We start from the raw sequence: 60,948 nt of genomic DNA, 5'->3' as shown, positions 1-60,948 counted from the left end.
GCAGTAACAACCATACATAGGCTGCAACGCGCCAACAATTTGACAAGGTTGTCAGTTCCTGTATAGAAACATTGTTTGTTAACACTGAATGTTAACATAACTTTTGTAGGTTAACAACAAAGTCCATGTGTCTTAAAATAATATCAAAGGATATATACAGTATATTATATATTTTTTGGTGTTTTATAACGGTCATGTATACAACTATGTTATTCTATGACATGTGGATCTTAAGCTACATGCCTTTTCCTTTAAATGTCCAATTGAAACCACATTTGTCACAAGTGAAAATATAATTTTCTTTCTTTCAGTATCTTTTTGACTTATGAGAGGAAAAACACTTACTAAGAATTTGAGGTTGAGTAAATTTCCTTGATGTTTTAGTGGGGACATTTGTTCCACTAGAGGGCGCCCAAAACCAACTTTGAACGCAGCATCATCTTGCTCCGAAGTGGTCTTTATTACACAACTTGAAGCATTCATGAACCACTGAAGCCAGTCTGTCGCAAGTGGGGCCGAAGGGAAGGGTTCTGCTCCAAAAATATCTCTAACCCCTAATCCACTTTACAATCTTTATCATTACACCTGAGATTCAGATAAGGAAAAACTTTACCCCAGAAAAATTTAACTGGGAAAAAAACTAAAGAGAGAGAGAGGGTATAAAGTATAAAACGTCCAACAGAGCAAAAATACGATATGGCAAATCAGGATGCATTTATAGATGGATTGTGAATATATATGAAGAAGGATATGGAGAAACTTTCTCTCCACCATGGAAACCTGAAAGGACGACTGACGACCGCACACACACAAGGAAAAAATCAAGAGCATCACACAAAAGAGAGAGAGAGAGAGAGAGACAGGATGTTAGGCCGAAACAGGTGAGGAGACGAGAGCATTACAATCATCAATACGAGATTAGATGGAGGCATGAATGAGCATCTCAAGTTCAGCTTTTGAAACAAAAGATCTCAGCTTGCTGATATATTATATTCTTAAATGGAAATAACATGATCTGGTGAGCTGTTTGACGTGGCTGTCGAACGATCAGGATCGGTCAAATGTAACTCCTAGATTACAGAGACGAGCAGCATGGGAAAGAGAACCGACGTCCAGCAAGATTGTAGAAACAAGCTTATCTTGGGCGACAACGAGAACCTCAGTTTAACTAGAATTGAGCTGTAAATAATTATCCGTCATACAGTGCCTTATATTATTTATGCAACACAGAAGCCTAGACAACCTACAGGCCTGACTAAATCATCCACATATAGATGATATGCTATATTGAAACCGTTTATGATTTTCCTACGGGCAGCAAGCAAAGGGAGAAAAGCAAGGGCCCCAGGACAGAGCCCTGTGGTACACCACAAGACAGTGGTGAGGACTCAGAGACAAAGTCTCCAATATAGACCGAGAAACTTCGGTCAGCAAGATAGTATGAGAACCACTCTAATGCTGTGCCTGATATTCCCACCCAACACATTGCCTCTTTATCAGGATATGGTGGTCTATAGTGTCAAAGGCGAAACTGAGGTCGAGCAGAACCAACACGGAGCGATCACCTGCATCAGAGGACATTAAAATCTCATGTGATACCCTCAGGAGAGCAGTTTCAGTAGATTGCTGTTTCTGAAACCCTGACTGAAATTTCTCATATATATTGTGTCTCTCAAACGTAATGTAACACAACACACAACCTTCTGTCCACATAAAAACTGGGTGAACATTTTGTGTTACTGCTCTTTGTGTTTGCTTTCTTTTTCAGTGTCCAGGTCAGCGAGTTTAATTACTGTCCTTGTGCCAATTAAGCAATTCAGTAATGTGTGACTACAATTACAAACAAATAAATAATGAGAATTCTGTGACCCAAATAAAGCGTATCTGTTGTCTCTGAGTCACCATCATTAACCATAGCCCGCTGGTTTAAGCCTCTACCTGTCGGGGTTATGTCAAGTCCAACCCTTCTGTCCTCCTGATCTGTAATTAGATATTATCGCTGTCAGATCAACATGCAGTAACACAAGCCCTCACTTCTACATTACCGCTCTGCTGCCTCTCCCCCTGTCAGTCAAACCCGACTCTGATCGGATTCAGCGAGGGTCAAAGTCGAAGACGTCTTTTTACACTTTCTCCATGAAACTTCAGAGTTCTTTCACTCCTCCATCACTCCTTCCATCCTTCATCTTTCCTCTCAAACATGACTGATCTTTTCCCAAAATACACCACCCTATTTTTAACCCCCCCGTGCTTTTCTGTAATGGATCTCTCTTCTGCCTCCGCTCGAGAATTTGCCTCTCCCCTCCTTCAATAATCGATGAGGAGAGGGACGAGAGAGGGGCCGAAGAAAGGCAGAGAGGATGAAAGAAGGGATTAATGGACACCTCATTAGAAACTGGAGAGAATGCAAGCTATACATTATACCCTATAATTCTAGGGAATAAACCCTATAGGGGTCTAAAAGAGAAATGTTTAATGCACGCAAACAGGAGATGCAGACAGAGAGAGAGCGCAGGAGAGGCTTCCAAACAATTGCCAACGTCCCTGTTTTTACGGAGGGGTTATGAAAAACAAATTGATGTAAATACATTTTACTGAACTATCAAAGCAGCTTCTTTTAGTTGAATAATTTGTTTTACACAAAAGCTACAAAGCTCTACGGCTGTTGTAGAGAGATCAGAGGCACAGTAACATGCTTACACGCTTGTGTGAATATTCACGTCTAAAAATAGAGGTCAGTTGTGAAATGTTCACCTGTGCACGCTCAGCCATGCTTGCTTGATGAGATTATGCATGCAGGAAAACATTGAAGTGATGCTTTGTAGATAAAAAAGTCTTTAATCATCACATAGCGGCTGATTTTGATGTATCCCTCCCTCTATTTCTCTCGCTCTCTCTCTGACCTGTGCACCTCAATAAAAATCCAATTTGCTTTACAAAAAAGGCTCCAAATACGACAAGGGGGGGAGGACAGGGGATTTAGGGCGGATAGATTGAGGTTGAGGGGGAGATGGAGGCGTGTGGATTACTGATAGATGGAAATGATTGTGACCAAAATGAGGCAAGGTTTGGAGGAGCGAGAAATAAAAACAAGAGGGGGGAAAGATGAGCGAGAGAGACCAGAAACACGTGTCAGAGGACGTATTTTTAACCTGTGACGAAGGGAAAAAGGTGGAAGAAAGGGAGGAAAAGGAGGAGAGAGGGAGAGGTCGATGTGTCACAGGTAGATAACGTGAGAGAGGTTAAGTTCAGGAGGTATAGAGTGTCGCCTAAAGGACCAGGAGATAGGGAGTGGGGGCAGAAGTGCAGGAACTCAATCCCAACACCAAGACAACAGCTGATGATAAAACCTCCTCACCTGCACACACACAGAGACACATATGGACAGCAGCACGGTGCAACACTGAGGGAAACAACAGGAGGAGAAGACTATCTCAGAAGACTATTTCACCCGGAAAATCAATTTTTTCTCTTTTTTAAATTTTATCTGGGACAAAAAAGAGTTTTAATGAAGCAACGGAGCTGATTTTTCTAAGCAATTCTCAAGGGAAATTATCAATCATACGACTGTAGCTGCTTTTGTGAGGATTTTTAACAATTAAACAAAGGAAAAAAAAAACCTCAAAGATCTACGGCAGGAGAGAGGAGAGCAGGGAAGAGGCAAACAGAAGGTGAGGGAGGGGGAGGGAGAGCGAGGGAGAGAGAGAGAGAGAGTGCGTGTGAGCCCGTGACTCCGAGATGTTCATGATCATTCGGGAGACGCCGGCCGCAGGAGGCGGTGCTGCAGCGATGAGCACGCCACCGGAGAGGAGTGCAAAACAGGTGTGTGAAAATGGCTGTCGATGTATAATCTATATATTTATACATGTATAAATACAACATGTGTATGAAAGTATTCATGTGTGTAATTTTGCTCTGTACTATTTTTATAAACACATTTTTATGCTTTTCTGTGGGCTTATCTTTGTATGAACACAAAGATGCAGTGATTCAATTTCTGTGTGATTAAGAGACACAAAAATAACTCACAGAATGATCATTTAAAGATGATCCTGTGTAATGTAACTCATACGTCATTGCTGTCTGATGCGTCTTAAATATTTGGGACATTAATAACTTTGAAGATAAACTAAATAAGTATGAATTCTCATTTTCGGTTAAGAAATTCTGCTTTGTCTCCAGCTAAAAAAGCATCTCAGTGTTCTACAAAGCTCAAATAATGTTGTATTTCTGTAACATGATCCATGAAAAGCTTGCTTGTGTTGCGATGTGTGATTAGATTTTCAATATTGAGATAACGATACGCAGTGCGATAAACAAATATCGAAGCGTGCATATTAGCGATAATTGACAGTTTCTCTGTGTATCTGCTCTTCTGCATGTTTTCCACAGTATCTTTGTTTGCAACATTTCCTTCCGGGATCCAAATTATTCCCAATAGCAGCTCTTTATCTTCACCAAATTAGCCCCGATTGATCTGGGGGGTAGGTGATTGCTAGCTGGGGGTTCATCTTATTGGAAAAATGGTGTGAAATCATGGCCACTATATGCAGGGGTCTGTCTAAAAGGTAAAAGTTAAATAAAGGCTGATTGTTACGATGCCTTTATTGGCATGCTTATATCACGATAAAGATGAAATTGTGATTTTTTTGTGCAGCCCAAATACTCAAAAAGATTGTTTATATCAAGACATTTTGACCCACCCAATACGTCAAAAATCAGGTGTGTGCATCAGTCCTGATGTTGCTATGATGTGTGTGAGAGTGAACTAAGATTTCATGAGTCTAGACTGAGTTCCTCCCCACCTCTGCCCCCCTCCTCAGGTGCAGGCCGCCATCAAGAAGAAGGTGGAGAGGCAGAAGAAGCGCTCCATTGATCTTGGCGGGGGTGCTGGAGACGTTCAAATCGTCTCGCCTCTCCCGCCTCACCTTCAGAGACCGGCGGTGCCGGCGGCTGAGGCAGAGGGGGCCGAGGAGAGCGAGGAGCTGGAGAGGACGCTGGAGGAGATGATGGAGGGACCGCAGAGGGGAGAGAAGGAGAAAGAGGAGTCAGAGCCTGTCGACCTGCTGCCCATAGTGGACTCTGTGTTTGGACAGGTAGGAGCCATCTGCTGCCGTGTGTGTGTGTGTGACTCATGAGTTCATCTGCATGTGTGTGTGTGTCATGTGTCCTTGCATCAAGTTATCCAGCTGATTGAATGTCCTGCCGATGGCCTGATTGAAACTCTAAGCCTCGGATTCAAATTTAAAGCCAGGCTGCGCTCCAGATTTTGTAAGTAGCCGTCTCTCCTTCGACCCCTGACCTCTTCGACCCCACAGGGCCAAAGATCACAAAGCTGCCACACAAATGTTAACCTTTTTGGCTTTCTGTTCAACCCCAAATCCTTCTGTAAATGTCAGGAGCAGCAAAGCAGAAGGGAGCTAAGGATGCAGATAGCGTGTGTTTGAGAGGATTTAAACTCCTTTACTTTGGGAAACATTATGAGAGTGTAATCCGTAACAGATACGGCCATAGTCAGCCACAGATCTGACTCGATCTCCGCAGTGTCGCATCCTGTCACTCACACGGTAAGCAGTGACACACGACACGCCACAGGAGGCAACAAACATTACAGCATCTGTCACCCTGGAGGTCAGACATGTGGGATCATGGTGTGAGAAAGTGCTGGCTTTGAGTGTGTGTATGAAAATAAAATCAAAAGGGATTACACTTAAGTTAAAGCCTCTCTCGCCTCCTGCTGCGGACCTCAGCAGGGTTCATGAGTCACTCTTTTTTTTCTGACATGAAGAAAGAAAACCACCTGAGCACGTCAGCACACTCTGCAGATGAGTGCGGTCGAGGCTAGAAACAGGAAGTCATCACAAAGAGAGAAAAAAAGTGATGTCAGTGATGATGCAAGCGATCTAAAATAAGAGAAAGACGGCTGAGGAGAAGACAAGACGTGTCCTCCCTCGAGGTCCCTGAACCTCACTTGAGCATCCCGTGTATTAAAAGACGAGGGGAGACAAACAGTGAGCGCGATGTAGTCCTGGAGACAGCCCCCCTCAGCCCCCTCTCACAGAGCTGAAATCAAACAAACAGAGATTAAAGAGGCTTACACAAACTCGTCACCTTCTTAAAGGAACATTTCACAACACTCATCACATGTGTCTACTTCATGTTTCACCAAAACGCTCTGAACATTGTAACCTTGATTCTTCAATGGCAGTCCTTTGACCCTTTAAGTGATCTGGTTTTCTGCATAATTATTTGCAGTATTTCACATCTTTTAATATTTTAGTTATTTGATTTGTGGATTGTAAAACTTGAAAAGGTTTGAGATGCATTGTTTTAGCTAAAACTATATGATTCTTTTATAATATAATATAACTTAAGTAGTTGCTGATTGAATCATGAAAGAGACCCCATTATATATTAATGTACTCATTATTCATTCATGTAACCTTTAACCTCCATCTCTATTGGGTGGCATGCTTGCCTAAAGGCAGAGTTCATGTTCATTTCAAATTCAGAGACATCTCAATTTCCTAAAGGCTCTTAAAGTTACAGCAGCTATTTATGGGAATTGATCAATTGGAAATGAGCCAATTGTCCAAAGATGTGTGAGTCAAGTCTCTATGCAGGCGATTAGGAAATGATATGACTACCTCTGAAATAAACACAATCCAAGTTGTAACGATCTCCCCCTCCTTCCATATCTAAAAACATAACTGATAATAGAATGTAAAGATAAACTGACCCTTCAGCAGCGATGGAAGGTAACAAAGTAAAGCACAAATTTTTCTATTATTGCTACTTAATAGTTCTTCTACGGGACATTTCAATAAGAATATTTTCATTCCAATAAACTTCTACAGCTTCACTTTACCTTGAAGATTAATAGTCTAACTGCAAACCATGTGATCATCACATAAGATGTTACTATATTCATTAATAAAACCTTCTGCCAATATTATAAACTAGTTAAACTGAACTTAACCTTAAACAGCTACAACATTAAAAGCATCTAACACATTTATGCATCAGTATTGGCAGTATTACATACAGGTCTCACCCCCTCCTCCCTCCCGCCCTCCTCCATCTAGTGCGTCTCGTCTCCTCTTTCTTTGATTGACAGCTGTGGTTACTGGACACCCGCTGACGCACATCTGACACCAGATCAGTTCATGACACATCTGATTAAGTTCGAGACCGAGGCACAAGAGTATGCCGAGTCCGAAACAAAGAGTAGAGTCACATTACCATCGCTCTCTGTAACAAATGCACACACACAAACAGATAGTACACTGTACTGTATGATAGTGTGCGTGGTGTGAAAATGAACCTATGACTGCTTGTGTGAAAATCATTCAGTGCTGAAACTTGGAGACAAACAATGGAAATATTATCGAAACAGAAACTCAGTAACATGAATAAGCCTGCGCGCACACACACACACACACACACACACACACACACGCGCGCGCGCACACTTGAAACGATCAGTAATGGAAAATGAGCCTGGTAATTAATCAGGCTTAATGGTATCGGTTGTGTCTTTGGTTATTCATGCAGCTGCTGGTGTCAATTTAGTTGAACACACAATCATCGAGATGAATCATGGAGGAACTCGAGTTTTTTTTCCAATGATAAGACTAATGCGATTCTCGGATTTAAGGACTGTCGTTATTAACTGTTGCCGTTATCTGCTAGTTCGACTCAAACTGGTTGAGAAGACAAAGGATGAGGGTCTTTGATGTTTCAGGGTCAGATTTGTGCATTTGAAATGTGTGTGTGTGACAATGTAGTCAGTGTATACCAGTTTTGGAAAAGGGACATAGATTTCAAAGCATTCAAAACTTTTCCCCAATGAAAAACGGCGAGTGTAGATTTTTAAAACTCTTTGTTCTGACCTCATGTGTTACTTTATACTTCAGATGTACCTCCATTACATAAGACAGTAGTTGTGTTTCACATATTCTGAATAATTAAACATGCACAGAGGCAGCTTCCATCAGAAGAATCGTGACGTGAAGTTATTTACATAAAATGTGTTTGTATCAATATTAGGTGTGAATTTGAAAGATAGTTTCAGATTTTGAGGAATGAAGGTGTTAAATATAAACAAGATTTCTTTAACGCTAAAACACTTGATTCTTTGTTTCTGTTCTTACGTGCGCAACTAAATCCATTGTGAAATTAAGGGAAAGTTTGCTTAAATCAAAAGGACATTTAAAGATCGTGAAGACTGAGACTTTGTGGGTCTTTTTTGAGTTCTAGAAAACTGACCTTGTCTCACTATCATGAAAGTACATTACAGATGGCTGGGAGCAAATATCCTTTTGATCTCTAAGAAGCGGATTATTATTTGAAATGTACTCTAGTCTTAATATACCCACAGGCAGCACTCGTATCTGTCTGCAGGCCCTCTCGATCACCCTTGATTAGAGTTTTTCAGCAGTCTTCAGCAGTTTTCCCAACAGTCTGTTTCTACTTCTTCTACTACTTCTATTTTGGGGTAAAGATTTCACTCACAGTGCTCGCTCTTAATCTTCACATCATTCATCTAAACCTTCCCCGAGCTCAGCTAAAAAAAGAAGTTGTATCATTACTGTCTGAAGTCTTCACTGCAGCAGCCGTCAGATCGCACTCAGTTATTACACCCGTCCTGAACGGACCTCTAGTGGTGACTGCTTGTTACTGCAACGGGTCATTTACCAAAAAGAAATATCAGCATTGTGTTTCAGAAAAGCTGATGTTTCTCCTTGCTGTAACCAGCTTAATAATAACATGGTGGAACATATTTTGATATCATTAAGGATAAAATATACTTTAGATTACCTTTTAGTTCACCAATTACAATGTGCCGCCATTGTTGTGTGAGGTCAGACAGATAGATCATGAGATAAAAGGAGGAAATAGAAGGAGGTAAAAAGTTGTTTAGTTCCTGGTTGTCAGGAATGTGCCTTTATTACACTTTCACCATTTTCCTCACTAAAGAAATATGACCTTATTGGTTTATTATGAAAAAGCCTATAACAACCCAGATCGACTTTTATGATTGGACGTTGACCTCTAGTGGCCGTAGTAAATATGAAGGAAAGTATAAACTTTACTTGTCTTACTGTTTCTATTCTCTGTCCATGCTGTGCACATTATATTATATACAAACCTCCTGACAAAATAGAGTGTTTCAATTTTAGAGACATTTAAAGTTAAAGATCTGGGTACACACACACACACACACACACATACACACACACACACACAAGCTGTGCCCTCCGTATGTGTGCTCTGTAGTAGGCAGCGTTCCAAATGTGCTTTTGGAGAGATTTGCGACAGATGTTTTGTACGAGCTTAAACGACCACTTAGCATCACACTCACAACAGCAATATGTTATTTTAGCATTTTCATCCTATTACACAACTTGGCCCGACTGGTTGTGATGGGTTAAAGGTCGAGTGCAGCCTGAGCTCAAACTGACCTCTGCCATCATGCCCCTACTTCCCGCCAAGTGAGACCAGAGAGACCGGAGTCGGTTTCATAATCTGTCATTTGCAGAAGCGCCTTAGCTCAGTTGTTTTTCATTAGTATAAAAGTTGAGCACAATTTGAACTTTGAAGCATTTCTAAATCGTCTTGGGAACAGATTAAAAACTCACAGTTTAGAGATAAACTGTAAAACTTTTTAGGGACTGGAAAACAAAAACTTGTCCCTTCTCCCATAATCATTCATTTGAAGGTTGACTAGTTGACTTTAGACCGACCTTTCTCCTTTAGTGGAGCACATGATCCCACCTGATCATGTTTTTTTAGGAGGTTGTCTAAAAAATCTGTTTTAAAAAATCAGACATATAAAGTAACTTCATACTTTTACATCATTGACTGCATGGACACAAGTCTTTTGCATCATTTAAAACTTTGGCATCTATCAGTATTTTTTATATGGCTTGTGATTTATATTAGTGCATATTTCATAATTATTTTTCATTTTCTAGAAGCTTGTGTTTTGTTTTGTTTTGTTATGTTTATTTTTTTTCCTTTTGTCAGTTAGTTCTGACCAAGTAATCTGATTGGACAAGAGGCATTACAGAGTGCTGATACAGAGAACAACATCACTGGGACTATTCACTCTGTGTATCACTCCGCCTCAGCCAGGTGTTCTTAACACTGTTAATAAACATTACAGCCAACTGTGTATGTTTAGATTAATCAAGCTGGTACCTCGGAATCACACAACAGACTCCTATTTCACTGGTTGATAATAAATGAAAACATACAGATAAATGTACATGATAAAAAACTGCTGATCTGTGGTAACCTGTGGACACAGAGTGCAGGAGAATGTTTGGGTTGCTTGGCAACAACAGTCCAGTTTCAGTTAAGTTGTGGAACTAGTTGAGTCGGTGGAGCAAAATCTATTTATAATAATCAGATTATTTCTATTTATTACTAGTTGGCCGATTGTTTAACTGCTGTATAAAAGCAATACCACACTCGAGGTTGTGATGTTGCCTGCGGCCTTGTGCCTTCGACCGAATCACAGCAGTGCTGATATTCAGTACATCACTCCCCTCTCATGTGATATTACTTAATTACCTTTGTTGAATATTTACAATTTGGTGCTGTGTCCATTCTAATGTTTAGCTAAGAAAAGTAAGAAATCTAGTCATTTGAGTTGTGCGGATGAACCAGAACTTATGGTTCTGATGATACAAAAGAGATACTTGACAAAACGGAAATAACCATATTTTCAGTTCAGTTGAATCTGCTTATATCTTCCAGATGTAGTTAATTTTACATACCGCACTCAAGTTTGGGTCAATTTCGTCCCTTATTTCACTTCCTGTTTTCCATCGCAACTGTATCCCTTTTCTCTTTTTTCTTTTACCCGGTCTTTTCATCACCCCATCTTCCCCTTTAATCTCAAATAGCGGAGATTAATCCCTCTCTGTTTACTTCCTCTTAATTCTCCCTCTAAAACTCTTCATACTGTAGAGGAAGTCATTTGAATGCTCATGCAACATGTGGACGAGAGAGAGGGAGAGAGAGGAGAGCGAGCAACTAAAATAGGAAAGAGGGGGCGAGAGGGGGATTAAAAACGTTGATCAGTGTGAGGAAGAAAAAAGTGATGCTGCTGCTGCTTTGAGGAAACAAACGAGTGAGCTTCTTTCATAAGAGAGTTCAGTTGGGTTTGTTGGCTTTTGTGCTGCTTTGATGGCGATGCATCATATAGAGATGGGCGGAGTCATTCAGGACGGCTCATGCGTGGATTAGTGGATTTTTTAAAATCAGATGTAAGCACTGATTTCCAGCATGAGACACCCGGACGAGTCAGAGCTTGAGCCTAAACTGGACTAATCTAAAAAACAAAGTGAGGACAGTAGGGAAAAAGAGAGAAAAAGGATATAAAATCATAAAGAAAGAGAGAGAGAGAAAGAGGAGAGACAGAGACAGAGCAAGATAAAGAGGAGAAAAATTGGGGAAGCTGGCGGAGACACGCAGGGTGAGATCACTTGTTGACCGGAATAGACCGGGTATGATGGGCAACTGCACCAAACCGTCTATGAAAAACAAAAAGAAGAAGGTAAGAGCGCTTCGACTCATCTTTGTCAGACTGGAGTTTGATACTTTCGTTTTGCATTTCAGTAAATTGATAAGTTCTGTGACTTTCCTGTATATGCAAGATAATGAGAGAAAAAAAAAGGAGCTTTCTGGCAACTTCCCATCTTAACTTACTTCCTCAAAAAAGTTCAAATAAACGTATTTTTAAATGCAGAAAACAGAAAGTTATGTGATGAAATTGCAGCACTGGTAGCTGCAAGAAACCTCACAATATTATTCAAATCTTTCATCAAGGACATTTTTTTTTCCTATTGTGACAATATTTCCTGTCAGTCGTCATCATGAAAAAAGAGTAGAAGTAGAGACAGTGGCAGGATACAGAGGAAAAAGATGAGAGGTTTGGATAACAGCTGATGTGAGTCAGTGAGCCTTGATATAACGGGCATCTTATGTAATCTTTCAACGACATTCTGTCTGTTTGTGTAGAAAATAGCAGGTCTTAACCTTCCTCCTCGAAAGATATGCTTCTGTTTAAATGTGAAGAAATCGGTCATGCAGACGTTGCATGACTGTGGTTGAATAACAGTCTGGTCTACCTCTAAAGGGGGTCATGGATGGGCCCCTCGGGGGTCAGGCGAGGGCAGCGGGCCAGCAGGGTCTGCAGCTGGAGGGAGAGGAGGATCAGGACGTGGAGGAAAAGCCGTACAAGGATACTTTTGGTGCGCTGGTGAAGAACTGCAACATGCTGCACAACATCGTGGGCCCGGCCTGCGTCTTCCTTAAACAGGGCTTTTCGCTGACACTCGTATGTAACACAACACATGAGAAATGTGCTCCCTCTTCCACTCGTGTTGATTCATCTTCATCCCCTCATCGTGGCTGACCCTCCTGCTCTCCACCAATCCGGCTGTGTAATCCCAACACTGCTCCGTGACAGACGATCACAAAATGCTGGCACCGCACATGCTCAGACGGGTCGATCACTCGGTTCCATGGAAAACTATTGACTGGCTTTGTGGGAGCTCACTCTAAAGTGTGCGTCACAGACTGCCATCGAGGTCCAGGCTGAATATCCAACCAGAGAAAGTCCCCTGAGGGCACCAGGTTCCCTACACAGCAATTAAGCCTGATCCAATTTTAAGTCAACTAAAATGTTTTTATTAAAGTAAAACACAGTATAAACTGAAAAGACAAGGACCTAAAGAGGGCCCTGACTAAATCCTGAATAAAGAACGACTCATCTCCCATTTTTTCACTGGAGCAGGGTTATATATAAACACAGGCAGAAACCAATATCTCAAGTATTGTACATATTGTACATATCATAAGTTATGAGGGCATAGCAGTATTTTTTGTCATCCTACAAAAAGTCGAATTTGGTTCGTAATAACCTCCAAATGTCTCAAGTTTGTGTTTTCTTTTCATCTATCTGTGCCTGTCTCTGAGTGGCTAATATTAGATAAGACCCGCCATCAGAACATGCAGCAGTCAATCGATAGCCAACCAACCACATAACTGTGACGGGAGTACCAGTGGACTACAGTGGCTGTGGTTAGATTTGCATTTGAATATATTTAGTCCATTGTTGTCAAGTTAATAATAAGTTGTAATTTGGTTTTAACTTGCACATTTGTGGGATAAAAGTGAGGCTGAGGAAAAGTAACTAAACTGATCTGAGAGGCTTAGCCCCATATTGTTTTCTCTTTAAAGCTCTTAGTAACGTCCTCGACACTGAACCTCCGCTGTGCGAGTGCGATCTTCTGTGCGGGCGGGTTTGCGTGCGAGCTTGAGTGCTATGAGCGAGATTGTACATGCATATACAGTATGTGTACTTATGTGTGTCTGAACAATGAATACAAAGGGTCTCTGTACCAACTAAACCCCCCCAAATCTCATAATCTCCAGATGTTTGTTGCCTGGCACAAATAATCTGGTTCCTCCTTGTGGTTTAATGTTAAATGAACTGTCGTATATATCTATATAATAATGCAATACAATTTAATCCATATAAAGAGAGCTTTTCATTTGGAGATGCACAGGGTTTGTGTTTAAATACAGCTTACTGATCAACTACACTGCATTTGGAAATTATGTTGCAGTATAGAGAGCATATAGAGTGCATGTGCTCAGTTTTGAAGCAGTGTAAGCGGATAGTTTAAGCGCTCTACATATCATACCATCCCCACTGTTGACCCACATAAAACTCCATTAATCATGTCTCTGATTTCTTCAGGTTTATACGTTTAGTTCTTCCCTGTTCAGTGGTTGTCTCGGTGTTTAAATCCAACTGTTTAAATCTTCGTACTACGCCAAAGAGGTTTAGCACTACAAGAAGTCAGAAGCTAATTTGTGTCTCTTCTTCCTCCGACAGGACCGAGAGCTGAGACCAGAGGAGCTTGACGGTGAGGTGATTTCTCTATAGACCTCGGTGTCTTTACAGCTCATTTTCATGTCAGCTGACTAACAAACACTGACGTGTTTGATTGTGTCTCTGTCAGAGCTCCGCGAGGCGTTTGTGGAGTTTGACAGGAACAAAAAAGGCTACATCAGTCATAAAGACCTCGGGGAGTGTATGAGGACCATGGGATACATGCCGACAGAGATGGAGCTCATCGAGCTGAGCCAGCAGATCTGTGAGTGGAACAACAGCATGGGGAAAAAAGAGTGTAATAGGACAGAATATGTTAGAATAGATTAGAACAGGAACAAAACAGAAGGGAATGAAACAGAACAGAACAACAATTAAAACCTGATTATTAAAAAATTAATTAAAAAAACCATTAGAATATAAACATTAAAAGGGAAAATAAATGTAATAAAAGACTCTAGAATAACAAAAGAAGAGGGACAAGGACAGGAACAAAACAATAAGAAGTAGAAGCAGAAAAGAACGAGAATTGTCAATTAACTTATCCAGGTTTCCTAGCAACAAGTTGATTTTTTTTTGGTTTACTGTTAATGTTATTGAGTAACAATAATGTCTTGTAAATAACCAGAGCAGGGACTGACATGGCATTTCTTATACAACTTGCAGGTGGAGGTAAAGTGGACTTTGAGGACTTTGTGGAGCTGATGGGACCAAAGATGTTGGCGGAGACAGCTGACATGATCGGAGTCAAGGAACTACGAGATGCATTCAAAGAGGTCAGGATGTTCGTGGTGTTACTGGAAGCCTCTGGCTCCTTTCCACTCATGGGGGGGGCTAGTCCCAGGGTCCTGCTATCGTGTCCTGGGTCCTGGCATAACATACAGTATTATATGCTGACCCATTGCTTAATAGGAGCTGAGCCATCATCAGCTTTGTTAATTACAGCTGCATTTCTCCTGCAATGACTATCCGAAGCGTCGGCTGTGAAAAAGGTTTATTAGGGCTACAGGTGGGATATGAATGAAGCCAGTCGGATATTAGCTGTGGAAAATTTCACAAAACACATGCACATAAAAAAAAAAATTACATGTTGTTTTGCGCATGTTTAAAGAAGCTGATGTGAGAAAATTATGTCATACGAAACATCTGTTTATATATTATATTGACTGTTATTATTATACAGACTATTGTATGTTTTAAAATGAACAACAATGTACAAGGAAATGTAGATGTTAAGTTTAGATGTAAATGTTAGCATCTCTCTCTTCTCTGTATCCAGTTTGACTCGAATGGTGACGGTCAGATCAGTTTAACTGAGCTGCGTGAGGCAATGAAGAAGCTGATGGGAGAACAAGTGACCAACAGAGAGATCAATGAGATCCTCAGAGATGTTGACCTTAATGGAGATGGTCTGGTGGACTTTGAGGGTGAGAGAAATTCTCTTTGCCTGATTGGATCTCTACGACCAAACCCATCCTCTTCTTCTAACTCCTTTCTGTTGTCTTTCCAGAGTTTGTGCGAATGATGTCTCGCTGACCGGTCACGCTGCCACGTGTCAGATGACCACACAGACATTGTGCAGCTGCTGCTGGATTAGGGGCTGCAATACATTGTAGTGAACATTCTTGATCTGCTCTTCAGAACATGTATTTAAAATAATATTTTTTATATTAAATAAGTAATAGGAAAAAATAATATATTTAAATAGACAAATAAGAGCCAGCCTACGGCTGACATAAATATCCACATCTAAACTTTGGGTGCAGCACAAATATTAGCAGTTTTAACAGCTTTAAAACATATCAAAATCTTGTTAGACATTTAAAGATATTTATGGCTGTTTTTTTAGATGTATTTTTATATATCAATGGTTGTCCTTTGAGTGTAAAATCTTGTTTCTAAACTGTATAATTCTTTTTTAATTAAAGAAATGTACAAAAATTTGAGATGTGTGCAAATTACTCTTACCAGGTAAACTTGTGATAGATGTGACACATTGTCACACTACTAAAGAATCAATGTGTTTCCATGCCAGATATATATGATCTCTCCTGCAAGCTCCTCCAAAGAGAGGTGCCCAGGAGGCATACTAATCAAATGCCCAAACCACCTCAACTGGCTTCTTTCTGTCTGTGATGAGACCGGCCACCCTGCGGAGGAAACTCATTTCACCCTGCTTACATCTGTAATCTCATTCTTTCGGTCACTAGCCAAAGCTTATGACCATAGGTGAAGGTTGGAACCTAGATCGACTGGTAAATTGAAACATTCACTACTGATTCTTCACCACAACAGTTCGGTACAATGTCTGCAACAACATCTCACTCACTCACTCACTCCCTACCAGGAGGCAGCAATCCAACCAATTTCCAAAAGAGAACCATGGCCACAGCCTTGGGGAAACCAACTCTCATCCCAGTAGCTTTATTGGCAGCAAACCACCCCGGTGCCTACTGGAGGTCACAGTTTGATGACGTCAACAGAACCATAGCATGTGCAAAAAGCAGAAATGCAATTCTGAGGACCCCAAACCTGACAATTTGCTCCCCTGCTGCACCTTCAGATCCTGTCCATGCAATCACAAACAACCCCGGTGAAGGCCAATACCAACCAGAAATGTGTTTGACTTCATGCCAAGGATATGGACACAGCTCTTACTTCGGTTATACAGGGACCATGTCATTCATAGCAATGGTACCAGTACAACATATTACCACAGTACGCCCAACAGGACCCACACATCTCAACCGTGCAAGGGTAAAGAGTTGGTCCACTGTCTCACAGGCAGAACAGATTTTATTATTTATACTATTAATTATCTATTATATACTGTGATTTAGACCTTCTCCCCGCTCATTTGATCTATTACCTCCATGAAGCTTAGCCTTCTGAAGCCCATCCACTTAATTTGTCCTGGCAACGTCAATTTCCTCCATCTCTTCCTGGTCATCTGGGGCTAGTGGGTCATCAGGAGGCCTTACAGCATCAGGCCGTTCAGTTCTTAAAGTTCAAAGGGGCACCTAGAGGAAGAAAAAAGTATACAACACTCACATGGAAATTCAAATGCATGGTATACTCTCACATCTACACTAACTGCATCATTATAACAGGGTGAGAGTAATTTATACCCTGAGAGATGTTGGTAAAAGCTGTTACTTCCTTTTAACAGTAAGCCCACACCCGATGGGCACCACTCATATGCTGAAACTGAACTGAAACAGTATAACACAGAATGCTCCATCAGGATCTTATACCATCATTTGAAAAAATAATCTCAAATATTGAGTATGGTGCTGTGCATATTTTTTTGTAAGTAGGCAATAAATGCCTGTAACACGTTCAATTGTAATGAATTGATCAAAATCAACTAACTTTCTTTTTTAAGCACAAGGAAATGATTCTTTGAAGAATTAAATTGATAATTGAGCTGTATTGTATCAGCAATGACTGCATGATACACCAGTCTCATTTTCCCTTAATTTAAAGATACCAAACGAACAAAGAAAACATATTATATATCCCAAAAATAATTTCAAGTTAAACTACTTGCTTCTACTTACTATCTACAAACTACTTACTATCTTGCCTCATTAAGGAACAACGTGCCGAGGCTTATTTGCGTCCAAAGTCTGATATGATATATCCTGACCCTTAGTTCCGTCGCTCCATCGTCTCCATGGTAACCGAGAAAACATTTTTTTTGTTTGTTTGTTTTTTTTGCATTATTTGAAAAACGGCCGAGTCGCCATCTTTTTTCCAAACTTTTCGAAGAAAAACTTTAAATATGCACGCCCTCAAACAAAAGTAACACTGTTTTTAAATCAATGCACAATTTATATCACATTCCACACATTTCCCGGGACATAAAGTAAACTTTTACCGCCTTATAATCATTTTTACACCGAGAATACGTCAAATACAAGAAAAAAGCCGTGTATTCCGTGTATGTAACGAAAAATAAACATGAATTATTCATCTTAATTTAAGAGCAAGTGATAGCCTACATATTTTGTAGTACAGAAACTATATGGAAGAGTTTAACGAAGATTAATTAATAGTCATGTCACATTTGAAACAACATTAAAAGATATCTAACCTGCAAAGCAGTCTAACTTTGTCAGCAGCTCCTCCACCACAGGTCCATGAGAAGAAAACTTTTCAAACGCGCTAGTTTTGCTGAAGGAAAACTACTCTTGTCTTTTCTTCACTTTAGTTGTCCAACACTTTGTCTCCCAGGGGAAATTTCCAGTTTCCAGCAGACAGGTTTAACTTCAGGTTAGCTCTTCTCCAGTCCAACTGCAAATGAGAAAATAAAAAGGTCTTGAACACGCACGTCAGGTACACGCTTACGTTTCCCCTGTGAAACGTCACCGTTCTGTTGCCATGACTTTTGGTGACGTCATTGATAATTAATGTCAATGGTGGTCCAATGAGCCATTTCAACACATTTGTACTCTACGTAACATTTTAAAACAATTTTTTTTCAAAATTAGTTTTAAAAGGTCTGCAAGCCGTAAATTAGAATAAGAAATATGCATTATCATGTGGTAATCAACCATGAGAATAAGTTATCCCAGAGGATGTAATCAATTAACCCCCTTTAGACACCATGGTACTTTATTGCTGCTTCCTATTGCTGGGGAGTAAGAGAATGCACAATATGACCTTATATGACAGGGAATCAAAAATAACATAATATAGTAAAATTAAGCACAGTATAATATAGCAAAAAAGTTATGGTGTAAGGTCAAATGTAGTAATAAAACATAATAAAATATATAATAAAGTACTGCAATATAACATAGCATGTGAAATATACAGTATAGTATAGTATGAGTATTATATGTAGTAGTATGTTTTACTGTTATAATAATAAATCATATGGTATGTTTTGTTATTTTGTATGATATTTAGACAAGACTGCCATTATCTGGAGATCAGAAGTTTATCATTTAGTCATCCTTAGGAAACAAGCTTTGTTCTGTAACAGATGATCAACATGTTTTTCCTCTTACCTACCATAGTGCCATGTTAGCATTCAAAGCTGGCGTCTTGACGAAAGCGATTTGAGCTGAAAATGCCATCTCAAGGTTTACCCATCACTGAAAAATGCATCACTCACAGGCAGAAATGTCACTGTGTCTTTCTATCAGAGATAATATTCGGATTAGAAAGACAGCTAACCTGACTGCAGAGAAAAGGGATGTTTAATTATTTAATTATCTTTAGGATTAACTTATTTATTTGATTAAGACAACAAGATAAATAAAACCTGCTATCAAGTGAAAATAAGCTCTTTAATCTCTGAAATAATTAGCCTATAGTACGGATAACAGCACTGTAAAAATATTTCAAGCACATCCATTGTTAGCTTCTATTGTTAGTTTACTTTAACAATCATATGAACACAGGAACCACATACATAAAAAAAACATTCAAGTAAAGCATGATATATTTGTTGTCAATAGAGCCAATCAATCAAAACTGCACAATTTGATTCATGTCATTATTTTATTTGTCTGTTTTGTTCATGAACATTTTCATTCAGATGATTTTTCAGTAATAAGTAACAACAAAAACATCTTTGAAATCAAGATTTTCCTTTTTATTGAAAACTTGGCCAGGATTCTGTACAGCAGAGAGGATGTGCAAAGCACAGGGGCAAGAGGTCGGGGGGCAGGGGGCTCTAGGGACTCAGTTTCCCATGGTGCATCATACCCTGAGCCGAGAATCGAGAGTGTAAAACAGCCAGTGGTGTCGTGTTCCCTCTCGGGAGTTTCAGAGGACTGTGGAGGGGAATGAAGTGAGGGACTAAAAAAAGGAGAAAAGGGGGAAAGCCAAACTCAGCCCATAGGGGAGAAAGAGAAAAATAGAGACAGAGAGGAATGGAGGGTGGTCCGGCTGGTCCTTCCACTGAGGTGTTGTCTCCAATCAGGGGCAGATCTAGATCGTCACCCTTCCCTTCACTGCCTTAGATCATAGACCGTTAAAAGTACTGAGGTGAAGCCTCAGACGTCTCTCCCCCTTTCCCTCTTCCTCCGCCCCTCTCCCTCACTTCCGCTCTTTCTCTTTCTCTCCTTCCCTGAGCCTCACTTGCTGGCCATGGTGTAGCAGCCCTGTTGGTGCCACTGCATGTCACGGATACGCCTCACGGACTGGAACTGAGGGTTGCGGGCACCGTACTCGTTGAAGTGCCTGTAGTCACCCTTCTCCAGCAGGTACTGGCTGCCACGGTATCCAGGGAACTGGTATCCCACAAAGCTGTAGGAAGACAAGGAAATATGTCAGAGTAGGGTTGGCTTTATGTCACTTGAGTCCATGTTTGAGCTCACGATACTCACGTTCCACAGCTGACGATGATGCTGCCCACTCTGTCGGTGAAGCCGTAGGAGAACAGGCTGGGGACGTCATCGTCCATGATCTCCATCTTGCGTCCCTTGAACTCTCCAACCTCGTACAGGCAGATCTTGTGCTTCTCAGGGTCCTGATAGAGAGAAAATCCCTGGTTTAGGGAGGACTCTGAAGCAAAAGAGTAACTTGAGCGTATAAAACGAAGCTTGTTGCATTTACCATTCTGACGGGCCTGAAGGACAGCAGGTAGTCGTTCTTCTGGCAGTTGCTCCAGGAGTCCCAACGGGGATACTCTCCCTTCTCCAGGATGTACATCTCACCACAGAAGTTCATCTGCTCAAAGCCCACGAAGCTGCAGACGAGACAATGCTTTAAAACTATTTGTGCAAAGACAAAAAGTTTCACACGTGAAAAAAGGATGGATAAATCTTGTTCAACTTACGGTCCACACTCAACACGGAGGGAGCGCACGCGGTCCATGCCCAGCTCACACACATTCATGCACTCGTTGCTGATCTCGATCATGCGACCCTGGAAGTTCTCCTGGTCGAACACGTACATCTGGAGGGCGCACATGCACACGGATCAGTCAGTAGAGCAACACTTAAAGTATGTGATGTAATAAAATACATATATCTACTTTAGCTTAGAAAAGCCCATGAGAGCCACCCACCTTGTAGGACATCATTCCCATCTCAGACTTCTTGCCCTGAGCAGCCTTCCCATCGGTCTGGGAAGAAGTCTTAGACTTATCTCCACTGGACATGATTACTGCGTGGAAAGAGAGGAAAGAAAACACTGAGAGAGGGCTCATGTGACAAATGTAACCTGGTTTGATAAGAGGAATTACAAGATATACTAGAGATATAAATACTTTAAATGCAAAAATATAAAAACATATGAAGAATAATGTGTATGTTTTGGTGTCATCTATGCCTCCTCTACAGGTGTACAGTATCTGCATGTGTATGTGTATGTGACTTACCTGTCTGTGTGTGCGATGCCTGCGCCGAGCCTCACTCAGAGTGTGTGCGGCTCGGAGTGCAGCTCTCCCTTTTATACGCTGGCGCCCATGGGAGAGGGATTATTGGTAGAGAAACAAACCTGCTGAGGTCAGAGGCACATGACAAAAGAAACCCCACATCATCAGAGAGGCACTGACGGAGGCGATGGGCGGAGGACTGACAGAAGCTGGGGAACAGATTGAACACAAGTTACAAATAGAATTAATAAAATACAGGTTGATGTTCCTGACATCAACTTTTAGAGGTAAATTCTACATCCTTAATTATAATCATTTTTTATATAACCTTTTATTTTAGATTCTTTATTTAGCTGTCACCACAAACCCACTTATCTCAAATATAAACCAGCTTACTATACTTTCAGGTAGACGGGTTTGTTTGCCCTTACTAACAGGTTTTATTTGACAGTGACTACAGGAATATGTGGCATCACACGTCTGGCTTTCAACAACATAGCTCAAGGTAAATGTAATCTTGCAGTTCATTTTTAAGATAATGCCAGAGAGTAACATTCATGTGGGGCACATGCTTCACCATTTAACCACAATTCAAACTGGAAGACCACCTGGAAGATCCCCACATAGAGGCACAAGACCAGAAGGATTTGTATGTTTCACTTCAAAGTTAGATGTACTTTAATGCAGAATTGGATGGCTTCTTTAATGGGGGATGTTATGGGCAAACTTTAATGCTTTCCAACTTTTATTCAGTGCACATATGTCTATTGGGTGTATCTGATTCCTGAAGAACCCGGGACTCCGCTTTGAGAATCATTGATCTTGCTAAACCATAAGACAACAACCTGCATCCTTTGATGTGCGCCTTCAAGAGCGTTTGGTGTCACTGAGATTCCATTTTGTGAACAAGACTAAAATGAAACTTAAAGCTCTGTAACGTTGCTATACATGTATACAGACCCACCCAGTTATCTCCTTCCCTGTCCACAGCGGAGCCGATCTGCTCCACCGTTAATCCCCACATTCATCACACCGATCCCGGCCCTTTGTGCCGGGGCACGCGCTGGACTGCTGACCGGGGTCCGAACATACCGGAGCGCCTTTGTTTCAGCGCACCAGCAGCACTATGGGATCTGCTGAGCTGGCCGCTGCTGCAGGACAACAGCGTCCAGCGGCCGCGGAGCGCAGCCGGGGGGCGCGCCTCGGTGCCGCTGCGCCGAACGGACGAAGAGCATGGTCCAAGTCGGGACCGTGCACGCGCACCGTCACGCGCGCTCCCAGACCGTCCATATAAAACTGAAGCGCCAGGTTCTCTCAAAGCTCTACGCGAGGCAGGCGGTAGGCGCGTTACTCCAAAGCTCTTCTATTAAAGTGCCAAACTAGGTAAGGCTGCATCTCTGCTTTCATCACTGCACAGAGTCAGACAGACAGGTGACAACCAAAAGCACTTTCTGAAACACCTGAACAACACGCAAACTGTTATCAGAGCTGTGTTTCACCTTTAAGAAGTACATGTACAGTTATTGGATGCACCAAAGATTTATATGAATTGCAGATGTGTGTTGAAATTGAACACTATGGTGTTTAACACTGAGAAAACATGACACATAGTCTAATTTGACATGATTGAACATTTATCTCTAAATGATTCTCTGAAGGACATTATTTCTGTCACTGTTTTTGCCCCCATCTCCTACCTTTAACTTCACCTCCTTCTTTCTGTCCTCAGGAGTAAAGATGTACAGAACTACAAGGTCCCCCATGATGCAGCCGCTGGTCAACTCAGGAATGGGCATGGCTCCTTTCTTCAAGGTAAACAAGCACTGGTTTGTGCACAACTTCTGTGATTCAAAACCTCCTGCACCTGCAATTTTAATGTCAGCTTAACTTTTTCTTCTTCTGTGATGCCTCTTTTTGTCAATCTCCCAGGTGACTGTGTTCGAGCAGGAGCATTTCCAGGGAAAGTGCCTGGAGTTCACCTCTGAGTGCTGCAACATCCAGGAGTGCGGCCTGGACAACATCCGCTCCATCAGGGTGGAGAGTGGAGCGTAAGTCTGACAAACTCTACTTCTGGGGGAGAAGACAAAAACAGGCCCTGTGTCAAACAATGATGCTGAATCAGATAAAGCTGTTCTCCCCATTTTGTTTTCTCTTAAAACATCCATCACAACAACAAAAGGAGTCGGACAGATGCTAAAAGTTCTCTGTTTGTCTCTCTGAACAGCTGGGTGGGTTTCGAGCACCATGACTTCCAGGGCCAGCAGTTCATCCTGGAGAGAGGAGAGTACCCCCACTGGGACGCTTACTCTGGATCCCTCTCCTACCACGTGGAGCGCCTCATGTCCCTGCGCCCCATCTACTGCGCCGTGAGTTACATCAAAGTGATCATCAGGTGACGCCTACCTGAGAAATCCAACAATTCAACCTTTTCTGTCTCTCTCCTCCCGTACAGTCTCACCAGAGCAGCCGCATGATCATCTTTGAGAGGGAGAACTTCATGGGCCGCAGTGTGGAGATCTGCGACGACTACCCCTCTCTGCAGGCCATGGGCTGGATGATGCCTGAGGTCGGCTCCATGCACGTGCAGTGCGGCGCGTAAGTACCTGTGAATGTTTAATGAGATGCACTTTATCACGACAGACACCTTTTTAAAAATGCATCTCAGTTTTTCAGCTGATTTACACCTGATCTGTTTCACACCGGTCAACTTGTCTACTTATTCTCAAACAAGGAGCTGTGCTGATGAGGGAGAATATTCTTAAGTCCCTTTAGCCCCTCATTAGCATGTGTTATATGTCATATATGTAATAGACATACCAGCTGAGAGCTCCAAGCATGTTCTAAATCCTGCTCCTAAAAGAGTCCCACTAAGCCTCTTCTCTTCCCGTCCTGCAGCTTTGTGTGCTACCAGCACCCCGGCTACAGGGGCCAGCAGTACATCATGGAGTGTGAGAGACATAGTGGAGACTACCAGCACTGGAGGAACTGGGGCTCCCACTGTCAGACCCCCCAGATCCAGTCCATCAGGCGCATCCAGCACTGAGAGGAGGACAGGCTGAGACTGAGACAGCAGCTCCCCCCTCGACCCCCTCCCCTTACCCATAACCCTCCCCTCTGTCTTTCTTTCTCCTTTCTCTTGACTTGAGCCGCTCCGACCCGACTCAACACACCACTGATTTACAGCCGCTGCCAAAGTGTGATAAGAGACAATATCGCACTGTTAAAGCACAGGGAAACACACGCTCCACATACACACATGCTGACTTAGCTGACACCTTCACAGTGTCTTTTTATTTGGTTTAGAGGTCCCTACACACCCACACACAAACACACACCTGCGCTGTACTCTCACCTGAGCCTGGCGATGATGGGTTGAGCAGCTCCTCAGCGAGATGGAACCGATCAGAGGGGAGATGAAGATCCAACATGGCGCCATGAGCGGGGAACTCTCCCCGAGCTGCACTCACTGTCCTCAGTGCAGCAGACTGTGCTGCAGTGCAGCTCAGATGTGATTTGTTGTTGTGTGTAGGAGGTTGATCCACAGGTTGATAACTAATAAACTCATTTTCACTTCATGTGTTGTTGTTTTATTACATAAGCTGATTACATTATGGTGAATGTTTTAAGGGTAAAGGTATTAAAGAAACTAAACTAAATGTGTTGAAGGAGTGGATTGGTGCAACATAGGTTGATTAAAGCTGCACATAATGAGCAAATGATTAAACACATTTTGACAACATGCTTAAAGAAATGTGCTGCAAATACAAACAATTCAAAACGAGCTAACAATGAGTTCTTCCTGTGTGATTCTAGTATTCCAGTATACATGCTGCGTTGGTATTTTAATAATAATACGAAGCTATAAATGATCAATGATGTTGACCACTTGCAATTTATAGGTCAGGTAAAATGAATCCAGCAGGTGACTGCTTGTTTGTTCATACCATAGACTGTATAAAAAGATGGACGATATGACAGCTCCCTAAAAGTAAAGCCGAAAACATTTCGGGCGCCCCCTGCTGACTGGCTGCAGTATAGGTCATAAAGCCCGCCTCCTCCATGTTAACAGATGGGAAATGAGTCAAACTATAAAATCAAAATACATGTTTCTCAAACATGATTTCTGTCATTATAGTTAGTTATTATCATGCTGATTGAAGTTTATTTTTAATTAGTTCTTTGATGCTGTCAAAAGGATGATTGACAGCTCTGTCGACAAATACGGCTCCTGCAGCCGATCTGTTTCACATTAGCAGAGTAGAGGAGGATCAGCGAGAGGAGACGTAACTAAAACAATCACTACAGTCATTGAAGTTTCTATATGTGTGAAAGTCTGCTTCAGACCAACACAAGAAGCTGCTCTGCTGTTAAATACACCGACGCGCGGGATCTTTGCTGTTTTTTCCGGTTTTTAAGTGTGTGTTTTGGTTAGAAGAAGTGGCTACGGCGGTATCACCCGACGATTTCTACTGCGCAACTCTGGCTCCAAATGACGTCACCATCGCAACATGGCAGCGCCCGTCTCAGGGGCTATTTTGGCATCAGTAACGTAAAATGATAGCAGATGGAGATGCGTCGTCCCACTATATATACAGTCATTGGTTCATATACATCTATATCCATTTCTCTAATACTGACCACTAATGCGACACTGTCCCTATATTCTATATTTTAAAAAGTGGTTTCAACCAAAGGATTTCCCAAAATTCCCCTTAAAGCTGTAAACATCAGGACCTGACTGAACACTGGGCTCTTTTGTTTCATCCCTAAAAATGAGGTGAGGGAGAGTGTACACTGTGAAGCCTCACTTTCACATGTGGTGTCACAGAATAAAAGCTGGTGCAACACAGGAAGTACAAAGCATTCTTTTTTACTGTAGAAATCAGAGTCACACTCAAAAGTGCCACAAGGAACATTATGGAACATAAACTTAAAATAAGGAAGACAAGAGTTTTCCTTGAACATGTGGCAGAACAGAGGCTGATATTATCGATCACGTTAACTAATACAGTCATTGTCATATTTACAACTAATAAAACACTCTTGATTCCTTTGACAGAAATTCAACCTGATTGTTTTTTGCAGAGAATCTCGTTAAACTGTTTAGTAAGTTGACTTTGCTGAACATATCTGCACAACATCACAAACCTTGGAACTTTGGTGGACGTAACTTCTCTCTCTTTACATAAAACCAAACACCTACATCTAAAATGAACGATCCCAGTCAGCAATCGGATGACTGTTAAAAACCAACTGAAAAGCTTAAAACTGAATATCTGCGTACAAACGACACAGACAGTTTTGTCTCTGATTACGTGTCTCTTTGCATTATGGTTTCTTTCTTTAATCCAAACTAACAGCTAACATGTCGCTCACAGCTCTTATTGCTCTAAACAGAGGTGGAGTAGGAAAACAAAAACCCCTCTGTGTGCACATGGAGGTGATGACAATAAAAACATTTCGGATGAAACTACAGGTGTCTACTCGGAGCTTTATAAAACTGATTCAAGGCTTTTTTCTAGGAAATTGACAAATAACTAAAAGTGAAGAAGACGAGTAACAAAGAAAAACTGTCTGCTAACACTGGACTTTACATCGCTTCCTAATCTAAGAGCATCTCAGTCTCATATTTTCAAACTCACCTTTACTCATAGCAATGAAGAGCGCAGAAGGAGCGAAGTCCGACTTTTCTCCAACAACATCGACGTCCTCGTCTACTTCCTCTTCCTCGCCTCCTGAAGAATCCGTCCAGGTGATGACCACCGGGTCAGGGGCGGGACTGGAGCCTCCGATCACGTCAACGTCATCATCATTGCAGCTTCCTGTCGAGTGCAGGCTGACCTCCTCCTCTGAATATAAAAGAGGTGAAACATCAGGCTTCTGTGAAGGCTTCAATGGTGACCGACTGCTCCGGTGGCGGTCATCTTCAACATCTCCGTCCACATCAATCTCTTCATCCTCCAAATTCATTCCTCCTCTTTTTTCTCTTTGCAAACAATCTCCTTCACTGGCGTCCACATCCTTCATGTCCAAAGTCTCCGTGTTTCCCGATTTTGCAGAGGAAGATTTGTGTGCTTCAAAGGTCGGCTGTGGCGTCTTCTCAAAGCAAAGCCTCTTGGCCACAGTTGCATCATCGCTTGTCTCCTCCTCCTCCTCTGCTCTCCTCATCTTTCCCCTCCTCCTGGGTGCGTCTGTCTCTTCTTGTGGCTGGACATTAATGTCTTCTCCGTGTGTCTCTTGATGTTCATCTGTGTCATAGGGCTCCACAGGCTGCTGCTGAATTGGTGATGTTGAACGCTCAGCGTTAGATAAACTGACAAGTTGTCTGTTCTTCTTGGGCCTGCCTGGACGGTGGCGCGGTTTGTCAGGTGGTGGTGGCCGTTTCTCCAGAAGTGGCTCATGGAGGAAGGGCATACTGTTCTGTAAAACATATAAAGCTCACCAGATTACACAGACAAAAACACGAGTCTACAGCCATGCTAGCAGGTCTGAAAGGCTAACATATATTATGCTAACATGCTTTGAACAACAATGCCAATTTGGTGATGTTTAGAAACAATAATGTTTTCCATGTTCACCATCTTAGTTAATCATATTAAGTCCCTTTCACACATGCACTGACACACTTGGACCAGACAGTAAATACTTCACCACCCAGTTCCCTGGTTCAAAGGTCACTGTGTGGAAAATCCACAGTGAGCAAGTGGATTGAGAGACAAACAGCCTTACACATGGCCTGTTCGAGGCACGTCTGTTACACCATTAGAAGTTGGAGCTAGGTATGCTCCGATTGATCGGGCTCTAATTAGGGGATCGGTTGATCACTCCGGCCGATCACGTGATGTACAATTCTGAGCCACTTTCGCGCACCACACCAAGCAGATAATGCAGTAATGATTCTGCTGTGACAGTGAAGGCAAATAAAACACTTGCTTGTGCGTAATCAGGGGCGATTGCTGGAGAGGCGATTGTCATTTGGTTTTACCAGCGCCACTTCACCCAAAGTTTAGAAGTTGGGCAACGTTTATCAAAGGGAAGTGATTAGAAGTTAGCAAGATTCACTCAACGGATGTAAGCACTCGCTTTACAAGGAGGAAATCCTGCAGCACGCTCTACTCCTGCTCCTGATCACTCTGTCATCTGCAGTGATCACAGACACAGACGCGCTCCAAAGATGGCAGTGCGTTTAACACACTCTAAAAAATAAATACTTAATATTCACTCTCAACCTGCTCCTCCGCTGCTCATCCGCTGTCCTCACCTACGTCCGCAGCGCGCACCTGCTTTCAAACACGTTGTCATCGGCCTCATAAGGACAGTCCTTGTAACACATTGCCCACAAAAGCGCACATTGACCTGATGCGGTCAGCGACATACTAGGTTTGGACCTGGTCTTGTTATATTCTTAGAAAGGTTGGAAAAATGCATTTAAATCGGCGATTGGATCGGTGATCAGTATCTGCCCTAAAAATCCTGATTGGTGCATCACTAGTTGGGGCTATGTCATCCCTCAGTAAATCCTGCTGCAAAGGTAGCAAGAGAGGCAAAGAGATGTCTGTGAAATTGAGGAAGCTGACAAGATGGGACAGGGCTGTGATGTGGGTGTGTGTGTGTGTGTGTGTTGTGAAGCTGACAGTTAACACCTTTTCAGGGTTCGGAAAACTTAAAAAAGCGTTTCTAATACATGTTAGAAAGCGTCCTTGGGGAGGCATATACTGCTGTAGTGTTCCGACCGGACCTGAACCTTTTTTGTTTGTGTGTTTTGCTTTGTGTCACATTTCTTTTAATGGTTTAATGCTCTGTTTCTAACTGTATAAAGCACTTTGAGTTGCTTTATGCATGAACGGTGCTCTACAAATAAACTTGCCTTATGTGCCACGCCTCTTTTGCACACTGAGCCCATGAAACAGATGAAGTCCTTAACGCCGCTATTGCTGGATCTCAGTATAAAAAGGGATATTGATGACATTTACTGATCCAGTAGGTGCATCAATGCATCTGCCCGCTCAATCTCCTGATGTGTGTTACACGTGTAAAAGGGCAGACAAAGCCCAGACCTAACTCTGCAGACACTGTCAAGAAATATGTCTCTGGCTAAGGAGGCAGTTTGGGCTGCAGAGGGTGCAAGAGGATCCATCATCTGAGGATGGTGAATATCTGTAACAATAATGAACAAACATCTAGTAAAAAACTAAATGCTCACCGTGATATGAGCCTCTCTGAACCTGCTCCTGATGGGGTAGGTCTTTGTGGTCCAGCTGCCATGTGGGCTTTTCACTGATGATGATCTGCTCTTTGGTTTTTCAGGACTCTGCAAAGATGGACAGAACAAAAAAAAACCATTTGATACAATTTCCTCCAGATTCTGTGGATACCAAATTTCACTTTCAACCACATACTAACATCAGTTATCAGACTTGTCATAAAGGAAATCCACTGATGAAGACAGCTGACATGATCAGAAGCATTAGGGGAGAGTTGTTTGAAAAATGTGTCACCTCTTCTTCCAGACCGGGACAGCTGTGTCCCTGCAGTGTAACTCTGACTGGCAGCGGGCCACTCCTCTCCAGTTTCACCACCGGCACCTGCCTCAGCTGCTTGTTTTCCTGCTCATGATCGGCTTTGTCCTTCGCTTCACTCGACAACACAGGTTTCCTCACCCTCACCCTCTTTTTCTCATGTGTGAACAGGTACTGGTTGGGTCCTCTTTTCTTCCGTCGCCTGGCTGGTGCTGTGACTTGGTCTGGTGTTTCTTCAGTATGATTCTGGGAAACGCGGTTCTGCAGAGTTTCAGCTTCACTCTGTTGCAGTTCACATATTTGGGAATGTCTGGAGGTGGTCTGGGTCTTAGTTTTCCTGTATTTGCTCTGAACAGCCTCTGTGCAGCTCTGATCATCCATCTCCACCTCTTCCCTGGTAGAACAGCTGTCAACGTGCTGCTCAAAGGACTGAAGGAAGCTCTCCAGCATGTCATTCAGCATCCCCTCTCCTTGCTGCTGCAGAACGGGCACTGCTGAGGTGGACGCACCTCCTCCTCTTCCTCTAACAACCTGTGTGGTGCCGCCTTGTTGTTTGTTGCAGCTGTTGCTTGTGGTTGGAGGAAGACGCTGAGAAAGAGGAGCACCATTGTTGCTGTGTGGTAAAATGTCGAGGCCCATCATCACCTCCTCCAGCAGGCGATCGATGTGTTCGGGCTCGTTGGGTGGAGGAGCTGGAGGAGGGAGGGCGATGCTGTGGAGGAGGGACGATGCTGGAGATACATAGGAGGAGGCAGGTGACATCAGGCCAGGTGATGCGAGGCTGGAAGCGGAAATGGCGTGATGAACGTTGTAAAATCTCATGGGAGGAGAAGGAAAGGAGGCTGATGGTGTTGGTTTTCCCCTCGCCCTCTGAGCTCGGCCAATAGGGAGAAGATCCTGTAATCAAGGCAAGTGTTATAATTACAAGACTGTAAAAAGTTACAAGGAAATGAAAATGAGATCATCTGTGAGCGACATGATTGGACAGAACTCTTCTGGTGCAACTTCAATAGCCTGGACCCGATAACCTTTCTAACAAGTGGATTGGTTGGAAAAGCACAAATACACACAATTTTCCTGTTAAAGAAACAAAATGAATGAATGCGTCTGGAGAAGAAGGAGGTTTCAAGTGGTTTGCTTTGATTGATAAATACAGCAGGTAATTAAATCATATTTTAGGTCATTTATTAAATAAAAACACCGAATAATCTTAAGTTCAAACCTCATAACATGACAAGAGACTGCGTATTATTCAGACATAGTTTGTTTATGAATTTAAATGTTAATGTAAGTTTTAAGTCAGACTGATCCCTCAAGGGACACAGATTTTAACACCTTTAAATGTTTGTAATAAAGGAATATTCTCACTTCTCTCATCAGACTCAAGAGGTTGGAAATATAAGCAGAGGGCAGTTGTTGCAAACCAATTCGCTAACACCTGGCTTTTTTGCTAAATGGGAAAGGTTAGAATCTGCATTCAGACCCGGGTCAAATGACTCTGCAGTACACCCGGGTAATTATCGGCACTGATTGGAAAAACAAACCCATCGACACACTAATCTCCGCCCCCTTTCCGGCGTGATGCCGCCCTCCGTCGGTTACTTCTGCGACTCTTTGTCATCTCAGCTACAAATTCCGCCCATCTCCGTCCAAGCAGCGCTCCAACATCGTTCCAAATTTGTCGCAGCCGAGTTTGATAAACAGACTGAATAAGTAATACATATAATAAAGACCTAAACACCGTAACATCTTCACTGTTTACTAACCCTGTCTACAGCGCGTTTGTGACGTCAGACGGTGACGCAGCAGAAGAGACTGAAAGGATACTTCACTGGCAATGGGAAAACAGACAATCGGCATCTATAAGCGGGTCTTCCCGAGTCTGAAAGACCTGCGTCAATGCGCTAATTGCGATGGGAATAGGGTACAAGTCCCATATTTATATCTAATCTGTCATCGCTATAGAAAAGTAACAATTTTCACCCCCCTCATGGCCCCTCAAACATCCTGTCCTCCTGTCTCGCCTTGATGATGTCACTAATAGGACAGCTTTATGTCTGCACCCTCACCTGGTTTAACTGTTGCGTGTTACTTCCTCCTCCCTCCTTCATGTCTCCACTCTGGCTGAGATCCCACTCTTTGCCACGCCTCCTCCTTCTCTGACAGCTCTTGGCCGGCTTCAGGAGCTCTCTGGTCTTCAGGTGCAGCCTCCTCCCTACAGCTCCTCCACCCTGCCCCGTCATGGACGTCCTCATCCCCCACCTCTGCAGGAACAACTTCTGCATCTTGCTCACACCGACACTCTGCACGTCCACCGTCTGCGTTAACCCTCCCCTCCCCCTCCCTCCTGTTTGTGCTCGAGGTCTCCGGGGTCTTCTCTCGCCTGTCCCAGCTCTCCTGGCGCCTCCTGCGCCTGCTGCCCGTCTCCTTCGGGGTCGCCCCCTGCAAGGGCCCTCATCCGTGTTCGGGTTCAGGAAGTAGTTGATGTATCCTGGTATGTTGCCTTGAAACTGCTCCAATTGCTCCTCCTCTTGTTCCTCAGCTGCTCCGGCCCACCAGCTCTTAGGGTCCACACACGGGGACGCTTGGCTTTGGTTTTCATCTGTTGGGTAGACGAGGGAAACTGGGATGTAGGGAATTTGAGGGGGAGCAAGAGTGGGGTCTGTCTGTCCTAAACTCTGGAGAGCACCCATATCAATGGTCTCAAATGAGGATGCTGGTTGAGAGGGGGGAGCTGTGTCGTCCTGCAGCAATTCAGTCTGAGTCCATGTGCCTTTTCCACCATCTGAATGTGTCTCTCGCCACAGAAAGGTGACCCCATCTCTCACTTCTCTCCTCCACCCGCCCCGTCTCCCCTCGTTCTCCTCTGGCACTACTGGCTCCGTCTGCACTCCCACCTCCGCAAACGTTCCTTCTCTGTTCTCATTTCTGCTTTTGCGATCTCTTCTCGTGACCTCCACCAGCCCCTGGATGCCCAGCTTGGCAGCAGCAGAAACAGCCTCCTGCCTCTCCTCCTCCCCCTCCCCTGCCATCTCTCCAGAGTACAGCAGTCTGACCAGGTGGAGCAGGGTGCAGGCGCCAAGTGCATGAAACTCCAGGAGATGCCTTTCTCCTGCAGGAGGCGGCGGCGTGGAGGACAGGGAGGAGGAGAATTGGGGGCTGATGGCTGAGAGGATACAACTGTGTGCTGGCACAGAAACACCTGGAGGATAGGCCATTATTATTAAACACTTACACATTATCTTATATTATTAAAAAATAACACACCCTGAGGCAGAAGTGCAATGTTTATCTGTGTAACTTAGTTGCTTATAGTGTCTTTATACCTTCTGTCTTGAGCAGAGTGTCACAGAACTGGCTGCACTGCTGCTGTCTCTGCAGCTCAGCGAGGAGGAGGGCTGCAAACCCTGGTTTTTGGTAGCACCACATCTCTCCATACACTTCAGAGGAGGAACAGAGAGGAGGAGGGTGAGGGTGTATTGATAAAGGTGATGACAATTTGCATTCAGTGTAAATACGTCCCTCTACACGACTGCTGAATTCTCTTGAAGTGAACTTGAAGAGTACTGTAACCACAGCCTCACAAGAACTGTTATAGTGAGATGTACTTTATTAAATTACAGTTATGTATTTTTTATGTATACTATCGCATACATTGCATGAATGTTGTGTCTACAAATTGTAGTTGTAGTTTATTATTTAACCTTTTATTTAACCTGTAAAAACAATAAAGCTTTTTCCCGATTAGTTCTTCATTTAGTTCTTAAATTAATAGCTAAAATAGTTGACTATCTATATATTTTCTGTGTGTAGTGTTGCAAACCTAAATTTGACATGACAGTAAAGATTAACCTTTCTCCATATACTTGATTTAATAACAAATAATAACTATTTTAAATTCATTGATTTTAGGCCTAAATTATTATTTTGCTAGAAAAGCGTTTCATTTTTCCACATTCAATCCAACTGATTTATTAACAGATATTAACAGCCGTTTAAGTTTAAGTTTAAGTTTCCATCAATGTTTTTTAACTACCAAACCAAACTTTCTCATTAAAAACTTTCTTAACCGGGGCGACATTATTCAAATTGGTGAAGGAAGTCGGCTGCTATAAAAAAACTGAGATCAATCCACACCTGCAGATTAGCATCAATGCAGACAGCTAGCAGACAGCTAATATAACGGTGCACAACAAGACCTGGGCGCCAAGAGTGCTGAGGTGTAAACTAGTCATAGTCAGATCAGAGTCAGACCAGCTGTTAGTTAGCATGTCATGAACATTAATGTATTGACTGTAACATGCGAGTTGCATGAACTTCTTTCTCCTGTAAGGTGTTTTGAACAAAAACACGGGCAGGTGACAGACAACGCCTCCAGTTCACTCACCGAAATCGGGTCTCAAAACTTTCTAAAAATCCGTCCCAACGTCAGTGGCATGAGCTGGTTCGTTTTTGAAAATAAAAAAAAATTCGATGTGAGGTCAACAGACAGTATGTTGTTCAGTTTATCTATTTATTCTGACCGTTCTGGTGAGGTCATCCACGGGTCAGCGTGGTCATCAGCGGCAAAGGTAGTCACACTGTAGTTCGTCGCTCCGCTGCCAGGGGGCAGCAGTGTCCCCCCCGCCACAGTACAGCAACCACAGCAACGGACCGTCAAAGATTACATAAACAACATTAAAACACAAGATAATTCACTTCTGATACTTCCCTTTTCGCAAAACAAATATTAGCCTCTGGGTGCTGCTTTTTGGTAGTCACAACATCTTGGCTCGTGGCCACAAACACGCAAATTATGAAACAAAAATTGAAAGAATGTCTTTTAAATTTACACTTTGTTGCCAATGTATATTATAGCACCTAGCTTAAAGTTATTCAGCTAACAATGGAGGAAGATGCACGTCTTTTTCTTGTATAAGTATCACAACACTGACAAAGTACATAACAACATGTGCTTGTGTTTTTAAGTAACATTAGCATCGCTTTCATTTGAGAACTATGTATATAGTATATATAGTCAACTGTCATACTGCAGTTAATTGGATAAATTAGACCCTTTCGGGGCCTTACTTGGTCCAGTATAACCACTTGTTTCTGCTGTTTAATATTAGCTAATAGTCGTAAGTTGAGTTTTTAACTTGAACCTTTGTTGACTTCTCTACTTATGCTACAGTTAAACCTCAATTTTATAAATACATTATTCCACAATTGTTACTTGCAGCCTTGTTATTCTTACTTTAATAAATGCCATCAATCATGTAATTTTACTTTACTACTGTTGGCTATATATACTATTTACCTTAATACAAAGAAACTTCTTTGTAACATAATATGGTTGTTGTTGCACACTGTCTGTAGAATTATAAAATATGGTTACATATCTGTTAATATCCGTTATATCTATGGTGGAGTGTAGTAAAACTCTAAAAATGGCACATTACTGCAGCCAAAGACACTTTATACTAAGACACAATTAAACACAACACCGTGTTTATTGTTACCACCCGACTCTACCGTCTGGTTTAGATATTATAGCGGGTAAACTATTTTAATGTCCAGTTTTGGATACTCTTCTCCTGAGTTACATGCACTAACAAATTAGCAAGGTGTCATATTTATCTGGCTACATGCTATACACAGATTGCTACAAGTCTGCCTCCTTGTTTAAATATCAAAATGTCCCAGTTACCCTGACTTCCACTATCCACTATATCCAGGCATTTTTGCATATTTTAAATGGTTTAGTGTATCAAAATAATTCTGTCTTTAAAGTGAGGTCCAGGTGTTTGGTTTTGATGTTTACCTAGTGAGAGGTGGTTGGTTGGTTGGTTGGTTGCTGTAGTTGTTCCATCTATCCAAGCAGGCTGCAAAGAACATTTCAGTGGAAGTGAAGGGGAACAAGTTTCAAGATGTTTTTATTCTCGGTAAAACTAAAATTCATCTCATTGCTTCCAGGGACAAAGTGAACATTTTGCATTAAAAAGACATCTCTGGGAGATTCTTTCTTCATTTATAAAACCTGGACAGCTTATTGGCTCAAAGATAAGAGTGTCTGCTGGAGTGTTTAGTTCCACAGCTACCATCAGAAACGCAGGCCAAACATTTGACTGAACATATCAGGTAGCCAAACTTTCTAATTTAAATGTAATAAAAGTCATAAAATACATTTTTGATTTATATTGCTTGATACAAGTTTAACTGAAGTTTAAGTGCCTGCAATATAAACCATTTATAAAATTCCTGACAGCAACGTTTAATCTAAAAGGGTCAGTCTCACGTTTTACACAGACTATACACTGTTGCCAGTGATTCATTGAGAGTTTGTTGACCTTGATACGAGAAGCTACTGATTCAGCTGCACATTCCTAAAGATCAGTGCAAAAAGACCCAGTGTTTCCTGTTTTTCAAAGTGTAACATTGTAGTTGTTCTGGTAAAAAGAACAGGTATGGGACATGTGAAACACATCCCTGATTAAATTACTCATAAACTCAGTCAAAGTATCAGTCTGTGCTCTTGTCATAGCACTGAGACCTTGTGTAATCCATGTCGAGTCATTCCTGCTCGCAGTCACAAAGAATAGAAATACTTCCTCCAGTTCTTGTAATCAAACATGTCACATTGTCTCGTTGTCTGAGTGCAGTTCAAAGAGAACTTGTTCAAAGGACGAAGGGGGGACCGGACTGAAAACTTTGGTTGGTGTTGGAGAGTCCTGTTGGCCCGGGGCGGGCCGGGGCCAGCGCTCGTTGAACTTGACAAAGAAGAGCGGGTCCTTGAAGGGCCCCCCGAAGATGATGGCCTGCATGAGGTAGACGAGGGCCACCACCATGAAGCTGATGAGGAAGAAGGGGACGAAGGGCCTCAGGTGGTGCCAAGCCACCCCGAACCCGTAGCCCAGGCCACCGAGCCTGCTCTGCTTCCTGGTGTGGGAGGTGTGTCGAAAGGAGTCCGGGGCTGGAGTGCGATCAGGGGACTCGTCGTCTGAATTCGAAGAGGATGGACTTGAGAAACCCATGAATTAGACTGAGTGGGTCCTTAAACAGATCTGTTTGTGCTCCACAAATCAGCTCCAGGGATCATAAGGAAGAAAATACAAGGCCACACTTAAGCCCCCAGCTGTGTGGTTTCCCTACCTTATCCTGCATGGAGTCCTTAATGTAGAATCGATGTGATGTATCCGGTAATAAATCCCTCTCAGTCATTCCCCTCTCTGAATGTGTGATATATTCCTCTGGTATTATCCTCGCAGTAGTTTCCCCGCAGATCTAAATGTTCCTGCTCGTCTTTGCGCTTGAGAGAGCGATCGAGATGAAATGAAGAGAGCTCTAAATAGATATGACACCGAAAGATGGTACACGGGGAGGGAGGGAGAATCTGCTGCGTTCGGTGGTCTCAAGTTTAAGAGTGGGTGTGTGTACCAGCTGCACAGGTTACAAACATCACACACTCTCAATGACTAACACGGACATGCACGCACACTTGTCACTCAAGGTACATGCTTGTAGCAGCTAGAGGACAAAACCATTTATGTTTCTCTGCTGCACTAATAAAACTGTGACTCAGAGTTCTAACGTTATGGCAGCAGCTGTAGGATTTTACTAACTTACACACATTATCATACTCAGGTCATGGGTCCTGCCCAACATCCTCCCACCATAATTTTCTTATTTTATCCAGTCAGTTGTTGGCTGTCATTTACTATTTGTACTTACTTTAGAAACATTAAAAAAAAACTGCTACTTGAGAATACTAAAAAATCTAATATGTTTTGATCAACCAAAATATGTCCATTGTGTTGAGTATTTGAAAGGAAAGAAAGTTGGCATTAAATGCTCAGTCAGATTTTAGGTTTATTTAAAGGCACAGTATGTAATTTCTGCCACTTGGGGTCAGTCAAAACAAGTCATGTAATTTGATGATATCGTAAAGTAGCATGGTATCATTGGAGTTCTTCTGCATGTTTAACCACCAACATTACAGATGAAAATCTACCTGACATGCAGAAAACATGTTCACTGACTAGATTAAGTATTTATGTTTTATTAAGTTCAGTCATGTTTTTGCATTGTAATAAAATAGCCGGGGGTTAGCAAACAAAGTTTTACACTGTCTGAAACATTTCACATTATGTATGTTAAGTAAACAATTACAGTAAATAGGTCATTTAGGTGGCGGTTTTTGGATATTTTAATAAAGAAATGTTAGTTATTATACCTTATGATGATTCTTAAAGTGATAATCTTGAAGATTTTCATGTTAATAAATGTCTGTTAAGTCACTATATATCACTGAATGAGGTAACACAATGGTGATTGAGCCTATGGCCCACTGATGAAAGCCTTTGCATTTGCAGTATATCGTATTATGGACTGGGTGTCTGTGGCGACATTCACGGAATAAATCACAAGCGGCGCCCAGTTAGTGAGGCGTTCTCCATTACCCAGCAGTGGTTAGTCTGCCAGAGAGGGTAGGCGGAGCTAAGCGGCTGCTTTTCCGGTCTCTGCAAGTGTTGCGAGTAAACAGTAATCTACTATGGCTGAACAAACAAAGAAAAGATCGATGACTACAGATACAACTTCAACAATAAGTGAAAATCCAAAGAAAAAGAAACAAATTAGACGCACAGATGAAGGCAAACAGTCTAAAGAGGAAAGAGAACGTCAGCGAGGAAAATCAACAACCGGAGCCAACCGTGGACGCCTGGTTGTGGGACATATGCGCCCACAATTGCTTTTAAACGCCATAAGGCGCCGCTTAATAGAACTAAACTGAGAAATTAGAGATTATAACTTTAAATAAGAACCGTCTTCAAAAACAAAGGAGGAAAGACTAGGGTAAATATATAGAAGAAAAACATATTCATACAGAAACCACTTGACCTTATCATAACAGAAAAAGCCCTTTCCCCCTTGTTTTTTTTAGTAATCAAGACAATAAGCAGCAGATGTAGGAATGATTCCATAATGATTCGACTTCTATTTAAGTAACATTTAAAAGGCACTCAGAATATGGTGACTTTGTTTGGGTCACAGGCCGACACACATAACCTGACTAATTAAACATTCACCTCATGATCCAGCAGCTGCTTCTCAATCTGTGAGGGATGCATTTCAGATGTGTTGCATGCTGGAAACGTTGAGACCCTCTCTCGACCTCGAACAACCCTTGTGTGTTCCTTCGACATGTCTGTAGGATGACACACACACACACACGCACACACAGGGATGACAGTTTTTCGCAGGTCAGAATGTGAAACCAGAGACAACACCCAAGCTGGGAATGTCAACACTTAAGTCTTTAACTTTGCAGCAGTGTTTGAAAGTTAATCAGCTTTAAGCAGGCATGAACACAAGACGTGAGCCCAGTTTGAGCTCTTGAACGTGCTCGCTGTCATTTAAAATAAACTTTGCTGACTTCAAAACATCATGGATAACAAGCCTCAGTAATACGAGCATGTAAAATATATATTTAAAAACCCAGTTAATCAAGCACTCAGATGTTAAGAGTGAATATCTTAAATAGTGTCGAGTGTGTGTTTGCCATTTGCCTTAACAAGAGCGAGGGTATGAAATTACCCAGACGTTCAGAGTGCCTCTCTTTAATTAGACGTGTTTATCTACATGATCCAGCAGCCCTTCCTCACCTCACCACACAGCCACATCAATCACACGTCGCCAAATCTGGTCTAAGAAAAGATCTTTATTTATAAAAACAACAGTATTACCAGATACATACTTTACTGAAAAAAGCAACTTCTCAGAGCCAAGGCAGGTATGAATGGTACATCATAATTTTACATGGATAGGCAACGTTACAAATATACTGTGTGTGGAAAGTAATAAAAAAACAAAGATGATTGGTCTCTTTTGCCTTAAAAACAACTCAACGGTAAAACTGGGACTAAAAAAAGTTGAACAAATTGCATAATGCTCTCACCCACCGCTCCCTTACATACAAACCCCAAAATAAAATACAAACCAGACAGTAAGTGAAAAAATAACAACAGAATAAAAAAGGTCGTAGACAAAAACGTGCTTCTTGTCCTCCTCCCAAATTAAATTAAACGTCAGTATGTTAAAACTCGAGTCTCCTCTGAGGGAAGAAGCCTCCCAAATTTAAGCGTTCGTTTTAAAGACGGCCTTTAAAAAACATCAAGTAGTGATTTATTTTTAAACTTCAGATTTAAAGAGGACAATTATATTCCAAAGAGAAGTGTTTGTTACTTTCTAAATAAAGAATAAAGCAGAGACAAGGTTGTCTAAAGTGTGGAATGATTTCTGAAGCGGGATGTGAAGGTGTTTGTAGTGGTTTAGTGTCGTTTTGGTTCCCAGCTTCACCAGTCAGATCCACATTTAATGTGCTCTGGTCAGTTAAATCTGGATATAAAAACACAGAGGCTTCAACTGTCATGTTTTTCTTTTTGGGGAGAAAACAAACAAAGTTGGAAATTAAGGTATCAAACACAAAAAGAGGCAGTCGGTACATAAAAACTAAACAAAGGAAATAAACTTTGTCACAGGAGAAGGAGCACAAGATAAAAACAGACATCATGAATGGATGAAATTATCAACATGTGGTCTTATAGGTCTGGTCCGTGCACACACACACACACAAAAACACACTCACTCCAAGGTCCTTTTTCCACACACACACACACACGGCCACAGGTTGACTGTATGACAAATATACACACACCTGCCCTTTCTTGTCTCCACCTGTGCTCGTCCCAACCGAGAGAAAATAACTCTAGACAGGAAAATAACTCCTCTATAAACAACATTCTCCATCTACAGGGCGGTCCGTCGGCCCGTCCCGGCCTCCCAACGATCCCACTGAAGGGACGATTTAAATTAATGAGCCAAAACTAATGCAGTCATCCCATTTTCTTTTTATATACAGTATATACCCTACATAGACGTCTACGTACAAATTCATCATTAGGATGCGGGTGTTGGCAGCAAGTTGTCGACCATGACAAAAAGATTACCGAAATGTTTTAGCAAGAAAAAAAAAAAAACGAGCAGGATGACAACACCAGAATTAAATGATTGTCAACAAAGGTGATTGCCTTTACAGGAGAATTATAATCTAAAAAACTGAATATATTTCTGTTGCTACAATTGAATGAATTTGTAAAAAGTAGGTGTGTATGTGTGTCTGTACGTGTGTGTGCGTTGCATGGAAAGCCTGCAACGCAGCCACTTTCTTTGGATGCCAACCCTCATCTTCTTATCCCATCTGTGTGTTGATAGAGAGAGAAAGAGAGGAGAGGAGGGGGGGGGGGGGGAGAGGGGGAGACGAGGGGGAGAGAGTCTGTGCATCTGGATCTTCTCTCCTCAGTAGCAGTGGTAGGGCAGGGACGGCCCCGTCTGGGTGATGCACACTATCAGTTTTTCTGGAGGAACAGAGCAGGATGTTTAAAGCAGAGTCAGAATATAAGCAAATCAAATTAATACAATGTGGATAAGTTACACAGTAAACATGGAGGCAACACAAGGAGCTATTATGTGGTATAAGTATGGCACACTGCAGTAGTGCTGTCACAATGACCAGAGTGTCATTAATACTTCCAACATCAAAGTAAATTTCCATTATTTTGATTTAGTATTTGATTTTATGGCCCATTCAATATTAAGTTTTCGTTAACACTCCACAGAACGCGTCAGTCGTACATAAAGGCTCCTATTTAAACTACCATACTGGTCCGAATATAAGACGACCCTGATTATAAGACTTTAAGACCAAAACTTCTTTTTAGAAAGAAAACAATTTTATTGGAAAATAATATCAATACAAACACATTGAAGAACAGGGGACGGTTGTTGTTTGTAACACTTTTTAAATAAAATCATGTTTTTAATATGTTTTAGATTAAATTGTTTTTTTTATTTAATTTAAATCTGACAATCACATGTTTAAATGAAGCACTTATTTTACAGAAACACCATCAAATTAAAATAACCTGTAGTCTATTAGTTATCAGGCCATCCATCTCATTAACGTGTATATTTAGTCTTTTTGGGCTCGCTGTCTTCGGGCATTATATTCTGTGACACCATAGTTCTCGGCTTCTTGACAGTTTTAATGACTTTGCTGCATTGATAACAATTATCTTAAAATTGACCTCATAACTCCGCCTCAGTTGTTCATTAACTTGGCTGACTTTTAAGCCCCTTTGTTACAGGCGATCAATGTTTCTCTCCCCCCGGCAGTGTAGTGGTGAGTGACAGCTGTCCTCAGTTAGAGGGGAACACCCGCTTTACAGATAAAATGGCACCGATTACTGGTGGGATCGTATATTAGCATCTAAGTCTAGACCGACTAGAATATAAGACAAGGAAAATATTCAGACCAATACAGTGTATATAAAGTGCATGGCACAAGTGCATTTAGGGCACATCCAATGTCCTGTTTTTCTTTTCAGCACAAACATCTGGGCAGCAAGGTACGAGCACAATGAACTAAGTTACTACTATCATTCTCTTTACTTATTCATGCGTTCAATTGATGAAAGATTTTGTATTCCAGCATCAGCTCGTGTATGTGCAAGGGAAAAGGTATTAAAGTTAAGCACTGATATTAAATAGAGATTATGTTAATTAATTTTTAATGTAGGCTTAGTAGAACTGTCAGTGTTCAGGCCAGAGTCGCTTATTCGTGGCAGCCAACATGCCCCGAACAAAACAACATTTATGAGAACAGTGACTCAACCTTTGCCTCACAGAGCAGCAAACATTTTTAAACTGGGGCAAGACGCAGCTGCAAATAAAAGATACTCGTGTAGCTGTTCACCAGTGTTTCTGGAGAGTTATTAAAATAAATTACACAATGAAATGAGTCATTATATGAACACAATTTAAGAAAATGATTAGATATTCAGATAAAAACATTTTTGTACAATAATTTGACAAAATATAAATTAATTATGTATCCAAGTTTTTTTTTTTTAAATCCTCAAATATTGGCACACGTGTTGTTGTAATTCCCTGCAGAGCCACAAGAGTGCACTAAAAGGAGAAACTCAGGGAGCTGGCAGCTAGAGATAAGTGTCAGCTGAGTACTTGGGTCCTATGTTAGATATTTCACAACTTGGCAAAAGTATAAAACACATGACCTCACAGTGAGTCTCTGTCCTCTTAAATAAGTCTCATGTGTCTTGAAGTACACACAGATTGCATCCTCCTTTTTATCCTTGATGTCAAGTCATAGTATTTATGATCCTTTTCACACTAAGAAAAGCATTTATATCAACGTCAAAGTTCTGCAGCTTTGGTTTCATCTCTACACTGACAGACTGTGTGGACCATGACGCATCTTGCAGCATACTATACCAGCATGTACACATGACATCCTATAGTTCTTTATATTAGTACAGAGGATCCACACCAGTGTTTTAGTACACCATCGTAGACAGAGACCAGGTTCTAGCGAGGGCTTCAAGTTATAAAAGACAAAGGAAAAGAGCTCATTGAGCCCATGCAGGACGAGAGGTCAGTTGGACATACCATGCTGTTACATGCAGAGGGGGGTAGAGGGGAGGGGGAGGGCTAACCATCGTAGGAGTCCAACAGGGGCAAGGAGCCCTTTCTGCCCCCATACACCCCTCGCTGAGAGACAACCAGAGAGAGAAAGAAGAGGGAGTGAGTGTGAGAAAAGAAAAATGTCAGTAATAGTGAATGGTGTTTTACAGACTTCCAAAGGAAAACCATTAAAGTCAGGAAATGCTCAAAAGAAGTGCAGGAGACTGAGGGTTAGTGTCGTTAAGTGAGCAATGCGACATCCGGAGAATGATTCAAAGTACCGGTAAAGTGTCTGTGGTTTCATCCAGAGTGTGTCTCCTCTCCCTCTGGTCCAGTGTAGAGTAGGCCTCTGACAAATAATGACAAATATGAGGAAATAATACAACGCTTCATCTTCGAAATTAAATTTGTTATAATAACTTGGAAACAACAGAGATGGAAAATGAACTAACCAGAGCCAAGGTCGTTCAGTGGAATCATGTCCCTCTTCTCTCCTAAAAATGAGGCAAAACAAGTTAGAAACGAATCCACACCTCATCTTCAGATGTACTGAGTTAAGTTATTTCGTGCACGCAGACCTCTGTCTAGCAGTGGCGTGGTGCTGTCTTCATAGGTGCCGTTGGCCCGGGTGCTCGGGCCGTTGGTGGTGCTGGCGTTGGGGTTGAGGTTCACCATGAAGTCTGTCTTCTTCCAGCCGTCCTTCTCCAGAGGCCGGCGCAGCTCTTTGTGGGCCCAGACGAGCTGCAGCACCTGGCCGGCCCCCCGCACCTCACGCTCTGAGCGCTTGCTGTGAGAGAAACAGAGATGTTCACAAGTTTACAAAAGTGTCATTTTGGATGGTATCGTGTATTGTGTAAGTATCTCTTATATTGCCATAATTAAAAACACTGTTGTATTGTTATATTGTTTTTTTCTGTGTTCTTCTGTCACTTCACAGAACACACTCACCCGTCCTTGTTGATGAGCACCAGCCTCTCAATGCCCTGTGACGCTCGGAGAGTCTTTGATGCCTCCAGACTGTTGCCCAGCACCTCAGCGAGCGTGCTGAGTACTGACACCACTGTCTCCTCTGACAGAGCACGCCCAGACTGACTCTGGCCTCCAGGTAGGTTGGCCACAAGGTGAGGCACTGCATGCAAACCTGCAGGAGAAACACAGGAAGTCAAGAAAATATATCTGGAATGCTGCGACTGCAATAATGCGAATCTATTAAATAATTTATTTAGTAAATATATTACCAATATTCGGCATTAAATAAGTGACACTAACATTTTTTGAGAAACAGGGAGGATTTGGAAGCTCATTCTGACATCCTTACCGAGCAGTTCGCAGTTACGGTTGTCGATGGCGAGGTTCCTCAAGGCCCCGGACATCGCCCGAACCACACGGTCATTGCCATGAGCCAGCAGCTCTGCCATCATTGGAAGACCCTTCTCCAGGCGCACAGTGGCCCGGATATACCGACCATACTGAAGAATAAACAGGTAGAGAGGGAGAGCTGAATATCAGTTTACACAGACAGCGGTTTCAGTATATTAACTTCAAAACAGACAGCATTGTGGACTTAATCAAAAATCATTTTAATCTTTTTGTAACTGCAGATTTCAGCTCGTCAAGAAATTGTACTAACAGTCCATCGGCCGGCACACAGGTTCTGGATAGCACCGGCAGCAGCCTCCAGGACAGAGGGGTTCTTGCTCTCTCTGAGCAGCGATGTGTAAACACGAACCACCTCTGGCTGGAACAACAGCTCGTAACCTGAAACACAAAGAGGGGAGTAAACACGTGTGCTGGACACTAAAGCCTTCACCAAAAATTACTTACCAAAAAAACAACAAACTAAGCCTTAACTGTTAATTTATATATCAAACAGAAACATTTGCAAAAGCACATTTTGTAGTCTCATTTAAAGACTACAAAAGGGAAAAGGGAAGTGCAAACCTTTGGCAGGTGTTGTCCTCTTTGGAATGTCGACCTGATCTCCGCTCCCGTCGTCTCCATCCTTCTTTCCTGCAGCGAGAAATCAAATCAGAAAAGAAAGAACATGAACGATTGAGCTGGAGAGCTAACAGATTACGTGAGGTTGGATGAGATGAGCCGTCAGTTATCTTCAGTCATCTATTTGACATCTGTTTCGCGACCATGCAACAGGTGGAACAAGCACTGTGAACATGCAATGCAGTCTGCGTGACGTCAGGTGACCATGCTCGTGAGCTGGATGTGAATTCGACGTTATCAGGCATTCTTCTTTCTCTAGTGATGTTTTTTTCTGCGTTAGTAAAATGAGCGATGAGGGGAGTGGTCAAAAAGTTTACAAGATCACCAAAGAAGAATCTTACCTTTGGAAAACCACTCATCTAAACACAGCAGAGAGAAGGGCGAGGTGAAGGCGAGTGGGAAGATAGAGGGGGTGGAGGTAAGAAGAAGGAGGGAGGAGAAAGAGGAAGAAAAGGAGGGAAACAGTGGAGAGTGTGAAAAACAGCGACAGGTGCTTCTGCCACCAAGAAGCTCAAACACACCAGCAGCTGCCACGTTTCAACAGCAAATATCGTAGACAAGGAGCAACTCTGAGCGTGGTGTACGTTTGACACTGACCTTTGCCCTTTCGAGAGCCAAAGCAGCCGCCCTTGTTTGCAGGGGCCGGCCCCTGGTTGAGGGGCGCGGCCTCCGCGTAGCGCTCACAGCCTGGGACTTCACGGTGAACGTGATAGGACAGATTCCTCAGGAGGCAGACGCAGTTCTCCACCAGCTGCAGGAGGAGAAGAAGAGGGGGAACATGATCAAAGATGGAGACAGAGGTAATGAGTGCTTTGGTAAAATCAAATCTGTTTAAAACTGGTACCTTATTATCCACATCTTTGCGGTTGATCTGTGACTGGACGATGTACATGAGCGAATCCACCAGCCCTGTGCATTCCCTCAACTTTCGTCTGGCCTCGCTGCGTTCTGAACTCACATTCCTGTTACAGAGGGACAAGTTAAGCACATAATTGCATGTTTTCCTCTCAAAATAACTCCCTTTTTTTGACCTTCAACTTTTTCCGCATTGCGTCCATTGATCCCTTGCATACCTAAGGCAGCCAGCAGTGTTGGTCAAGGCGGTCTCCCACTCCAGATGGCGTGGTTTGCAGCTCTCCTCTCCTCCGTTACTCCCTCGCTCCCAGCCGGAGTGAGGGACGACCACCTCGTCAGCCAGGGCGTGCAGGGCGTGGTCGACAATCTCCATCTTTACCGAGTCGTGGGATGAGAGGTTCCACAAGGTGCCTGGGCAAAAATAAACATTGTTACTGTCAATGCTGCTACACTCAAATTTGACAGCTTGCAAAAAGTCACATATGATCTTTGGTTTATCCAAAGTTTGTAAAGACAAAACCAAACTATCCTAAAGTGATTCATTAAAACACACCTGTAATAGTGTCAGTGAGATCCTGGTCGCGGGTTTTCCTCAGTAACCGGACCAGAGCAGGGACTCCATCACAGTTCTTGATGGCGATCTTGTTGTCTTGGTCTCTGCCATATGAAATGTTCTTTAGTGCCCCACAGGCCGAGTGGTGCACGTCCTTGCTGGGGTGGTCCAGCAGTGACACCAGGGCTGGGATGCCCTTCAGGCGACGCACCTCTGACTTAACCTATGACCCCACAAAATTATCAAGCTCTCATCAAGGGTTTGTCAAAAGAAAAATAAACATGAGGATAATTGTTTGTATGTGTTTAAATGTGTCTCACCTTATCATTTTTGAATGTGAGATGCTGCAGGAAGGCAGCAGCGTTGGTCTTGACAGGGTCCAGGCGGTAATTCAACATTGCGATGACCTCAGGCAGCTCCGGCTGTCTCCATGAACCGGGAGGAGCCTTCCTCAGTGTACTGTCCAGTGACGCCATGCTGCCCCTCTCCATAGTCACGGGAACACCCCAGGCATAAGGGTCAACTCCTCCCATGTCACCGTCCAAAGTGTCCTCACAGCTCCTGCATGTCAGAGGCAGATTGATAGAGAAAAGGTTTCAGTGTTTCACTTTAGCTTAGCACAAAAGATAAGTGGGATATGCTGCAGCCATTCATGGTGTAACTGGGTTTACCTGAGTCTTCGTCTGTCCATACCCCCGGGCCCGGGCCCCAGGCGAGGCATGGTGCCGTAGCCTCCAGGGTGTATGGGTGGAGGCCCCATGCCGTACTCGTCATATCCCACACTGCGCTGGTCATCCTCCAGACCGAAGTGTCCGGGTCCATACCGCATCTCCAAGGCTGAGCCCAGGGCCCTCATTCCTCGGCTCACCTGGGGCTGAGCTGCATACGGGTCAAGCTGCTGGCGGCTTGGGGCCCGGTAGCCTGAGTCCAAAGTCCTGTAGCCGTCAACTGGCCTGGGGAAAGAAGGGAAGACAGAAGTTTAAAGAGTTATTAAAGTGAAATCACATCCTTCCTTATCTCTGTTTCAGACTGACACAGTGATGAATTTGTAATTAAAGTTAATGTGAACATTTGACAAGCTGTTAAAGGGCTTCACGCTTCTTGACTTTGGTGTGAAAGAGTAAAAAGTGTGTCTACACGAAACACGTGTTATCAAGAGTGGATTTTTGCCCCTCTCAGCCATAAATTATGCTCCTGTCAAACTCAGACATACTTAATTAAACACCCTGTGAGCTCTAATCAACTTTTTCCATAACTTCTACAAATAAAAAGGAAGGAGAAGTGAAACTACTTTGTCCAAATTCTGGTAACATGGAGAGAGATATAATTGATTAAGTTTGTCTAACAGGCGTAAAAATATCACACATTATTTTGATGAAGCAGAACTCAGAGTTCACTCATGAAAACTAAAAATACAGTGTGGCTTATTAGGAGGATTCATCTTTAAAGACTACATACTGAAGAATGTCGGATCAACAATCACTAAAAAATGTGCCACCAAAGATGACCCATCTCTATGCAGGGGGCTTGTACCTGTAGCGGTCGTCCATGTGTGAGCCCCTGCTTAAGCTAGTGTATGCCTCTGATGGCGGGCCTCTCTGGTAGTCATCGTAGCCTCCTACAGGGCCGTAGTGGTAGTTTCTTGGGACTGTGGCGGTGGGGTAGTCTCCTGCGACAGGCTGCCTGTAGGGACGGTCCAGTGTGGCGCTGTAGCCGCCCATACCGGACACTGACAAGCCCCCGTCGATGGACATCGAGTCAGAGGGCAGGACTGTGCGTGAGATTGGTTTCTTCATCTGAAGAGAGAGCGACAGATGGGTGTTATTTATTTTAAAAATATGTTTATGGTGAAGGAAAATGTTGGTGTGGTGTAAAATGCTTGGAGGTGTATCCAAACAATTAAAAGAATACATGTTAAATGTGTGTTTTTACAAAAGCTTTGCAGGAGAGTCTGATGATATCCTGTTCACATGTTATATCACTTACGCCATTGTCTTGGCGCCGTGCCGTTCCCTCCTCAGAAAAGACTGAGTGCACTTCCTGGGAGTCGTCCTCTGGTGTGTAGCTCTCATCTAGAGCGCCGTGTGCAGGGTCCACCATTCTGTACTGTAGCAGAAAAACAGCACACATTCATGTTTTCAAATCACTGGCACTCACCACCTCCATCATGAAAAACAACACGCACAAACACATACCTGTGTGCCGTTTAAGTATGCGTCTCTTAGTTTCAGTCGTTCTATGTCTGCATCCCCTAAACGCCCGTTCTGAGATAGAAGAGAAAGAAACAATTGTGAAATATGTTCTTTAAAAATGAATTAACTTGCAATGCTTCCCATTAGTCAGTGCGGTCTACTTTCTCACAACCAGCAAGATGATATTCCTGCTGCTGAAGCACATTCAGTGCTGACCAAACCGTCCCTGCCCGTTGATGGTCTGTGAATCACTGCCAGACATGAGGGAGGACATTTTGGAGTGCAGCCACTCATCCTCACACCCTACTTCCTCCTGCTTTCTTCTGTTACATAACCATTGACTGTCACACTGACTGCATGACTTGGACACTTTCTACCTTACCCCGAGCAGCACTCACTTTTATGCAGCATAACTGCCTCAGTTATCCAAAATAGCCTGAAGCTGACGTGTGCACACAGCGTAATTGGGCTGATATTTCTGCACAGCCATTCGACCGCCAAGAGTTGCAGTATTTCTGTGATACTGTTGACTGATACAAGAGAAAACCCTGTGATGAACCTTATAAAACACGGACTCCCACTTTATTGGCAGTAGTATGTCATGCTGCACTTTATGTTGTGACCACAGGGAGGCAGGGCTGTTATCAAAGATGCAGATTAAACACTTTTAAAACAAGAAGGGAACACTTCCTCTACAGCTGGTCCTTCCTAAAATACCACCTCATTTGCCAACAACTCTGTAAGGTTTTAAAGAAAGGCTCAGGCTGAGGTTTGCGAAGAAAGAGTATCTTCATCCTGAAATATAACACTAGGCTAAAACCACAAATTCCTGCTTTCTCAGTCTTCCTCCTCCAGCTGCCACACACTAATCAAATAAGTCACTTCCAAGGCTTCAAAGAGACAAAACATCCAGTCTTATCCATGTCAGCGAGCTCTTAAAGGAGGGAAATATTTAGGGACAAGGTAAGTCTTTCAAACATTTTAAACTCTGTGCTGAAAAACGTCATAAAAACGTCGGCCCCTGAATACAGCCCTGCCTGACCTTCAGAGTCTGCTGAGGGCAAAATAATAATGGCTTTCCTTTAATTGCTCTTCCAGGCCCACAGGCACCGAGGCTAAGTTCTGTCTCTGATAGTCCAAGTCTTTTGATAAAGACAGAGGACAACACGGCGTCAGTTAGGACCTCGTCCAACCAGATAACTGAGCTCTGAACAAAAACAGCTTAGTCTTAAATCTCCCAAGAAAGGAAACACGATCTTAAACAACAAAAAGGTTGTTTTTTTTTAAATCACATTTTAGCAAATTTTCAACAAAGTCAATTAAAAACTGATAAAAGAGCCAGGTGGGAATGTTTATATTAAATTGATCAATGGACTGAATGAGATTGATGCAATGACATAAGAATACCTATTTTCTAGGCTATATAGCAATTCAGCTATGTTACTTGCAACATTACCCACTATAGAAAAACAAAGATATTAAAGTGACCGCTACCATGGTACTAAATGCATCAGAGCTGGAAATAATATGTCAATTTGTCAATTAAAAAAGGATCTGCAACTATTTAAATATTGGATTTAATTATTAGAAAATTCTTTAAGTTGGGTCACTAGCTGTAAATATTTCCTGGTCATCTATACCTCTATAGCCCCTTATACACTGCCAGTTCAAGGTGGGATTATTACGCCTCTGTTACGTCTCGTCTTTTATGTAAAAAGCCTGAAGGCGGAATGGTTGGGTGAAGTCTTTCCGCCTCTGAGCCGGCATCGGCGTTAGTAACAAAGGCGAAAGGGCGGTTGTGTAAACAGCGGAGCCGGCAGGGCGGAACAGCCCCATGTGTGTGTGTATTTGAAGCCCGCGCTGTTAGTTTACACCTCGTGCACATTTTGCTTCCACAACGGCAGAACGCTATGTAAAAACACACACTGGGGCAGCTTTATGCCAGCGTTGTTTGGTCCATTGCAAAATGGCAAAGGCTGCATGACGGCGAAGCTGCAGTGTAGAAGGGGCTAATGATAGCAATTTGGGTATCTTGGGTTTTTGACTTCTAAACAGGATACCTGAAAACATCAACTTAGGCATTGGGAAACTGTGACAGAGATTTCTTGGCAACTTATTTAGAAAATAATTGGCACAAAATTTCTAGATTAAATACAAATGGGTTGCAGCTCTGAGGGATAGCCTAAACCATCACCCCACATAAGTCACATAAGCTATAAGAGATTACAATCACTGGTCATCTTTTTGCATGCAATATTGTGGACTTTCAATATATAAAAGATAATTTCATGCAAAACAATACAAAGTATACAGTCGAAATCACAAAAGACATTTCAATTGATGAATGATTTAAATGAAAGTAAAGAAGAAAGAAAATCTCTTGACAAAGAAACCAGACTGGATGAAGGACTATGCGACACATGCCCTCATTCAAAAACACGACATGCTGGAACAAAGAGGTGAATAACTGGGATTCCACAGAAGAGGCCAGAGGAAGGTGTATGTGTGTGTCAAAGCACATCCGGTGAGTGACAGTTAAGGCATGCTGAACGTGTGTGATGATGACCATCTCAGGCATGTTCAAAGTAGGGGAAGTATGTGCAGGCGGGAACTGAGGCGTTTGAAGATAAGGGGTGACAGACGGGTGGACTTGCAGAGCGAATGAAGAAAGACATGTAATGATGATTTACAAACATTCACGGACACAAACTGGCCGAGCGCTGGTGGAGATGAGGCAGGGCGAGGAAGAGAATGGATGAATGATGGTTGGATGGATGTCAGACGGAGAAAGATTTTGATTTGATGAAATGATCCATGGAAACGGCGATAAACGCCTACGAGAGACTGTGGTCGGGGATGTTCGTTGGGGAGTGTTACCTGTGTGTGGGGGAGGGGGCGACCCAGGCCCGAGGGGCTGGTGGCGGGGAGGCCCACTCTCCTCCTCTCCTCCTCCAGCGCCCGGGTCAGCTGTTCAAACTGCACCTCCTGCTCCCTGACCGACTCCAGCAGAGCCGCTGCGCTCTCACACTGCTCCATACACACTACACGGCCCCAAGGGGAAAGAGGGGGGGTGTTACACACATCCAAACAGCCTCGTACACACTACAGCACAGGGAGAGGGCTTCGAACAAAAACACACACACACCTCGCCTTGCCATACAAGGTACAGCAAGATCAGGTGGATGCAGCAAATAATTAGTTGGGAGGTTTATTTTAACTGAGGGCTGTGAAGGCTGTTAAATATAATCGAAATCGCAACATGGCCAAATACAATATTGAAGTCACAGAAGCTGCAGGTTTTAGATAAAAGGTGTCAGTGTGACAAAACAGCTGTATCACAAAGTACTGCAGCGCTGCAGAGATGCTCTGAGCTACAAAGCCTGCTCTCCAGATATTTGGTACCAGACCCCCAACAAATGTTGTCGTATGTCAAATAATGTTTTTTGTTTCGGTTCCGAGCAGCGTTATCTGATGCTCTGTGACTCATCCACTGACTTTCATGGAAAGTGAACTTCAGATAGCCCTCTTGTGAGTTCCCCTCACAGTTTGAGGGGATTTTACCCTTTTGGTTTCAGTAATGATATTAGTCATTACCACTGTAAAGACTTGTCTGCGGTTGAAACTCTGACATCTAAAATCTTGCCAAATGACCAGGTTACTGTGTGAAACCTGTCGGGGTTTAATGACTCATTCGTTGAAGTTTGCCCCACACAGATACTTTAAAGGAGGTCAACATGCTCATATTACATACTGCCTCAAGCACTACCAAGTCAGCGCTAATAAAACATATTACAAGTATGTTATATCAATCACTGCCAACTGTAAGTGAAACAGTGAAATCATTCCAGGGACAAGGAAACACAGAAACATATATATTAAAACACAACCAAATTAGTGCCATTAAAGCATAATTAAAATAACTCTGAGCTATAAATATGTGATCTGCCAATAGACACAATACAAGATGAGGGTGAGGAGGGTGTCACATTCTGTCACAATGTGGAGATAATTATGGCAATATGTTATTTGTCAATGATATCATCATCCCTGCACAAAGATCACTAAATATTTAACACATAAAGAGTAAGCCTACTTGTCCGAGCTTTTTACCCCTGCACACACTGCACTAGGAAATACTGTCTTGAATACAAACAGCAGACAAAATTAGATGTTGTTAAATCCCCTGCTCTTTCTTGGATAGATATAATAATATGGTTCGAAGAAGCTCAGGATATAAATTGGTTTTTAACAGAGAAAAAGTTTAGGTTGATTTTCTATAATTGCACATCATGAATTGAAATTAAACTGACTGAGATCCAAAGTAAAAACAGTCGAATAAAGAGGGTGAGGCCTTTTTTACATGAAGAGAAGCAGCTTCTACATGTTGGAGAGAAAACGTAACACTAAGACGTGCACATTAAACCCAAGGAGAAATCTTTTCTTGTTTTAAGGTTTAAGCACAAAGCAGAGCACAACAGAACAGACACACATTGTGGAAGCGAATTTCAGAGAAAATCAGAAATACACACCTTCACCTGTGGGCGTGGTTTGGTAGTAGAGGTGAGAGATCGCACCAAGGTCAGAGGTTGAGCTCTAGTTGCTCATGGGTAGAAGGTCACAGAACCACCAAGCCCAGAAAACAGGGAGGACTGAACTGCAGACAGAGAAAGAAGGGGAGGCAGAGGGAGGGAAATAATAAGGAGAAAGAGGGAGAAATGTTTTAGAAAGAATGAAGGCACCTCTGTTTGAAAAACAGCAACATAGTGAGAATACCGTACAAGTGTGTCAACAGGGTTCAGTTTGCTCTGTGCAGAGAAAAACAGCAAGAGGCAGAGACGTACAGTAGCTCCAGCCTTTAGACACACCCTGTATTTACTCAACATTTGGCCTGCGTGCGGCTGCTAGCTGTGGGAAGTGGACCAACCTGCAGCTCTTTCTGGGACAAAGAACATCGACAGTCAGCAGAAAGAGAAGCAGGTTTTAGAGACAGTAACATCCACAGAGAACCATATGTTCTCTTATCCTTCTCCTGTGCAGTGTAACTATGCCTTCTTCTCCCAGCCTTTCCTTTCTTATCACACTTCATCTACCTCTGGCCCAACTCTGTCCGTCCGCCACTCTTGTTCTCTCGACTTCCCTGCCTTTCATCCCTCCCCCCCCTGAGTTTCTTTGTTATCTTGGCTGTGCTCTGAGAGAAAGACATTGTTATATCAGAGCCATACAAGTGGGAGACTTAGATCTTCTTATCTGTTGATACAGCCTCTGTAGCAGCAGCCCGACTCCCCATCAGCACTGACTTGAAAGGTGAATAAACCCATGCATTGCCACCCACACACACACCTGCAAGACCGGTTTGACAAGGTAGAGGAGGGGCTACCAAAGTTTAGTTTCTCAATGTCTCTCTCTGTCTAGCCAACATGCACAGACACACTCCTGTGATTGTAAGTCTGCAGTGATTTGGGGATCAAACAGAGACCTGCATTTACGGTCAGGCAGCAGGTGTTTTTCGGCACACAGGTAGAGTGTTCAAAAGTGAAAATAAAAGAGACGAGCAGCATAGGTGTAATGAGTTCAAGTGAAGAGGTGGTGATGAGTGACTCGTAGTTTCACCTGCATGACTAGTGCAAATAAAAATAAAGGAAACAGACACGATGATATCACCTTTAGACAGACTATTACGACACACTTTAGCTAACTTAGATAACTGGAGTCTGCAGAGGCTGTGTCTGTTCCTGTCAAACAAATGACTCACACACACATACGTTTGCTTATTTAGAAAAAGTCCCAGCTTGGGGTGTGACGACCAGTGTGGGAAAAAAGGGAGGAAAGTGGGATGGCCTGATGAGAAAATGAGGAGTGGCTGAAACATATTTCACAAGACAAAGGAATTCAGAAGAACCAAAAGCAGGATTTGCATTGGGGACGAGACTGACTGACAGGAAGACATGATGTCACATGCGCACACTCACACATGCTATCTTTTTTGCTTAGTGGCTGTAGCGCCCCTGAGCCATAACCTCCCACCTGAGCAAATCACACACTGCTGTCCTGTACCACACATGACCATATATGGTCATAGCCAGGACAGGGCTGATATTATCCACTACAGACAGACAGAGACGGAGGAGCAGGAGCTGCAAACAAATAAAACTGTCTTTCAGGAGAGTGAGAGGGTAAAGTGGAGCAGAGACAGGGGTAGTGAGACAGAAAGGAGTGCTAAAAACAAGATAAAAGCTAATCTTGCATTCCTAGCATTGTCTCCAGTCAATTCAGCGCAGTAGCCCACCCACTCTTCCTCTGTACAATGACCTTAACATGATACTGGCTAATAGAGATCTGTTTAGTGCACCGTCACAGATTACTGGTGCAAAATACCCAAACACAGAGAAAAAAGAACTATTTAACCAAATCTCTTCCCGTCTGGCCTTTTTCCATTTTAATTAGCCAAACGTAAACACGGCCTCACTTCTCAGATTAACATGCTATCTTTTTCTCTAATGAGCCCCACTGTCATTCTTACAAGACAAATTATAAACTGTGATTGATATTTCTTGGCAAAGGGGCTTGGGAATGTGACTCTAAGTGTGTGTGTGTGTGTGAGAGGGAGTTTAAACCGCAGCCAGAGGAGGGAATTTGCAGCTGTCAGTCCGGGAGGTAAGTGGAACAATAAGAAGTTTGTGCAACCGAGAGTGTGAACAGAGTTTTAGAGCGAGGAGGACATCATCAGACTTATTGTACCGTCATCTGTGTTTCTAAGGTTTCTGTCATGGAAAGTCACTCATGACCTCCGTCCTCCGCCCGTCTCTCACTATCACAGCTGTTGGTTTTGGCCTTGAAAGTCAGCAATGAGTTCCGTTGAACAATGAAAACAATCAGTGCGGTCCTGTTGCCTCTCCCCTCCCCATTCCCCTGTTACCCGCTTCCGGAGAAACAGGATGTTGTGGATTCGACATCAGAGGTGAGTTAAAAGGGATGCTGTGGCTACTTAGGCTAACCAGAAGCCATTTTCATCGACAGAGCTGTGTGTTCGCAGAACCATTACAGTCTGCAAGATGTTTACTTCAATAAACCACCTGCTGATGGCAGTTTGCTTCCTGCTTTAGTAGTGAAAATCCCCCATAGTCGATACGCTGATCACACGACCACACAGCACTTCCCATTTTACTAATACTGTTCTCCATCCTCCGTTTTCTGTTCTGCTTTTATGACCTTTCGGAAGCAATCTCTGCACAGCTGAATCGTCACATATTCTTTTATTTTTACTAAGTAGGAATATTTTGGTTTTTTCCCACAGTGCAGCAACTGAACCCTCATACTGGAGAAGCTGAAACACTTATTCTCGCTCTTAACATAATTATCTTATAAAAGAACATAAAATTGCTAAGAAACTAAGAATGGAAAACATGTATCCTTTATGGACAAAACTTAATTGGCTTTGAATGTCCAATAAAGACATTTAAAAGTATCAGCAGCAAACTACTTTCTTAAATCTAGAGAGGGAACAAGGGCACAAAGACAAACATTTATATTCTGCTGTCATAAACATTGCAGCAACAAATGTCAAGCACGGTATCCTATGGGTCAACATGTCAAGCACTGTGCCTTGAGGTCAACATCATACACACACACACACACTCCTCAAACATCTGATGGAGCCCTGACTCACCACGAGTCACATATCTCCATCTGATTCTGTGGCCTTCAGTCAGCATGACTCACTTAGCCATGTCAGAGGACATCTGTAATCATACCCAAATGTAAGCAACAATACAGCCTCTGTCGACCTAATGAAACTCTGGTTAACGCAATAAGCACCCACGCCTGCCATTTGCAGCTACAAACTCCCACTTGAACACCATCTTCACTGTCAAAATACACATCTGTTCGCGCATCTTGAGGTAAGCTGCGCTGCTAGTTTACTGATAAGTTTGTCAGAGTGAGTCCATCAGCGCTTGTTTAAGCTGAACGTGTCTTGTAATGGGATTGAAGCTTTAGCCCATTAATCCACTTACCTCCTAACACACACACACACACGATTTTAACATGCACGCACAGATAGACGCACAAACACAGGTCAGGCCCTTTGAGGATTAACCTAGACACCTCAAGAGAGCAGACACAATTGCAGTTGGCGTAGGGGGCACGCATCAACAATCAAACAATCACTTGGAGACAAGCAGTCAGTAAAGACTGATACATGGGTGTTAACAGTCACATATGGGGTTATTAGTGGTGGCACCTGCAACCCTGACCCAGTCATACTTATACTGTATAAACACAAACCAGGATACTCCTGAAGCCCACAGGCAAGGTGCTTACCTACACAGCAATGTGTGCCTTGCAGTAAACCAATGTTTACAAGGGAATAGCTAGTTAACATGTTCATGCGCAAGCTGACAGTTATCCCCACCCAGGCGCTTTCCAACCAAAACAAGTCCACACAGGACCGACCCAACAGGTTCACATGCTGGTAAACGTAAAATCCCAGCCTGTGTGGTAGGCAACTACTGGAAGACCACCACCCTTTAAAAACAAACTCAAATGCACAAAACCTGTAGGGATGCACAATATTGGATTTTTTGCCAATACGCTGATATTTACCAAGCCTATTTGCCAATTCCCAACACCGATATATCAGGCACATGTTTTTTTAACCTAATTGCAGAGAACATCAAGTCTCCCCTGTAGTGGAACGGATATCATGCCTACTCTTATTGTAGTGGCCCACTGGCAGATGCAGAAATAAGATAATACAGTGCCTTAGGTGTCAGACGAAGCGATTAACTGCACGCTGCCTTTGTTTACATTTGCCAGGGCAAAAATTTAAAGTGAGTGATACATATGACGGTTGAAGAAAGCAGGATGAGATTTTTTTTGTTAAAAACCACCACTTAAGCACGTACAGGACAAAACCAGCAAAGAGATAAGAAGTACGGCTTTGTCCACAGGGGCCGCCAAAATCAACACAAAACGAAAATTCCACACAGTAGCTGTAACGTGTTTTATCGGCGGAAAATATCGGCAGAAAAATTATACCGATATGTCCTTTTCAAGCCGTAATCTGGAGATACTAATAACATGCAGATAATATCGTGCATCACTAAAAACAAGCGCAGCGTTTTAACAAAAAGCGAGGTTTCCAATTACCATTAAAGTACACTCATCTCTCTGGGGCTGGATGTGATGAAATCTACTTATCTGCTTAAACTGATAGAACTGTCTGCTTCCAACAGAAAGACGCTTAAATCATCAGCAATACTAACCTCGTTTATTGTATACGACCAGACAACCAGACCCGGCCTGACTATGGCGTTTTCGTGTCAACCTGTATGAACCCTCTCCTAAAGCAGACTTTGTCGTGAACCATCTAGGGCCACTAGCAGGTAGCAGAATCCCACTGCCTGACATGAATTGATTTGCTAACGTAATATAGCAATGTAGGGCAGGAGCAACGAGCAGAGCTGGCAGCATTAACCAAACACCAAAATGACTCTCACGAACAAAGACTCGCGTATTTCAGCGTTGAGTCTCTCGGTGTTTGTGCTAACGCCACTGCCCACATAAATGACAATGTTGAAGATCAAATCAGCCCAGTTGGCTCTCGTGCTCGCTCAGCACCCGTGTGACCTGGTTTGGCTGCCCTGCTACGTTAGCATCACAATAACCCACATAGCCGCCTGCGAGCCGTGCCAACAACCACAGCTAGCGTTAGCATAGCAAACACAGATTAGCCGCTCGAGCTGAAGTTAGCGCGTGCTCAGCTAACGGACATTTACAGCTAATTCAGAGGCATTTTCTGTTTTAGTGTTTCATATCAAGGGCTCTGTTGAGACAGTTTTAACAGTGTGCACGGCAGGACAACAAAACTGCGGGTCACGGTGGAAACTTTTATCGTTAGCATGGTGAGCTAACGTTAGCCTGGGAGAGTCGTGTTGCTGATCTGTCGATGATGTGACCACTCCTTGCCAACGCTGCAGTGCACCCGCTATCTATGAGGGGAAACACGCAGTACCTCCGATAAAACAACCACCTGGTAACATTTATAAGCTGACTCACCTGCTCGTTGAAACGCTGCCCCGTCCCCTTCCAGACTAGTCCGTTTATTGTGTGTTTTCACCCCTCTTTTCCCCTCCTTCCCTGCTTCTGGGTCAAGCTCGTTAAAGACGAAGCGACATCACCGAGATTTCTATCAGAGAGGGGGCGGGATCAACGAACGGCTTTACCGTAAAGACAGCGCACGCAGAATTCCTCTTCTCATACAGGTGTTAACAGGTTTCTACACTGGCCCAGTTATTCAGAAGCCAGTAGCCTGACTGAGGATAAAGCCCTTGTATTCCTGCCAAGATAGAACACACACGGACTGATATAAGGACGCCAGGGATTATTCAGAGACTAGTAGGGGGATTTAAATTCTGTTGTAGTAGTAGAATAAACAGGCTACCTCCCACCGCCTCCTCTCTCCTCCCATATATTTCCGTCTGTCGCTCCCTCTGCCTCACATACAGTGTACACACACACTGATGTCATTTCATTGATTGCCCAAGAACAATAGACTGAGAGGAAGCAGCGTTTCTTGGGGAAGTAAAACAACAGCATTCCTCACCAACACGACAAAACTATTGGCACATAAAACCACAACCAGTGACCATTAAAATCACTTGGTTTATATGAATCATGTTTGACCGATTTACTATTTAAGGATCACTGCACGACTGTGACTCAAAGGCATCTCAAAACTTAGTATTTTATTTTTTATTTTTGCAGCGCTTGCGTCAATTTATGTACTTTTAATCCTGAATGTTTGATATATCTCTGCTATTAAAGACATTTGGCTTAAATCAAAGAGCAGAATTCTGATAAACAATACTTTAGTGTGGGCAGGGTGGAAAGAGGAACAATGTAAGGAATTTCCCCCGTGTTTCCTTTTGCACCCCCCTAAAAGCACCACAGTATGAGTAAACCTGAGTCACAATAATTAGTGGGAACAAAAACAATACTGCACTCTAGAGGAGCAAAATGAGACCGAACAGACTTGGACATAAGTTTTTAAAAAAGACAATATTTATTCATCATTTCATATCAAAAAACAAAACCACAGACAGAATTTACACTTAAATTTATGATTATTGCCCAGTTTGAAACCATCTGGGAAGTACGAAAAAAAAAGAGGAAAAGAGAGCTGCAACAGAGACACCAGTGGAGGTAGTTTGCTTTTTAAATGAAACATGCATACACACACAGATAAATCAAAGATGTGTATATGGCCCTCTCCATATACCAGTTATGCAGCTCCTTATACAGCAAGCCAAACACTTTAAATTCCTCCCAAATTTTAATGTTCAAACTGCAAAACCCAAGTTGGATGTTTAGTAGGTCAACCTGGGGATTTTTGCCATCTGTTTGATATGACAAAAGTTGTACTTGGGCATTGGGTGCTATGGCTCTTTAATGTGTCAAGATAGTACCATGCCATCCCTTTAATATTTTCTTTAGGCCTGTACTGGCAAAGAATGTTCAGTACTGCTTTATAGCAATATTATTGGACTGACAGAGCTGTTGCAATATGTGAATACTTAAGAGGTTAATTCATTGGATTGGCCAGACACAGACATCCCCCTACATGTTTAACTTATTAACGGTTTATCAAACATAATATATAACCTCTTTCTCAAGTTCTTGCTATATCACATTATGAAACAAATGAAACATTATATTCATGTCACCAATCCCTGAAGTCTGTCCATTTTAGCATCCAAGTATGCATCTGTTGCATGCTTAGCCAGCCAGAAACACTTGCAAGCGTTCATCCTGTCAGAAAAGTCCAGGTGGCAACGGCAGGGGTCACTTATAATTAGTTTCATTAAGACAATGAATGACCTCGCATTGAGCTAAAGTTGAATAGTATGCAGAGTTGGTCATGTCAGGAGAAAATGAAATAGCACTTACATAATTCACATTGTGGGTGTGAGTGCGAAAGGTTGTCTGTCTCTCTGTGTCAGCCCTGTGATTGACTGGCGACCAGTCCAGGGTGTACCCCGCCCTTCGCCCAATTACTCCAGCCCCCCGCT

The 60,948-nt window shown here is 42.7% G+C and overlaps 3 protein-coding genes and 1 pseudogene across 8 annotated transcripts; 2 read left to right on the top strand and 2 right to left on the bottom strand.

Moving 5' to 3' along the window:
• Positions 1 to 11,431: 11,431 nt before the first annotated feature.
• Positions 11,432 to 15,482, top strand: cabp2b (calcium binding protein 2b). 2 transcript variants are annotated; one of them, XM_069669212.1, is made up of 6 exons: positions 11,432 to 11,566; positions 13,916 to 13,946; positions 14,043 to 14,177; positions 14,579 to 14,688; positions 15,192 to 15,339; positions 15,423 to 15,482. In XM_069669212.1, exons 1-6 carry the CDS (start codon positions 11,519 to 11,521, stop codon positions 15,446 to 15,448), a joined length of 498 nt encoding a protein of 165 aa, XP_069525313.1. In that variant the 5' UTR covers positions 11,432 to 11,518; the 3' UTR covers positions 15,449 to 15,482. The 2 variants fall into 2 exon arrangements, with proteins under 2 accessions (XP_069525313.1, XP_069525311.1); XM_069669210.1 differs by lacking the exon at positions 11,432 to 11,566 and adding an exon at positions 12,283 to 12,349.
• Positions 15,483 to 19,439: 3,957 nt separating this feature from the next.
• On the bottom strand, positions 19,440 to 23,024 carry crybb1l1 (crystallin, beta B1, like 1). Its single transcript, XM_069669209.1, has 7 exons — positions 22,943 to 23,024; positions 21,249 to 21,367; positions 20,937 to 21,034; positions 20,706 to 20,824; positions 20,483 to 20,615; positions 20,254 to 20,396; positions 19,440 to 20,173 (listed from the first exon to the last, which is right to left on the bottom strand). Exons 3-7 carry the CDS (start codon positions 21,027 to 21,029, stop codon positions 20,002 to 20,004), a joined length of 660 nt encoding a protein of 219 aa, XP_069525310.1. The 5' UTR covers positions 21,030 to 21,034; positions 21,249 to 21,367; positions 22,943 to 23,024; the 3' UTR covers positions 19,440 to 20,001.
• Positions 22,372 to 24,288, top strand: LOC138597730 (beta-crystallin A1-like; annotated as a pseudogene).
• Positions 24,289 to 39,441: 15,153 nt separating this feature from the next.
• LOC138597869 (catenin delta-1-like) lies at positions 39,442 to 59,090 on the bottom strand. 5 transcript variants are annotated; one of them, XM_069669388.1, is made up of 22 exons: positions 58,937 to 59,090; positions 53,410 to 53,534; positions 51,758 to 51,921; positions 48,884 to 48,952; positions 48,675 to 48,794; positions 48,222 to 48,484; positions 47,360 to 47,641; positions 47,009 to 47,249; positions 46,689 to 46,911; positions 46,354 to 46,546; positions 46,125 to 46,242; positions 45,878 to 46,031; positions 45,622 to 45,639; positions 45,224 to 45,292; positions 44,913 to 45,040; positions 44,601 to 44,751; positions 44,231 to 44,423; positions 43,861 to 44,069; positions 43,735 to 43,776; positions 43,564 to 43,631; positions 43,268 to 43,369; positions 39,442 to 41,157 (listed from the first exon to the last, which is right to left on the bottom strand). In XM_069669388.1, the coding sequence occupies exons 3-21, from the start codon at positions 51,914 to 51,916 to the stop codon at positions 43,310 to 43,312; spliced, it is 2,760 nt and encodes a 919-aa protein (XP_069525489.1). In that variant the 5' UTR covers positions 51,917 to 51,921; positions 53,410 to 53,534; positions 58,937 to 59,090; the 3' UTR covers positions 39,442 to 41,157; positions 43,268 to 43,309. The 5 variants fall into 5 exon arrangements, with proteins under 5 accessions (XP_069525489.1, XP_069525491.1, XP_069525490.1 ...); XM_069669390.1 differs by lacking the exon at positions 43,268 to 43,369; XM_069669389.1 differs by lacking the exon at positions 45,622 to 45,639.
• Positions 59,091 to 60,948: the final 1,858 nt, after the last annotated feature.

Source organism: Semicossyphus pulcher, unplaced genomic scaffold (assembly GCF_022749685.1).
Source record: "Semicossyphus pulcher isolate SPU_LCO1_2020_fin unplaced genomic scaffold, fSemPul1.0.p SCAF_2, whole genome shotgun sequence".
NCBI lineage: Eukaryota > Metazoa > Chordata > Actinopteri > Labriformes > Labridae > Semicossyphus > Semicossyphus pulcher.
The sequence above is the reverse complement of the archived record's forward strand: the minus strand, read 5'-3'. Positions and strand labels throughout refer to the sequence as shown.

What these genes read in the sequence shown, in the direction of transcription:
- cabp2b (XM_069669210.1), top strand. Translation starts at nt 12,287, where the DNA reads ATGCTGCACAACATCGTGGGCCCGGCCTGCGTCTTCCTTAAACAGGGC. An exon ending in CGAGCTGAGCCAGCAGATCT is followed by an intron (nt 14,178 to 14,578) that starts GTGAGTGGAACA and finishes TACAACTTGCAG; the next exon opens with GTGGAGGTAAAGTGGACTTT. An exon ending in TGGTCTGGTGGACTTTGAGG is followed by an intron (nt 15,340 to 15,422) that starts GTGAGAGAAATT and finishes TTGTCTTTCCAG; the next exon opens with AGTTTGTGCGAATGATGTCT.
- crybb1l1 (XM_069669209.1), bottom strand. Translation starts at nt 21,029, where the DNA reads ATGTCCAGTGGAGATAAGTCTAAGACTTCTTCCCAGACCGATGGGAAG. An exon ending in CTCCGTGTTGAGTGTGGACC is followed by an intron (nt 20,616 to 20,705) that starts GTAAGTTGAACA and finishes TCTCGTCTGCAG; the next exon opens with CTTCGTGGGCTTTGAGCAGA. An exon ending in CCTTCAGGCCCGTCAGAATG is followed by an intron (nt 20,397 to 20,482) that starts GTAAATGCAACA and finishes TCTCTCTATCAG; the next exon opens with GACCCTGAGAAGCACAAGAT.
- LOC138597869 (XM_069669388.1), bottom strand. Translation starts at nt 51,916, where the DNA reads ATGGAGCAGTGTGAGAGCGCAGCGGCTCTGCTGGAGTCGGTCAGGGAG. An exon ending in ATGGACAGACGAAGACTCAG is followed by an intron (nt 47,250 to 47,359) that starts GTAAACCCAGTT and finishes TCTGACATGCAG; the next exon opens with GAGCTGTGAGGACACTTTGG. An exon ending in CACGCCACTGCTAGACAGAG is followed by an intron (nt 43,777 to 43,860) that starts GTCTGCGTGCAC and finishes CCTCATTTTTAG; the next exon opens with GAGAGAAGAGGGACATGATT.